Source organism: Capra hircus, chromosome 13, assembly GCF_001704415.2.
Source record: "Capra hircus breed San Clemente chromosome 13, ASM170441v1, whole genome shotgun sequence".
Classification (NCBI taxonomy): Eukaryota; Metazoa; Chordata; class Mammalia; order Artiodactyla; family Bovidae; genus Capra; species Capra hircus.
The window spans coordinates 59,406,439-59,467,386 of record NC_030820.1 but is presented as its reverse complement, the minus strand read 5'-3'; the positions used below and the strand labels follow the sequence as shown (position 1 = coordinate 59,467,386).

The window sequence follows — 60,948 nt, the reverse complement described above, 5'->3', positions numbered from 1 at the left end:
AGGAGGGCGAGAGGGCTCCAGGTGGAGAGCACATCTGTGTGTAGGAGGTGAGGGGTAAAGTGGGATGGAGGGGGGAGTCACATAGTTCATACCTTCTGCAGCCACGGGCCGTTCACTCTTGCTTGCAGTTGAGTTCCTCATTTAGGGAAGAGTGCCATGACCCGGCCTCTCCAAGTGGGCAAGATGATTCAAGAGAATGTGTGTAAGGTGACCGAAGCACAGTTAGGTCTGCACCATGGGGGAAGAGGAGGCAGAGGGACTTTTGGGGGCTTGAAGGTGAGTAGGGGGACGTCTAATAGTAGCCTTTTGAAACAGGGTCAGAACCCAGGGGAGGGGGAAGATGTAAAAGGTCAAGAATTGGATAAGCAAGATCCTTTGTATCTTGATAAAGGCTGTGAAGAAAAATTTCAAAGATACTAAGCAGAGAATGACTTGTGGGGAGGCGCAGGCTATTCAGATAAGGTTACAAAGGAAGGCCTCAACTGAAGAGGTGGCATCTGACCTGAGAGACTCAGAGGAAGAGATGGAGCCAGGCTTGTGAGATCTAGAGGGAGAGCATTCCAGGCAGAGAGGTTAGCAAATGCAAAGACCCTGGGGCCAGAATGAGACTGGTGTGTTTAAGGAACAAAGGAAGCCAGTGTGGTTGAAACAGGCAAGGACAAGAGGACAGAAGACAAGGTCAGAGGGGGCGTGGGGGTCGATTAGGTTGGGCCTTGTGGTCACCATGAGCTCGTACCAGCCCTGACATAGTGCAAGATGCCCTCTGGATCCTTGTTCCTGGTGGCTCCTGGCCCCCTGCTTCCTCCTCTGTTCTTGTCAAGGTCAGTGGGCAGGGTGGCCATCTCCAGATCCCTCCCAGTGCCCCTCCACCCACCCCTTGTCCAACAGTAAGGCCCACCCTCCCTGAACCCCGTTTTCATAGGATCCTCAGTCCTCTTGTTTAATGCTGGGTTGACATTGCCAATACTCTCTACCACATCCCCCGAGATCACCAAGGAATCAGCAACATTCATTGACTGAGTGGGTGATGAATGCATTGTTGCCATTGTTAGGGAGGTGGCCCAAGGTGAGTACTCCTCCTTCTACTTCCTGGGGGCCTAAGCCTCAATTGTATCACCTGTAAAATGTGAGAGAATGTAGCCAACAAGTGTGTGAACAGATGCATGTAAACCTCAGTAGAAACTGGAGCACTGTGGGTTATACAGTAAGAGGCACAACCCCTCTGCCAACACCTACTGGACCAGTGGCTCAGATGGTAAAAATCTGCCTGCAAGGTGGGAGACCAAGGTTCCATCCCTGGGCCAGGGAGATCCCTTGGAGAAGGAAATGGCTACCCACTCCAGAATTCTTGCCTGGAGAACTCCATGCACAGCCAGGCTACCGTCCATGGGGTTACAAAGAGTCGCACAGGACTGAATGACAAACACACACACACACAGTGGACTGGCCAAAATTAGGAAGCCAGGAACTACCAAGTATTAGCGAGGATGTGGGAGATGGGAGTTTCATCCTGCTGGTGTTTGGACTGACGTGGTGCCAGCCCAGCCACCCTTCTCCTGCGTATAAAACCTGGAGAGATTCTGCCGCAGGCCCTGGAGGGGACCGCAAGAGGTAATGGGTCTTTCGCCTGTGCTGAGGTGTGAGGAAGGGACCAGTCAGCAATAAGCCACATCTGATGTCATGGTAAGTGAGCCCAGGGACGCGGGAGAACCGCAACTGGAGTTAAGAAACACCAGGTGCATGGGGGGATAAAAGAAGATAGAAATCTGTAGCACGAGGCCATTTCTATAAATAAAAGACCACACACACCACAAAACATTCCCACATGGTTCACAGGGATCACGAGTATTCAAGCACACAGAGTGGACCCGTAAGAGTCAGTGCCTGGGTGAGAGCGGAAGAGCAAGGGACATTAAGAGGGAAATAAAGCAAGAGAGACTTCCCTGGTGGCTCAGACGGTAAAGCGTCTGCCTACCATGCGGGAGACCCGGGTTCAGTCCCCGGGTCAGAAAGATCTCCTGGAGAAGGAAATGGCAACCCACTCCAGTATTCTTGCCTGAAGAATCCCATGGACGGAGAAGCCTGGCAGGCTACAGTCCATGGGGTCTCAAAGAGTCGGACACGACTGAGTGACTTCACTTCACTTCAAAGCAAGAGAGGGGTTTACGGGAATTGAGAACCATTAACTCAACTTTCTTGGCATCCACACCGTAAAAACAAAATGAAGATAAAATGGGTATGGTGGCCATAGCGATGTTTTCCTCAATGAGCCAAAGTGGGCAGAGTACTCAGCATGGCCATGGCACACAGCCAAGCTTCTGAGTTGTGAGTCTTTCAGCCACTGGCTCAAGTCCTGCTTCTCTAGCTTCCTAGGCAGTGCTGCCCTCTCATGGCCAAAACAGTGATAAAACTCAGGCCACTGCCAGTTGTTCCGTTGCTCAGTCTTGCCCAGACTTATTGCGAATCCATGGACTGCAGCATGCCAAGCTTCCCTGTCCTCTGTCTCCCGGAGCTTGCTCAAATTCACATCCATTGAGTCGCTGATACCATCCAATCATCTCATTATCTGTCGTCTCCTTCTCCTCCCACCTTCAATCTTTCCCAGCATCAAGGTCTTTTCCAGTGAGTCAGTTCTTTGCATCAGGTGGCCAAAGTATTGGAGGTTCAGCTTCAACATCAGTCCTTCCAATGAATATTCAGGGTTGATTTCCTTTAGGGGTGACTGGTTTGATCTCGTTACAGTCCAAGGGAGTCTCAAGAGTCTTCTCCAGCATCAAAATTCGAAAGCATACCCAGGCTACTACCAGGGAATCAGATGAAGGGTGTGAAAGAAGGAAGGAGGATGGAGTCACAAGAGGAAGGGGATTTCTGATTGGGAAAGATATGGATCAAGTGAGGCTTCCTGGAGGAGCATTTATGCTGAAGGATAGATACTATTTGGAGTCTGGGATATTGATGAGCTAATGAAAGAAAATGTGGAGTTATTAATACATTATCAAAAGCTGATTAGTGTGGACAGTGACTGCAGCCATAAAACTGAAAGTCACTTGTTCCTTGGAAGAAAAGCTTTGACAAACCTAGACAGCATATTAAAAAGCAGAGACATTACTTTGCTGACAAAGGTCTGTACCGTCAAGCTATGGTTTTTCCAGTACTCATGTAGGAATGTGAGAGCTGGCCCATAAAGTAGGCTGAGTGAGCAAGAATTAATACTTTTGAACTGTGGTTCTGGAGAAGACTCTTGAGAGTCCCTTGGACAGCAAAGAGACCAAACCAGTCAATCCTAAAGGAAATCAACCTTGAATATTCATTGGAAGGACTGATGTTGAAGCTGAAACTCCAATCCTTTGGCAAAGAGCCGACTCATTGGAAAAGAGCCTGATGCTGGGAAAGATTGAAGGCAGGAGGAGAAGGGAGCGACAGAAGATGAGATCTTTGGATGGCATCAGCGACTCAATGGATATGACTTTGAGTAAACTCCGGGAGACAGTGAAGGACAGGGAAGCCTGGTGTGCTGCAGTCCATGGGATCACAAAGAGTCAGACACCACTTACGGCCTGAACAACAACCATGACTAAGCGAGGCTGTGCGCCCGTCTTCACACACCTGATATATCATCCTCCAACACCCTGGGAATGAGTGTTAATGCTTTTGGCCTCACTGACAGCTGTGAAAAGGGAGACTCAGGGGGCAAGGTGACACACCCAAGGATTCACACCCAGTCTGGGGGACTGACTGGTATGCTCATTCGTTTTCATTTTGGGGTGGATCAAGGAAACCAGTGATCCCAGGCACAAATTACCCCTGAATCTTGGCATCCGAACAACCCCTTAGCAGAATTTCACATCAGGTTTGCACAAGTAATGGAAATGGAACCCCCCGAGAGAGAAGGAAGCTCGCTGTGGGATGGCTGGCAAGGCCTCATCTCGGAAGCTGCCTCTTGCTCTTTGGCAGGCAACTGGGGTGCCCACACTTGGGGATCAAAGGTGGGGTCTCACTCTCTGCACTCAAGGACGTGTCTCTAAGACACTGTCTGAAAAATGCTTCATTTCAGAATTTCTGTCAAAGCCTTTTGAATTTTTATTAAGGATATTATTTAATGACCAGTTTGCAAAATGTCTCCAAAGTATTTCATGTTTACTTTTTGGACTTGGTAATATATTTCTATCTCTTAAAAGTTAAAAGGAACAAGAGAAAAGCAAATCTCCTTTCCATGCCCTTTAACCGCAGCCCATGCACACCACACTTTGCTGTGCAACTGGCCTTTCCCATGTAACAGTGGGTCTCGGGAGCGCTCTGGGCCAGCACACCTCCTGCCTCCTCAGATTTCCCAGCTGCATGGTGTTCATTCCATCGCAAGCTATGTGATTGTAGTGTAAACAGATCTCTTAGAGATGTTCAGGATGTTTCCAATTTTTTGTGATCACACATAGCCTGCAAGGAATAGCCAGGTACCAGCTTGTCCCTTTGCATGTGAACAAGGCTAATTAGAGGATAAATCACTAGAAGTGAATTGCCAGGTCAGGGGACACGCAAAATGTAATTCTGATAGATGTTGTCCACATTGCTCAGAGGCTGGGCTCTGGGTAGAGGCTGGGCTTCCCTGTCAGCTGTAGAGGCTGGCCTTTTCCTCTCTGTAGAGTTTGGTTCCCTGGGGAAGGTAGGAGTGAGCGCCAGAAGCTGACCCACAGCCTGGTGGTTTGAAATTCTGGCTCTTTGCCAATCAGATAGGTGGGAAATAGTAGCTCTGTGTGATTTTATTGTCATTTAATTTGAGTGAGCTTGACCACCTTTGCTAGTGCGTGTGAATTCTTATTCTGGATCAGTGTTCTTGCCATAAGAGAGCAAAGCCTTCGGGTGCCCATGCATGAATAAAAAGGCAGCCTGGTGGAGGGCAATGGTTTGAGTTCCCATTCCACTGCTTACTTTCTGAGACTCAAATTCCTTGTCTGTAGAAAAAAAAACAGGAATAACAATAAAATCTCCTCCAGAGAGATCTAGCAGAACACAGATTTAAGTTTTTAATATTAAGTGCCTGGCACAAGTTCCTGGCTCACAGTGCATAAGAAATGTTTGTTGACTGAATAAACAAATACGTCATAGTAAAAACTTTTATTGAGCACTAGCTGTGTACATATAAACCCTTGCTCTTATATTAACCTATTTAAACCTCACAGTGACAATGGGAGGGACACCCATTTCCCCCTTCTACAGATGAGGAAACTGAGGCACAGAGAAAACCAGAGTGTGTTAGTCACTCAGTTGTGTCCGGCTCTTTGCGACCCCGTGGACTGTAGCCCACCAGGTTCCTCTGTCCACGGGATTTTCCAGGCATGAATACTGGAGTGAGAAAACCAGAGGGTCTTGCCTAAAGGCTCAGTGATGGAGATGGGATTAGTGGCCTTGCTGTCTGCCCCTCCACCCTAGCAGAGAGGTAACACGGTCAACCCCTGTTTCCATTGTCTATTGCTACAAGACCTCCCAACCTGAGAAGTGGAAAGCATCAACCATTTTTCTGTGCTCATGAGTTCTGAGGATCGGAGTCCAGACAGAACAGAGCAGGGCTGGCTTATCTCTGCCGGGGCCTTGGCTGGGAAGACGCTACAGCTGGGGCTAGAAAGGCCAGGGCTGGCGGACCCGCTCCGGAGATGGCTTCTTTAGTGGCAGGTCTGGCTGGATGATATCCTGCCTTGAGGGTGGCAGGCTGAATGGAAAAGCACTGCTAAAGGTGAGGCTGGGAGTCATGGGGGGCAGGGTGGGGAGACAGCAGGTCTCAGGGCTGTGTCCCCCTGTTCCAGGGTCTAACAGCCTAAGAGCCTTAGGAATTCTGGGCCTGGCACCCCCACGAGCAGCTTCCTCTCCAGGCCTCTCTGCACCTACTGTTTCCTTGAGCTGGGACCCTCCCCGCCCATCACATTCACACCTCCTCACTCTCTGGTCCTGGAAGTGGAGCTCCCAGATTTGCTGTCCGTCCTCCTAGATCCTGTTCCCTGTGGAGGGGCCTTATCATACCATTGTATGGACTTGTCCATAGGCTGAAAGATCCAGGGACAAGAGCTGGGTCCTTATCACCAACACCCAGCACAGTCCCAGGCACACAGCAGGCACTTTATGCATATTTACCAGGTGGATAAAGAAATGAGATCAATGACTTCTGAATGGCTTTAACTTGAGCCTCAATTTCCTCTTCTATAAACTGTTTTCAGGGATGCCAAGAAGGTGGCAGGAGATAAAGGATGTGAAAATATATGTGCATAAGAGGCAGGCAGAAAAATGGGAGTTAATATAATCTATACTGAGGGGAGGAAAGTAAAGAAAATGAGATACTGCCCCTAAAACACTTAGCAGTGTCTGGCACACAGTAGGTGCTCAACACATAGAAGATATTCTTGTTATTAGTCAGCATTGCCAAAGAATTGATGCTTTTGAACTGTGGTGTTGGAGAAGACTCTTGAGAGTCCCTTGGACTGCAAGGAGATCCAACCCGTCCATCCTAAAGGAGATCAGTCCTGGGTGTTCATTGGAAGGACTGATGCTAAAGCTGAAACTCCAATACTTTGGCCACCTCATGCAAAGAGTTGACTCACTGGAAAAGACTCTGATAGTGGGAAGGATTGGGGGTGGGAGGAGAAGGGGATGACAGAGGATGAGATGGCTGGATGGCATCACCGACTCGATGGACATGAGTTTGGGTGAACTCCGGGAGTTGGTGATGGACAGGGAGGCCTGGCGTGCTGCAATTCATGAGGTCGCAAAAAGACACGACTGAGCGACTGAACTGAACTGATTGTTATGACTTTTTTTTTTTGGTTATAAGAAAGCAGATTTCCTGAGCCAGAACGGCCAATAGCATGGTTTTCATACCCGTGGAAATGGAAATGGAGACTATGAAGCTCCAGGAGTTGGGGGTGGGGTGGGGATGTTGCGAGTCTTGGCAGGAGGATCAGAATTGCCACCGTCATGGAGACTGGCTATGGGATGCTGGGTGAGCGTCCTCTGCTGAGTCTGTTTCCGTTCTGTGTGAGAAAGGGCCTGGGCTCTGGACCTCACGGCCGACCCTCTGGAGCTGTGTGAATGCCACTAATCCCGTTGCCGCTGGTGGTCTGTTGCAAGCCTGTTTCTGGTTGGGCGTCGCCCTCTAGTGACAGAAGGTGGGTAGAACAAGCACTGTTGTGCCTGGTCAGGCAGGTATATGAAGTGAGCACAGGCCATGCAGAGACGCAGCCTGGAGAGACAGCCTTAGTGGGCCTCTCTGGAGTGGGGCCTACAGGGGTTAGGTAGGGGAGTCTAAACTTGGGCTAAACTGTTGTTCTCTCCTTCTGGGTAGCATCCGGAGGGGCCATCCCCCAGAACCTCCCCATGTACTCTGTCTGAATGCCCTCTCTTGCTGGGTGGCCCCACCAGTTTCTGAGCTTCTCTCTGAGCTTGATCTGTAAGAGGTGGTCTCCTGGGAGGGTCTTCTTCCAAGGAAGGGGCCTAAATTCTGGGGAGACTGTGGGTAAGGTTGAGATTGTCAAGGCTGCATATTGTTACCTTGCTTATTTAACTTAGAAGCAGAGTCCATCATGTGAAATGCCAGGCTGAATGACTTGCAAGCTGGAATCAAGATTGCCAGGAGAAATATCAACAACCTCAGATACGCAGATGAGATCACTCTTACGGCAGAAAGCGAAGAAGAAGTAAAGAACTTCTTGATGAAAGTGAAAGAGGAGAGTGAAAAACTGGCTTAAAACTCAACATTCAGAAAACTAAGATCATGGCATCTGGTCCCATCACTTTATGGCAAATAGATGGGGGAAAAGTAGAAACAGTGACAGACTTTGTATTCTTAGGCTCCAAAATCACTGTGGATGGTGACTGCAGTCACAAAATTAAAAGATGCTTGCTCCTTGGAAGAAAAGTGACGACAAACCTCAACAGTGTATTAAAGAGCAGAGATATCTCTTTGCCGATTCGTATAGTCAAAACTGGTTTTTCCAGTAGTCATGTACGAATGTGAGAGCTGGACCATAAAGAAGGCTGAGTGCCAAAGAACTGAAGCTTTCAAACTGTGGTGCTGGAGAAGACTCTTGAGAGTCCCTTGAACTGCAAGGAGACCAAACCAGTCAATCCTAAAAGAAATCAACCCTGAATATTCATTGGGAGGACTGATGCTGAAGTTGAAGCTCCAATACTTTAGCCCCCTGATGTGAAGAGCCGACTCACTGGAAAAGACCCTAATGCTGGGAAAGATTGAGGGCAGGAGGAGAAGGGGATGACAGAGGATGAGATGGTTGGATGACATCAGGGACACAATGGACATGAGTCTGAGCAAACTCTGGGAGATAGTGAGGGACAGGGAAGCCTGGTGTGCTGCAGTCCATGGTGTCACAAAGAGTTGGAGATGACAGCGACTGAACACCAACCAGAGCTGGGGTGGAGGGGCAATGAACCGCCTGAGACCCAAAGGTTGCAGGAGGGGTTTAGGCCCTGAAGAAACTTCATCTCCTAACTTGAAAACGTTTAGAAAAAACCTTGTCTGTAGCCCCCAGTTGGGTGGGGCAGAGAACCAGGTCCTCTGAGGCAAAGAATATAGTCAGGGGATAGCAGGACTGGAACTATCCATTCCTATCTTCGCGTCTTAGAATTTTGGAATTTAGAACATTCAAAATCCTAGAATTTGACACTTATCAGAAAACTCCATGTAGAATATCATCTCTGTAGAATCAGTTTACACCTTGAGATCAGAATCAGAAGTGCAGTCAACTGAACTTTAGACCTAGTAATCTGGGACTGGAAGTCACCTGAGAGTGTCCCTCACCCCCAGTCTGATCTTGGAATGAGCATTTGCTCTCACTTCAGTTCAGTTCAGTTGTGTTCAACTCTTTGTGACACCATAAACTGCAGCATGCCAGGCTTCCCTGTCCATCACCAACTCCCAGAGCTAACTCAAACTCATGTGCATCGAGTCGGTGATGCCATCCAATCATCTTATCCTTTGTCATTACCTTCTCCTCCTGCCTTCAATCTTTCCTAGCATCAGGGTCTTTTCAAATGAGTCAGCTCTTCTCATCGGGTGGCCAAAGTATTGGAGCTTCAGCTTCTTCTGATGAATATTCAGGACTGATTTCCTTTAGGATTGACTGGTTGAATCTCCTTGCAGTCTAAGGGACTCTCAAGAATCTTCTCCAACACCACAGTTCAAAAGCATCAATTCTTCGGCACTCAGCTTTCTTTATAGTCCAACTCTCACATCCATACATAACTACTGGAAAAACCATAGCTTTGACTAGACGGATCTTTGTTGGCAAAGTAATGCCTATGCTTTTTAATATGTTGTCTAGGTTGATCATAGCTTTTCTTCCAAGCAGCATGCATCTTTTAATTTCATGGCTGCATCGGAGCCCAAGAAAATAATATCTTTCACTGTTTTCATTGTTTCCCATCTATTTGCCATGATGTGATGGGACCAGATGCCATAATCTTAGTCTTCTGAATGTTGAGTTTTAAGCCAACTTTTTCACTCTCCTCTTTTACTTTCATCAAGAGGCTCTTTAGTTCTTCTTTGCTTTCTGCCATAAGGGTGGTGTCATTTGCATATCTGAGTTTATTGATATTTCTCCTAGCAATCTGATTCCAGCTTGTCCTTCAACAAAACAGCCTGGCATTTCACATGATATACTCTGCATATAGTTAAATAAGCAGGGTGGCAGTATACAGCCTTGACATACTCCTTTCCTGATTTGGAACCCAGTCTGCTGTTTCATGTCCAGTTCTAACTGTTGCTTCTTGACCTGCATACAGATTTCTCAGGAGGCAGGTCAGGTGGTCTGGTATTCCCATCTCTTTAAGAGTTTTCCACCGTGTGTCGTGATCCACACGGTCAAAGGATTTGGCGTAGTCAATTTGCTCTCACTGTCTGCTCCTAAATTTGTTCACAATTAGTTAAGTCTGGGGCAGGGCCCTGAAATCTGAATTTTTAGGAAGCACCAGAAAGTGCTGTTAGGCCATCTAGGTTTTTGTTGTTGCTCTTTAGTCACTTCAGTCATACCTGACTCTTTGCGACCCCATGGACTGTAGCCCACCAGGCTCCTTTGTCCCTGGGATTTTCCAGGCAAGAATACTGGAGTGGGTTGCTATATCCTACCCCAGGGAATCTTCTCCACCCAGGGATGGAAGCTGCGTCTCCGGCTTGGCGGGTGGATTCTTTACCACTGAGCCATCTGAGAAGACCCCTCCCCCAGGTTAGGCAATGGATTTAACCCAGTTATGCCTCCTCTTAATCCATCAAAAGGGGGTATTAAGGCCCAGAATGAGGAAATGATTTGGCCTTGACCCCACTGATTGCCGATGACAAGGTGAGACTTGGACCTGTGCCTCCCAGCACTAACCGCCACCCCCCACCCCCGCCAACAGGAGCCCAGGGAGTTGAGACAGCTCTGTGGAACGGTCACACCTCCTAGGTGTCCCTGACCCTCCAGACATGTCATACGGGGCGCAGATGGGTTCCTGGGGCCTCTCCTGTGATCTTGGGGCTGAGAGGTACAGGAGTAGGGGAGCACAGCTTTGGTTTGCCTCTGGCTGAGCCCCCTTCTTGTGAGAGGCCTGGAGGGGCTGAGGGCCCATTCCCCACCCAGTCCCTTACACACCCTGGTCCTCTGGTCCCCGGGCATTCCAGAGAAAACCATCCTACATGGTTTAGGTTCGATTACTCCAAATTCATCAGGATCATGATTTTGCAACACCACTTGATGCCCAAGAAGCATCTGTGAGTTTCTTTTCCCTTTATTAAAAAAAAAGTGGGGTCTTGAAACAACAACAGAGTGTTTCAGAGGCGCAAACTTTTGCAGAAGAGAAGCTAGTGGCCTGGCCAGGCGAGGGGCTCTCACGGACCTCAGGGAGACAAAGAGTGAGGCCTTGGGGGACGGGGCCCCCAGAGTCTGCTGGAGGCAGGGATGGGGGATCTGTCTGTGCTGGGTGGAGGGGAGCCTGAGGGTGGGCGCTGTCTCTGGGCGGGGCTGTCCTTCTCCATCACCTTCAACCTCTCCTCCATCCCGCTAACACCCCTGTTCCCAGGCCACCCTGGGGCCCTGGGGCCTCATTCTCTCCTTGTTCTTGGCTGCGGGCAATGCCAATGGAGGAAGCACCACTTTCTGGGGAGTTAGGAGAGCAAAGGAAAAGGGACGCCCTTGATGGTGGAGTGCCAGGCGGTGAGGAGATGCCCTGTATTGCTCTTCCTGCTGGTGTATGGCCTTGGCTGGCGGCTGGGGGGCGTGCCACAGGCTGGGGTGTCAGGGGTGAGGAGGGGAATCCTCCCTTACTCCTGACTCGACAACTTCCTTCCTCACCTCCCCAAGGTTCCCAAGGCTTCCTTGCAGCTGTGGGTGTGCTGAGCAGGTGAGCAAGTGGAAGGCACAGCCCATGGGATCCCTGGGTGACCTTGGACAAGTGCCTTCTCAGCCTCAGTCTCCTCAGAGGTACAACAAACAGGAGGAGCCGGAGGGAATGGAGTGGCCTGGAGAATCTCAAAGTTCCTTTCAGCCTGCATGGCCTCTTCTGGAATGAGCTGGGACTCAGGACATAGGTGACCAGGGGCTCGGGAAGCAGGGCCCAGGGCACCTTGAGAGGGAGGCTGCTGAGGGAGCACTGATACGTGCAGCAGGCAGCTTCCAGAAGGGTGGACTCGGAAGCTTCCAGAAGGGTGGACTCGGTACAAGTTCGGCTGTCCAGCCAGAGGCCCCATCCCGGCTCCTCCATGGCCAGCTGGGGTATCCAGAAGCCCGAGGAGCCTCTTCCAGGGGCTTCCCAGGGAAGCTGGGGGCTGTGGAGATGCCTCTAGGTATTGGCTAGAGCTGGAGGCACCCATAACTCTGGGTCCCGGAGTCTCCTCTGGAGTGGAAGTAGGGCTCTCAAGACTCAACAAGCCTGCCTGGGCTGTGGCCTGGGCCCTGCTCTTAGAAACACCTTCTCTGCAACGGGGCTGAGGAGGGTCGGGGAAAGACCTAGAAAAAGAGGTGCGCTTTCTTTAAGGAGGAATAGCGAGTGAGGAGTTGGGGAGGGGGCGGGGTACACAGGAGTAGGTCTCTGTCTTAGTGTGTGCGTGGTGGTGGTGGGGACACAGTGAAGAAAAACAGGAGGAAAGGAAAAGATAAAAGGAAAGCCAGAAAAATGAGAAAGGAAGGGTAGGAAGGAGGGGAAAGCCGAGGTGGCAGAAATGTGGGAAATGCAGGAGAAAAGAGAGAAGAGATGTGAGCGAGAAAAAGAGAACAGGGAAGGGAGAGGAGGCGGAACAGCCAGAGAGTGAAGGGGTGAGAGCAAACTCTTGAAGTGGCCCACGCCTTGGCTGCGGGCTGGGCGCCTAGGTGGGCGCTGGCCGGGGCCTCCCATCCCCCCTGCCGTCCAGCTTCCGGTCCTTGCGCGGGCGCCGCTCTCTCTGGCCCTTCTTCCGATTGGGGTTTCTCTCTGCAACAAGAGCACAGAGTATTGTTGCTGAGGCCATCCTGACAGACGAGGGGTAGCCCCACTCCCCGCAGCAGGCTCGGAATGACACAGGGGTGCTGACCTGACAACCACTCCTTTTGAGAGTTGGGACGGCAGCATCACGTACCCTAAACCGGACACTCTCAATTCCTTAGGGGCTGAAGAGGGCACTGACTTGTGGGGCACCACCCATGCTGGGCATCTGCCTCATTTAGGGCTCGAGGTCAATGTGGGGCCCCCTTTGTCAAGAGCTAGGGTGGCTTCGAGGGCTGGAAGGAGTTGGGGAACAGATCCACCCATGTGCACTCACCGCAAGTTTTACCCGGCTCTTTGCTGGAGACGCAACACGTTTCACCAGGGTCTCAGCACCAACCTCCCCACTTTGCTCCCGGCCCAGCTCTGCCCTCAAACAACAGTGACAGCAGCATCTGGCTGATGCTCCTGCTGTTGCCAGCTGTTGCTCCAGGTGCCCTGTGTATCTCATCTCCAGGGTATCCGCGAGGCAAGGGCAGCCCGGATGCCCCATATGATGCTGTCACTGGGGTCTGTACCCACTGGCTCTCCCACCGTGGGGAGTGGATGAACACCCCAGACCTGCTGGGGAATCCTGACCCCACTGTGCCCCCCGCCCCCTATGGAGCTGGTGTGAGTGTCTAACACAAACACACAAACAAGTCCCATTTCTCAGGTGAGGCAACTGAGGCTCAGGAGGGCCCTCACTTACTCAGAGGCACAGCCTAGGCTGGACTTCTGGGCATTACTTTTGAGTGACTCCTGGCTCACGTGGAGCAAAAGACCACGTCGTCTCCGTGGCCTGTACCCCAACCCCCGCCCTTGTTCACACCATCCTGGTCACTGGCAGCTTCATCCACTGCCACACCCTCGCACTGGCTGTGCCCTCTGTCTGGAATGCTGTTCCTGTTGTGAGAGATTATCAACAAGCAAAAAGATGGAGGCATGGGTGGGAGCAAAAAAGTGAAAGTTGCTCAGTCGTATCCGACTCTTTGCAAGCCCATGGATTATACAGTCCATGGAATTCTCCAGGCCAGAATACTGGAGTGGGTAGCCTTTCCCTTCTCCAGGGGATCTTCCCAGCTGAGGGATTGAATCCAGGTCTCCTGCATTGCAAGTGGTTTTTTTTACCATTTGAGCCACCAGGGGAGCCCAAGAATACTATCCCTTCTCCAGTGGATCTTCCCGACCCAGGAATCGAACTGGGGTCTCCAGCATTGCCAGCTGATTCTTTACCAACTGAGCTATCAGGGACTCTGGTGGGACCAAGGACAGCCCTAAATTTCTGATTTAAAAGTGTCTGCACATCCAGGCCACCTTCTTGCATCACTGGCCCCACACTCTTCTACAGGAGCTGCTGGGGGGGTCCCCAGGTCTGGGGTATCTTCGTTTCTCTGGTCCCATCTCAAACTCATCCTCTGTCCCCAGCTGCCCACCATGTATGGGACAGTCCCCCCGGAAGAAGGCTCATCCCATCCAGTTCCCTAGCGGCTGCCCTAGCTTCACGTAGCGAGGAATCAGCTCGCTCAGAGCTGAACTCTGTCTCGTGTGTGAATGAATGCCAAGTGCTGTGGAACACTTGTCCTGTTGCTGGCTATTCTAGGGCCACCAATGTGCTGTCAATCAGGAGGTGAGACAGCTCTGTTGGACTTTACAGAGAACTGGTCGCCATTTGGGAAACTGCGTCTCTGATGGCAACATGGTGGTGCCTGAGGCCCTGACTGTGGACGGCTACCGCCTTCACTGTGACGTTACTTCAGTCAGTACTGTGTTGGACCCAAGCACGGCCATAATGAAATTTGTTTCTCCTTATAGTTAGGCACTAGGCGTGGGTGCATGCTAAGTCCCTTCAGCCGTGTCTGACTCTTTGTGACCCTATGGATCATAGCCCACCAGGCTCCTCTGTCCATGGGATTTTCCAGGCAAGAATACTGGAGTGGGTTGCTGTGCCCTCCTCCAGGGGACCTTCCCGACCCAGGGATCAAACTCTAATCTCTTACATCTCCTGCATTGGCAGGCACGTTCTTTCCCACTAGTGCCACCTGGGAAGCCCAGCTAGGTACTATACTGATTTTTCTTTTTTAATGACCAGTGCAAATGGGTCACATTATTCATAACTTTGTTTCAGAGTGTCAAGGGGAGGTCCCCAGTCCTTTATTATAGGAGGTATCAGTCTGAAGGGGTCTCAAACCCCTGCTGGAAAGGACAAGCTTGGTCTTCCTAAGGGGTCTGAGGCTGACACTTGCAGGTGGACGCTGGGGAGGGCAATGCTCAACACCCAGGAAGCTGTGGCTAGTGGGGGCCTTCGGGCTGTGCTGTGCTGAGTCACTCAGTTGCCTCCGACTCTTTGTGACCCCATGGACGGTAGCTCACCAGGCTCCTCTGTCCATGGGGATTCTCCAGGCAAGAATACTGTAATGGGCTGCCATGCCCTCCTTCAGGCGGTCTTCCCAACCCAGGGATTGAACCCAGGTCTCCTGCATCGCAGGCGGATTCTTTACCATCTGAGCCACTAGCGAAGCCCTCAGGCAGCCCTACAGGGACGCTTCGTGGGGTCTGGGTCCTGCAGTCACTACTCCCTGCCTGTTGCCCACCGTGCCCACCCTGGTGCTCACCTCCTGGGCAGGGCCTCCGGATGGGGCATTTCCTTGACTCAGACAGCACCTGGCAGGTGGCTGCCTCCTCCCGCCCAGCCCGGCCGGTCTCCCGCACGCGGGTCTCCAGGCCCCAGGCCGAGCCGCAGGTCTTCCCGTTGTGTGTACAAGGGCTCCAGCTGCCCCAGGGGCTCAGCTCACACTCCTCTGGGGGAGGGGAGGGGAAGACAGACAGACGGATGGGGTCAGTTGGCAGTGAGTTTCCCTCAGATCAAGTGCAGGGTCTGAGGAGTTCAGCTCCCTGAAGCCACCATCTCCATGTGTTAGAGTCTCAGGCTGTCATTAAGGAGCCAAAGGGGAACGTTTAAACAGCTACTTATGAGATCCTGGGATGAGAGCGGTACTAATGCAAACACAGGCCGTGGCGGGCCGGAAGCCTGAGTGACCGACTGTGTGGCTTTAAAGGGGAAGGCTTCCCTGAGGAGGTGACGTAGGAGCCAGAGGAAGAGCAGACTTATCAGGCGGCAGCGGAAGGAAGTGCATCCCAGGTAGGTGTGCACAGCCCTGGAGGCCTGGCCATCCTGTGTGGGGCACGAGGATGCTGTAGTGAGGGGCAGAGGGAAGGTTCAGGATGGGAGGGACAGGAGACAGGCTGCAAGGTTGGCTGGGAGGCCCTCAGGGCCAAGACCTGGTTTCTGAACCTGATCATGTGCCCCTGATAAGTTTAGGAGGTGGGAGTTACGCTCTGCTGTTGTGAGGAAAAATGAGGTCATGGACAGAAAAGGTAGGGAGTAATTTTTTTTTTTAATATATGAATATATAATATATAGTATTCTTTCACATTTGGTTCTTTTAAGAGCCCTGGAAAGGTAGGCAGAGAATAGGGAAGCTCTTAATACCTCCACTTTGCAGATTAGTACATGGAGGCCTAGAGCAGGTAAGGGGTAAGCTGAGGCTCCAATCCTTTGGCCATCTTATGCGAAGAGCAGACTCATTGGAAAAGACCTGGATGCTGGGAAAAATGGAGGGCAGGAGAAGAAGGGGGCGACAGAAGATGAGATGGTTGGATGGCATCACTGACTCAAAGGACAGAGTTTGAGCAAGCTCCAGGAGATGGTGAAGGACAGGGAAGCCTGGCGTGCTGCAGTCCATGGGGTCAGAAAAGAGTTGGAGACGACTGAGTGACTGAACAACTAGGGAAAAGAGGCGCTTGCACAGCAGAACAGCAAGTGTTTACGATCCAGCAGGGCCCAGTAACCAGGTCTCCAGATCCTGGAACTATGGTCCTTCAGAGACGCATTCATCTGGGAAGCACAGCCTGATACCTGCCATGTGCCCCCTGCTGTGCGGGGTGCCCGGGTGAGGCAGGGAAGGCATAGCCCTGGTCTGCCTCCCAGAGCTCACCGTCTATAGCAGTGGGGCTGGAAGGGCAGGGTGCTTGTCCAGACCTGGGGAAGCCCCGGCAGCAGTAGGAGACCAGGGGGCCCCATCCCGAGCCACCTGGTGGGCTTCCTAGAGGAGAAGACTCCTGACCTGAGTATTGAAGTGGGCATGGGGAGGTCAGCCAGATTCAGGGAGGGGCAGGAAGGACAAGTGCTCCAGCTGAAAGAAATGAAAGTGAAAGCGTTAAGTCGCTCAGTCGTGTCTCTTTGTTGACTCCACGACCATAGCCTGCCAAGCTCCTCTGTCCACGGGATTCTCCAGGCAAGGATACTGGAGTGGGTTGCCATTCCCTGCTCCAGGGGATCTTCCTGACCCAGGGATTGAACCCAGGTCTCCTGTATTGCAGGCAGACTCTTTACCATATAAGCCACCAGAAAAGCCCATAGTTGAAAGAAACACCCCAAGCAAAATCCCCAAATGACTCTGCCCTCCGTGGGGAAGCTGGAGCACAGACTCAAATGGGGGAGGAAAAACCTGATAGGGTTGGAGAGGTGGCAGACGGGGACCACATTGCCCACAGCCTGGGGAACAATGGGAGCCACTGAGGGGCCTGGAGCAGAAGAGAAACCTGATCAGATTGTCATTCTCAGATCATCGCTCTGGCTTCTGGAACGAGAGACAGTGTGGGCTGCAGGCAGTGAGACTGGAGGCAGGCATATGGGCAAGAGGCTGTGGCCAAGATCCTAGCAACGGGCAGAGAGTGGGGAGAGAAAGGGATGTTTGGGAGTAGGGTGGGGAAAAGGGAAAGGAAGGCTGGGGCAAGTTCGGGAGATTTATCCTGCTTCATTTCCCCCAAAGTTTTTTTTTTTTTTTAAACCACCTAACATCTGTATTTATTCTTGTGCATCTTCTGTCTCCCCTGTAAAATGTCATGTCTACAACGGCAGAAACTTTGCCTGTTTTGTTCACTAATACGTCCTCAGCAACGTGGAAAGTTGCCTGGAGCATAGAAAATGCTCTAGCAAATATTTCCTGAGTGGATGAAGGAGATTGGATTGGATGCAGGATGACAGGCAAGAGTCCACAGTGATGCCCATGCTTCCAGGATGGCCAGCCTGTGGGTGGTGGAGCAGGTCATTGATGGAGGAAGCCCAAAGGAAGCACCAGGCTGGGGATGGGCACGGAGGGAAAAAGGCACCCACAGGGCAGGTGAGGATGTGAGTCTGCTGCCTGTGAGAAAATGAAGCTGAGGAGAGCGAGTTAGGAGCCATCAGTGTTTGGAATGACCGTGAACATGAGCCCAGAGAGACTGTGTGGGCAGAGATATGTGATTCAGGTGAGAACGCTGGCAAAGAGCCTCATAAAAGGACAGATCACAGAAGCGGTGCTCACACAGGAATCTGAAAGGAGTAGGGGGAAAAGAGCAGTCACGACGACTAATATGACAGGCAATAACAATGACATATATTGAGCACTTACTGTGCCAGCTACTGTATTAAGTACTTTAAAGTATATTAATTTACCCCTTACAACAACCCTCTCCCATGAAGTAGATTTTATCTTCTATTGTAATTTTCTTAACATTTGGAGAAACTTAAGGACAGAGAGCTTAACTGACTTGCTCAAGTTCACTAATGGGTAATTTTTAGAGACAGCATTTGAACCCAGGTCTTATTCCAAAAGCAATACTCTTCTTCTGGGCTCTGCAGCCGCCCTTAGCAATAATAATGATGTAGATGTTGATAGTAATAGTAACTATCACAGTGATGCCTATGATGGGTCTAGTGTATTGAAGGGTTCCTGTGTGTCCCTGACATTGCATTGGGTTTCCCATCATCACGTGACATTCTGCTACGGTTTCTTCCAGGTCTCCTGACACCCCTCACCAGCCCCTGCTCCAGAGAGGGAGGGGACAGGGCAGGGCGAGGATGCCCCCACTCACCCTGGCACTCCCGTGTGCTCTGCTGGGCCGCAGTGCCTGGCGGGCAGGTGGGCAGACACTTTCCCTTGTACAGGTAAAACCGCCTCTTGCATTGGATGCAGAAGTCCTGGCTGAAGCAGCTTTCACATGTGGCTCCGCATTCTGTAATACATCCAGGACCAGCCTTGGTGAGGGGAGCTATCTGGGGAGGGGACCCTCTGGGACTGCCCAGGACTGGGGAGGGCCTCTGAGTGACCCAAGCTCTGTAGCATTGGGGTCCGGATTCAGTGTGTCTCTGGAGAAGGGAATGGCAACCCACTCCAGTTTTCTTGCCTGGAAAATTCTATAGACAGAGGAACCTGTGGACTACAATCCATGGGGTCACAAAGAGTCAGACACAATTGAGTGACTAACATCTCATTTGAATCCCAAACTTGTCCACAAATGGGGCTGCATTTCAGAACTCCTTTTCTCATTTGAACTGATGCTCAGTGGGGGCAGGTGTCATGTCCAAGGTAACATAGTTATTTTGATTCTCTTTATCATTTGAGCTGAGGCTCAGAGAGAGCAAATACCTTGCCTGAAGTCACACAGTGAATCTGGGCTGCGAGCAAGGACTCCCTACTCCATTTCCACCAAAGCTCAAAGATAGTCATGATTTGCCCAGCTCACAGTGAAAACCAAAGTTAGGAGTTAGGACTCCTTATTGAGCTAGGCCCAGGGAGAGTGAGTAGCATGCCAAAGGCCACAGAGCAAACAAGTGTAGAGGTGGAAGTTCCCTGCCCTGTTAGTGTTGAGCTCAGAGAGGGCACTGACTTTCTTAGGGCTTCAGAGCCAGCCTGAAAGCAAGCATATATCTGAGTCTGGGCTCAGGCATACACTACTTCCCCAGGGGCTATTGTGTTAGGTGAGAGGTGGGATGTGGACCAGGAGTGCGCAGGAGCGCAGTGCTAGCGTAATATATGGGAGGGGCCACATACTTTTGCACCTGTTGATTTCCTGGCCTCGGACGCCGAAGTAGCCGGGGGGACAGTCGTGCACACACTTGCCGTACTGGCGGATACCTTCCCGACGGATGAACAGGAAGAGCCTCTGCTGGCAGGTTGAGCAGCCGTTCTCCTCTGAGCAGATAACACAGCCTGTGCAGTTGCCCCCCAGACCAGTGCCCGCTGCCAGCCAGACCAGGATGGAGAGTGGGGAAAGGGAGAGAGAGATAGTGAAACCACAAGTGTCAGCAGCTCAGACTGTCTCATTGGGATAGAACAGTAATTGAGCATGTGGCCATCCAAATGACTGCACTTCCGATGCAACTATATCATGTGACTTTGGTCATGTGACCAAACCCTGGCTAGTAGGTTATAAGGTAAAGCAGTGTGTGTGCAACTTCTAGAAAGCTTAAAGGGCAGGGGCGTGCCCTATGTCATCCCCTGATCCTTCCTGTTGGGTGGAATGTGAACACGAGAGCTGGAGCACAAGCGTCTCTTTTAGATCATGTGTTAAAGATGTTGGAGAAATAAGATTAGAAGTTCGGTCACTCCCTGGCATAGTTAATCTTCACTAATACAATGTGTATTTTTGAGTGTGTTTGTGGTGCACATGCATGAGGGGGTGGGAGAAGACCCTCGTCTCCCTGCTGCCTTTGTGAACAATACCCCATTCCTCACTGACACCATTATCAAGGGCTCCCAACATCCTCAAGTACAGCAAGAAAAGGGAAGGAACTTTTTGTTCCAGAAGTGGCAGCCAAAGCTGGGGAGGAAAAGGTGAGAAATACCCTAGGAAGAAAGCTCCTCCAGGGCTTACAGGGAGTCTCTGCCGTTCGATTACCTCTGATCATGCTGACACCAAGACAGGAGGACTCAGAAGAGTTAGGAGCTGTCAACTTGGGGAAGACGGGGTTGCTGTGGCTTCCCCTCACTTCCCAAACCCCCAAACCAAGTGAGAGGAGATGCAAGGGTACCTCTCACAAAGACTGTTGCCTGCATAAAGGGGGTGACCAGCACCTCACACCCCGGTTGGATGTTAGCTTGTGTGGCTCTGCTCCTTCCAACACTGCTTTGAGCACAGAAAAGAGACCAGGAGAGGGAGGGGCCAAGCTGAGGGGGAAGGCAGCAGAAGAAATTGCACATCCTTTATGGCCAGCATGAGGGGTTCTCAGTGGCAGGTCTCCCCAGGAGTAGTCAGGCTCAAGAAGCCTCACCCAAGAAGGCTGGTTTCTGGCAGGCGCCTCAGCAAGAGGCAGGATGGTAGACCACTGGGGGTAGGTGGAGCTGGGGAGAGTCAGAAAGTAACCGGGTGTCATTAAGGGACAGGAAAGGGCCAGGCAGCTTCATAGAGGCAGAGATTAGGGAAACATGAAACTGTTGCATGTTCATAACTCACCAAGTTCAGCTTGTTTAATAAACTAGTTACCTTGGCACTATGTAAGCCCACTGGCCCTGCGATGTGACCCCACCAACAAAGGGCAAAGAGACCCTCTGTTGGCTTGAGGCGATCTCTGCCACCTGGCAAAATAGGACTCAGATTAGAAATTATATTCAATGACAGAGAAACAGAAGGGTATTTCCTGAAAACTGAGTTTGTGGTTGGAGACAGCCTGACACAGGCGTGAGTGGTACTACCCATTTTGGAACTAAAGAAACAGAGGCTCAAAGACGTGAAATGACACACCCAGCATCCCCCAGAATCAGTGGTGCAGGGACACACGTCAGTCAGCACCACACTGCCACTCGGCGCATTTGCTCGGGGGCCTCCTCTGTGTCAGGCAGAGCCTGGGGCTGCAGGCATGAGCAACACATGGCCCTGCTGTTCTGGGACTTTACAGCCTGGTTGGGAGGGTTGCAGCCCACAAAAATGACTGTAATAGCAACACAGATGGTGACAAAGCGAAACCCTTATTAACTGTTGTCTCTTGGAAGAATTTAAGGATCACGCAGCCCAATCCCTGCAGCTTCCCTGGGGACTCAGAGGCCAGAGAACGTGGAGCCTTCCCCAAGGCCAGGCAGCCAAATAGCATAGAAATTCCAATTAGAGCTACTGCAGTATTTGTAGAGAGAGATTTCAACATGCTGCAGAAAAAACAACCCAACAAGGACTCACCTCTGACCTGGGAGGGTGTCAGTGTGTGCATGCATGCATGTGTGTGGACAGGTGATGGATCTCAACTACCATCATTCATCACCACCTCTTTCAAGAGCTGTTGGCTCTGCCTCTTGCTGCATCCCTGATCCCAGCCGTTGGTAGGGTGCCCTCTAGTGCCTTGCTGTTGTAATGACACCCCTGACTTTTTGAATCTGATGGCCTCACTCTGGCTTTCATCACATCTCTATAACTCATAGGAGATTAGTCCTGAATATTCTTTGGAAGGACTGATGTTGAAGCTGAAACTCCAGCACTTTGGCCGCCTCATGCAAAAAGTTGACTCATTGTAAAAGACTCTGATGATGGGAGGGATTGGGGGCAGGAGGAGAAGGGGACGACAGAGGATGAGATGCCGACTGAACTGACTGACTGACTATCAGTTCAGTTCAGTCCAGTTCAGTTCAGTTCAGTCGCTCAGTCGTGTCTGACTCTTTGTGACCCCGTGAAATGCAGCACACCACGCCTCCCTGTCCATTACCAACTCCCAGAGTTCACTCAAACTCACGTCCATCAAGTCGGTGATGCCATCCAGCCATCTCATCCTCTGTCGTCCCCTTCTCCTCTTGCCCCCAATCCCTCCTAGCATCAGAGTCTTTTCCAGTGAGTCAACTCTTCACATGAGGTGGCCAAAGTATTGGAGTTTCAGCTTCAACATCAGTCCTTCCAAAGAACACCCAGGACCGATCTCCTTTAGAATGGACTGGTTGGATCTCCTTACAGTCCAAGGGACTCTCAAGAGTCTTCTCCAACACCACAGTTCAAAAGCATCAATTCTTCGGCGCTCAGCCTTCTTCACAGTCCAACTCTCACATCCATACATGACCACTGGAAAAACCATAGCCTTGACTAGACAGACCTTTGTTGGCAAAGTAATGTCTCTCTCTGCTTTTGAATATGCTATCTAGGTTGGTCATAACTTTCCTTCCAAGGAGTAAGTGTCTTTTAATTTCATGGCTACAGTCACCATCTGCAGTGATTTTGGAGCCCAAAAAATTAAAGTCTGACACTGTTTCCACTGTTTCCCCATCTATTTCTCATGAAGTGATGGGACCAGATGCCATGATCTTCATTTTCTGAATGTTGAGCTTTAAGCCAACTTTTTCACTCTCTTCTTTCACTTTCATTAAGAGGCTTTTTAAAAGTTCCTCTTTACTTTCTTCCATAAGGGTGGTGTCATCTGCATATCTGAGGTTATTGATATTTCTCCTGGCAATCTTGATTCCAGCTTGTGCTTCTTCCAGCCCAGTGTTTCTCATGATGTACTCTGCATATAAATTAAATAAGCAGGGGACAATATACAGCCTTAGCGTACTTTTCCTATTTGGAACCAGTCTGTTGTTCCATGTCCAGTTCTAAATGTTCCTTCCTGACCTGCATATAGGTTTCTCAAGAGGCAGGTCAGATGGTCTGGTATTCCCATCTCTAGAAGAATTTTCCACAGTTTATTGTGATCCACACAGTCAAAGGCTTTGGCATAGTCAATAAAGCATAAATAGATGTTTTTCTGGAACTCTCTTTCTTTTTCCATGATCCAGTGGATGTTGGCAATTTGATCTCTGATTCTTCTCCTTTTCTAAAACCAGCTTGAACATCTGGAAGTTCACAGTTCATGTATTGCTGAAACCTGGCTTGGAGAATTTTGAGCATGACTTTACTAGCATGTGAGATGAGTGCAATTGTGCAGTAGTTGACTATAACTCATTAGAAAGGGCAATGCTGTTCCTCCCATTTTCCCACGGTTACAGATGTAGAGACTTGAGTGCTAATTTTATGAATAATAAGTGATGACAGCTAGAGTTTGTATAATGTTGCTTTAGAAAGATCCAGACTTGATGGCTCCTCAACTTGACTATGCATAAGAATCTCCAGGGAGGCTTGTAAAGCCTCTAGGCCCAGGAATGTACATTTAAACAAGACCAAAATAGACATAATTGGCATTTTGTGTGTGTCTTTTCTTGCTCACAATCTTCTTTCCCTGAGAATCAGACCTGGCAAGTATGCTTGTACAGCTGTACCAAGGCCTGACAAGTCATCCATGCTGGGACCATTAGACCATCTTTCTAGAGAATTTTGACTGTGGGTGGACAGACCATGGTTTAGGATGGCCTCTTGGCCTAAGGACATTTGCAGGAGGGCAGGGTGGCCTCTTCCAGTGTACAAGTGTGAGAAGCTTTGGTGGGCACTAACACTCTTTTCTAGCAAAGGCCCATCTCTGACTTTGAGGTTCATGTGGTACCACCTCTGTCCAGATGCATTTAACGTGGGCTTGAGCAATCAGCATCAGGTCCCCTTGACTGCAGTGATTGGTTCAGACACAGGCACGTGTTTCGATAGAAGCTAGTCTTAGGATTGTGTGTGTGTGTGTGTGTGTGTGTTTACACTCTATTTGATTAGAGAAGATGTAGACCAGAGTTGGTGGACAACGCATGATGGGAGAGGGTCCCAAGAGTGGAGGCCATACAAGAGATTGCCTGTGCATCTGATCTACTCCTGGGAGGGTCCATAAAGTCTCTTCTCTTCTAAAACCATTTTGAGTATGGTTTTCTGTCTCTTGCAGACAAAGACTCCTGACTACACAGAAGCACAAAAAGAGAGAGAAATAAATCAAATGCAGAGGGATGGGGGGGGAAGAAAACTTCATGGGGCCCAGATGGTCAGAGTTTCTGAGCATCTTCTAAGTCCAATTTCTAGTCCCTGAAGTCTGGGCTCACTCCATAGTCCCAAAGAAAGTCACTAGTTAACATGAGGTAGCTCTCCTCATGTCAAATTACAATATAGAAAACTATAAAACACTGGCGAAAGAAATCAAAGAGGACACTAATAGATGGAGAAATATACGATGTTCATGGATAGGAAGAACGAATACAGTGAAAATGAGTATACTACCCAAAGCAATCTACAGATTCAGTGCAATCCCTATCAAGCTACCAACAGTATTTTTCACAGAGCTAAAACAAATAATTTCACAATTTGTATGGAAATACAAAAAACCTCGAATAGCCAAAGCAATCTTGAGAAAGAAGAATGGAACTGGAGGAATCAACCTGCCTGACTTCAGGCTCTACTACAAAGCCATAGTCATCAAGATAGTATGGTACTGGCACAAAGACAGAAATATAGATCAATGGAACCAAATAGAAAGCCCAGAGATAAATCCACACACCTATGGACAAAGGAGGCAAGAATATACAATGGATTAAAGACCATCTCTTTAACAAGTGGTGCTGGGAAAATTGGTCAACCACTTGTAAAAGAATGAAACTAGAACACTTTCTAATACCATACACAAAAATAAACTCAAGATGGATTAAAGATCTAAATGTAAGACTAGAAATTATAAAACTCCTAGGGGTGAACATAGGCAAAACACTCTCTGACATAAATCCCAGCAGGATCCTCTATGACCCACCTCCCAGAATACTGGAAATAAAAGCAAAAATAAACAAATGGGATCTAATTAAAATTAAAAGCTTCTGCACAACAAAGGAAACTATAAGCAAGGTGAAAAGACAGCCTTTGGAATGGGAGAAAATAATAGCAAATGAAGAAACTGACAAACAACTAATCTCAAAAATATACAAGCAACTCCTGCAGCTCAATTCCAGAAAAATAAACGACCCAGTCAAAAAATGGGCCGAAGAACTAAATAGACATTTCTCCAAAGAAGGCATACAGATGGCTAACAAATACATGAAAAGATGCTCAACATCACTCATTATCAGAGAAACGCAAATCAAAACCACAATGAGGTACCATTTCACACCAGTCAGAATGGCTGTGATCCAAAAGTCTACAAGCAATAAATGCTGGAGAGGGTGTGGAGAAAAGGGAACCCTCTTACACTGTTGGTGGGAATGCAAACTAGTACAGCCACTATGAAGAACAGTGTGGAGATTCCTTAAAAAATCGCAAATAGAACTGCCTTATGACCCAGCAATCCCACTGCTGGGCATACACACTGAGGAAACCAGAATTGAAAGAGACACATGTACCCCAATGTTCATCACAGCACTGTTTATAATAGCCAGGACATGGAAGCAACCTAGATGTCTATCATCAGATGAATGGATAAGAAAGCTGTGGTACATATACACAATGGAGTACTACTCAGCCATTAAAAAGAATACATTTGAATCAGTTCTAATGAGGTGGATGAAACTGGAGCTGATTATACAGAGTGAAGTAAGCCAGAAAGAAAAACACCAATACAGTATACTAACACATATATATGGAATTTAGAAAGATGGTAACAATACCCCTGTATGTGAGACAGCAAAAGAGACACAGATGTATAGAACAGACTTTTGGACTCTGTGGGAGAGGGAGAGGGTGGGATGATTTGGGAGAATGGCATTGAAACATGTATAATATCATATAAAAAATGAATTGCCAGTCTAGGTTCGATGCAGGATACAGGATGCTTGGGGCTGGTACACTGGAATGACCCAGAGAGATGGTATGGGGAGGGAGGTGGGAGGGGGGTTCAGGATTGGGAACACGTGTACACCCGCGGTGGATTCATGTTGATATATGGCAAAACCAGTACAGTATTGTAAAGTAAAATAAAGTAAAAAAAAAAAATTACAATCAGAATGATGTAGGTCACCAGGTAAGTGGAACCCAACAGGTCATGGTGCAGCAGCTCAGCTTTAGCAAGGCTGAGGGCCTGAAGCTCTGCCCACTCAGCCTGACCACATGGCACACTAAGGGGCCCTGGGATTCTAGGGCACATGTTTTGAAAACCCTGGCTCCTTCTGTACCTCAACTGGATGCTGGCCTTCATCACTGCCCTCTCTCCCCTCTGAGGCACATTTCTCATTGAAGTATCAGTATTTAACCTCTGATTGCAACCTCCCTGAGTTTTCCTGGGGTATCACGGGGGATGACATCCCATGTGATCTCTCTTAGTAAGTATTTCCCTTCATAAAGACCATCCTCACGCAGTCAAAGTACCAATGGCCCTGAAAGGATGATCTTGTGTTGCTCCGGCATCCAGAAGGGCTTGGAATGACATTGGAGTCACTTTGTCTTTCCTCAAGCAGCCAGGGGATAAGTTGAGACTTGGATGTCCATCTTATGGAGAATGACAGTGGACTTTTTATCACATCGGTGTAGGTAGTTTACTAAGGGATGCAGGCTTATAACAACTCTGAGCACGTGCATTAGACCAAGGTTCAGTAATCCATTCATCCACCCAACCATTCATTCAACAGATAGCTAGTGAGCCCCTACCCTCTGTGAGGTCCAGTGCTAGGGACTCAATGGTTACGAAATGTGGCAGTGATCATGGGAAAAGTACTTCAGCTCTCTGGGTCTCACTCATTCTAGCTGTGAAAGGGGGTGGTACTTAACTTGCAGACGTGATGAAAGCAGACGGTCTAATACATTGGAAAGTCTTAGCATAGAGCCTTTCACCCTTGGGATGGTGAAGGGCTCAGGGCAGAGACAGAGGAGGCAGCTTTGGTCTCGGGTGGAGGGCAGTTTATTCTTTCTGTTGGGATCAGAGAATGACCTGTGTTCTTTGAAACAAGGATTCCCAATCTCAGGGTCACTCACATCCTGAGAATGACTGCAAGCCCCTTGTTTTGATGGGAGTCGATGGTTCAGTGTTTGCAAGTGATCACTATATTTTCTTCATTTAGGGATCTGAGTGGATTCAGAGTTATCTCTGCATTATCGTACCTCCTGCCCACCTTTCCTTGAGGGGGTCAGAAGGCACAGGGCAATATCTAGGATCCTGAAAATTACCTGGTCTCTCAGGCAGGCCCATCTCCTTGGCAGCCCACAGTGAGCCTGAAATTGACAAATCCTCAATACCCAAGCCAAGAACTTCAGCCATACACTTAAAAAAAAAAAAAAAAAAAACTAATTTGCTAACAGTTAAAAAATCAGATTTCACATAAGAAGCTGGAAAATTTATGAATACTTGCCCACACACCGGGCCTGCATTCCCGCAGGGCAATGCTTGGCTGGAATTCCACAGACAGGGCCCATGCTCTCTGATTTGCTAAGGTCCCCACCACTCCCTTTTATTATCCCTGACACTGAGGGCAAAGGTCAACTGCCATGTATTATCATCCTTGGGCGCCATGTATTGTCATCCATGTATCTTACAGCTGCTTCATTCATTCACATTAGAAGGCAATGCAGAGTAGGGGTTCCCAAACTTGGGCATGCATCAGATTCACCTGGAGGGCTGGTTAAATCACTGATTGCTGAGCCTTCCCCTCAGTCACTGATTCAGTAAGTCTGGGTAGGGCTTGAGAATCTGCACTGCTAACAGGTTCCTACTTTAAAGTGGAGCAGGGTTAAGAGCCACACTGCTTGGGTTCGAGCAGCTCTGCCCCTTATCCTTGTTCAAGTCCCCTTGAACTAGTGCCTTAGCTGCCCTGTGCTTCAATTTTCCCACCTGTAAAATAGGGATCACACTGACCAACCTGAGAGAACCCTGAGGACCTGAGCAGGCCTGACAGTTAACGAGGGTCTCAGTAACATTGCTATCACCACCCGCCATGCCTCATTGGCGTTTGTGATCTCAGACTTGCTTTGGCAATCAGTGCAGAACTTTTCATTTGATGTCAACATTTTTGAGGTAGAGTTTCTTCACATTTGGGGTGTGCCCAGGGAAGTGTGTCTTGCATGAGAACAGTGTGTGTCATGGTGGACTACAGGATTTAACACAGCTGTCCCGAAGGACTCCCTGGAGGAGAGGAGGATGGAGAAGAAGAAAAAGAGACCACCATCGCCTATCCCAAGGCAGGGCAACCTGAGGAGGGCCAGGCCCTTGAGAAGGATCCAGAACCATGTGTGTGTGGGGGGGACCCACACACAGAGAGTGCTGGATGGTGCATTCTCCTATCCCCGCCTGGCAGTGGAAGATGCATGTCACCGATGACCAGAGGAAATAAACAACATCTGGGCTCCCATCTGCCTGCTCAGATCGCCACATATGGGAGGCAGTCTTTGCCACTGGAGGCTGGCTCAGAGGACCCCCAGGCACATTCCTGCCTTGGGAGCAGATTTCATCATCCCCAGCAAGGCATGGGCCCTAGAGATGACTCCTGATTGGAGAGACCGGGGCAGGCGGGTGTGGGGACACTGTCTCAGCTTCCAGCCCACTTTCTGGCTGTGTGATCTTAGACAAATGGCTTCACTATTCTGAATCCAAGTCTTCTCTTTTGCAAAATGTGGACAATAGTAGCAACCACCTCCCAGCACTTGTGAGCTCATCCATGTTGAGTACTTAGCACAGCGCATGGCAGATAAATGAGCACTATTTTAGCACTTGATTGATGGGAGGTTCACGGGAAGCACCCCAAGGGGCTCCCTTGAGAGCTAGGGGTTCAGCTTGGCTCATTCTCCTTCAAATTTCCACAGTCTTACACACTGCAGGTGCCTGCTATTTCTTAAATGAATGAATGATGGCTTGATAAAAGTTCTCAAAAGCTGTTCTCAGGGAAGCTCCAGTCTAGTTGGGGGAACTTGGTTCATACATTGCCAAGAAAGCTGATGATGTCTGCCCAGCAGAGCTCAGAGCTACATGAAGGACCCAGGCAGCCAGGAGCTGGGTTCAGACTGCAGTTCATCAGGGATGTTTTTCTGGAGAGGTAGATGTGGGAACTGGAGCAGGACTGGTTTGTGTCAGAAGAAAGGTTTCCTAAGAAAGGTGAGTTTATGACAGTACAGGAAATACCCTACATACGAACCTTCAGGCTGTGAACTTTCAAAGATGCCAGTGTGTCCAGAGAAAGGATGAAGAGAGACAAGGGGAAGAAGAAGTAACTGAAGAGCTGAAGAGGCTCATAGTGCAGGAGATGGCAAGGGGATGTTCTTTATTTGAGAAGATTGTTCGTTTTTGAGAAACAGGACCTGAATGTAGAAAGGTCCATGAAGTTTGCAGCAGCTGTTCAGAGTGTAATTCAGTGCTACCATGTCATCTATGGCGAGAGAAAAAGCTACTATCCAGATGTCACTGGATCAGTTCTTCAAGAGGGGCAAGAGGATTGAATCCAACAATGGACCAGAACCTGCGCCATCAACGTCAGGCGTGAGTGAAACTGCAGCTTGCCCCCATCTCCTATGGCTATGACCCTTCAGCTCCACCGTCTCCCAGCTCCCCTCCCTCCTCCAGTCAGTAACCCTTCTCGCCTCTTCACTTGATTCCAGGCCCTGTGTGCCAGATGTAGCACTGTACTACTGTGCTTTTCAAGGTACTGTACTGGAAGATTAAAAATGGTTTTTTGTCTGTGTGAGTTTGTTTTTATGTATTATCTGTGTGAAAAGGATAATAAACCTGTTATAGTACAGTACTATATAGCCAATTATGTTAGTTGGGTACGTCGGCTAACTTTGTTGGAATTACAAACAATTTGGACTTAAGAATGCACTCTGAGAACAGAACTTGTTTGTATGTAGGGGACTCACTGTATATAAGTTGGTGGCAGGGAGGGAGCTTGGGCAAGAAGCAGAGAGCAAATCCTTGCTACAGTGTCAATACACGAGGGTTTAATGGGTAGAACCCTCAGAATATAGTAATAATAGGCACACATCCAAAATGGAAACTTTTAATACTTTCTTCCCCCTGCCCACCCTAAACTGCCCCTCCTGTCCACATGGGTCAATGGCTACTCCACTTGTGGTCAAACATCTTGGAGTCACTCTGACTCTTCTCCTTGTGTCCTATCCCTCATACAATCTATCAGAAATCAGTCTACACCAACGCCAATTACATTCCCTCCCAATCGCCACTTGCCCTGCTCTGGCCATGCTGGCCTCATTCATCTTTGCAGTCCCTCAAACGTGCCAAGACCTCTCCCAACTCAGGGCCTTTGCACTCGCTTGCCATTCCCTCTGCCTGGAATGCCCTCCCTACATTCATCCACAGGGCTCAACCCCCTTGGGGTCTCTACTGGAATGTCCTTCCCCACGAGACCTCCCTGACCACCTTGCCTGAAGTCACACCCATCGCACATCCCCGTCTCACCGTGTTTTGTTCTTCTTTGGCACTTATCTCCATCTGATATGTGAGGGGTTGGTTTGAGTTTTTGTTATCTCTTTCCCACCACTGAAAGGTGAGCTCCAAGAGGGCAAGGATAAACCACAGTGCTCTGCACAGACTCTTCAGCACCTTGCTTTGCTCACTTGAAGTATCCTGGCGAATGCTGCACATCACTGCCTCGTCCTTTTTCACAGCTGCTACCCCTTCCATGTAGAGACGCTGCATGGTCCACTAGGTACAATGATCGTATCCACTTCAGAAAAGAGGAAACTGGGGTCCAGGGCAATACTGCTGCTTGCTCGAGGTCACTTACTAAGAGATAAGTGACTTACTAAGAGGTATCTGACTGGATAGTCTGACACAGGCAGTGTGAATGCAGAACCTGAAGGCTTACCTCAAGGCCACACTGCCTTCCCCCTGCCAGTGTATCCCAATGCCTCCTTTAATCCTCCACACAGAGTAACAGGTCCCCTTGCTAAGGCTTTGCTAGGTTTCCTGTGCTGTGCTAAGGCTAGTCTCCTTCAATGTCCATTTGACCTTGATGGAGACAGGAAATTAGCCAGACAGTGGCAGTATAGGTTGTCCCAGGACTGATCCCGCCCTTCTGCATCTCATTCAATCTCCCTTCATCCCATGCTCATCTCCCCTTATCTCCATGACATGGAGCAGATCAGTACCTATGTGTTCAATCAGGGGGCCAAATGACTGTTTCCCTGTCCTTCAGGTCCCCTCCAGGCTCTCTCTAAGTGATTCTCTTGCCACCACCTGGACTTGGAGGAGTGGGGAAGTACCCTGCCCCAGCCCCTGCTTGAATCCTTCTTAGACATTGGTTTCTACCAGCTGGGGAGGTGGGGAGACAGAGGCTGGTAGTGGAGCCAGGGCTCACACCCACATCTGCTGTTTCCCAGCCAGTGGTGAGCCTTAGAATCAAATCCACATCAGAATCCCCTGAGGCTGTATGCATTTTCCTGTTAGACCCTGTATCTCCAACCAGCCTTTTAAGAATAACTGCTTATTTTACCGCACGTGTGCTCAGGCGCTCAGTCATGTCCGACTCTTTGTGACCCTATAGACTGTAGCCCGCCAGGTTCCTCTGTCCGTGGAGTTCTCCAGGCAGGAACGCTGGAGTGGGTTGCCATTCCCTTCTCTGGGGGATCTTCCCGACCCAGGGATTGAACCCACACCTCTCATGTCTCCTGCATTGCAGGTGGAGTCTGAGCTACCTGGGAAGTGGTTATTTTGTCAGTTACTACCAAATAGCTTATCTCTTTGAAGATATTTATTATGCTTATTGAAAATTAAAAAAAAAAAAGAATCACCTGGGTCTGCTTATTTAAAACAGAGGCACTTCCATCCCTCGATGTGTACTGTTGGTTTAACGCTTTACAGTGGTTCACCTGGTGTCACGCGTATATGAACTCATGTGATTTTCAAGAAACCACTCTGTGAGGTCAGCCAGGGCTTCCCAAACTAATGAGCATACAAAGTGCCTAGGGGTCTTGGGTTCAAATGTAAATGCTGATGCTATAGTTCTGAGGTGAGGCCTGAGAGTCTGCTTTTCGACAAAGCTCCCCAGGGATGCTGATGGTGCTGGCTTCCAGACCTCATTTTAAGAAGCAAGAAGGCAGATGCTGTTATCACTTCTTATTTTATGGGAAAGGAAAAGTGAAAGTGTCAGTTGCTCAAGTCATGTCAGACTCTTTGCGACCTCATGGACTGTAGTCTGCCAAGGCTCCTCGGTCCATGGAATTCTCCAGGCAAGGATACTGGAGTGGGTACCCATTTCCTTCCCCAGGGAATCTTCCTGACCCAGGGATCAAACCCAGGTCTCTCGCAATGCAGGTAGATTCTTTACTGTCTGAGCCACTAGGAAAGCCAAGAAACCTGCCTTTAGATCCCAGTTCCATACTTCATTCCTTAGGCTTGTTATTGGATCTCAGTTTGCTCACTGTAAGCTACAGGCAATCATCCACTCCCTGGAAAGCCTGTTCCTTCCACAAATATGTATCAAGGACCTACTACGAGCCAAGAAGTGTTGTAGACACTGGGGATCCATCAGAGGACAAGACAGTCCTTCCCCTCATGGAGTCTGCATCCTAAAGGAGAGAGAGAGGTCATCTGAGACAGTGACAGTAAGTGAATGAAAGGAAGCAGAGTGAGCAGAGGAGAGGAGGGTCCGGCCACAAGACAGGACTCACTGAGACATACAAGGAACGTATTCCTGGCAGAGGAACCAGCAGGTACAAAGGTCCAGGGGCTTAGCATGGAAGAGGGCAGTGAGGCCAGAACACAGAGACTGGTCAGAAAGGCAGATCAGCCCAGAGAGAGGTGCTGGGCTCAGAAAAGGCTAGTTCTGGGCTTTCCTGGAAGCAAGATGGGAAGACCCTGCGGGGTGCAGGCCAACAAGAGTCTGCATCTCAAGAGGTCCCTTTGGGGCTGAGCAGAATGGATGGGAAGGGGCAGCAGTGGGAGCTGGGAGCCTGAGTTGGAGGCCTGTGGTCATCTAGGGGGTTTGGGCCAGGCTATTGGCTGTGAGCAGCAGATGGACAAGTCTTGCTCAAGGGTAATTATGAGAATTAAAAGGTAAGCAGTCTAGCTCATGGTGCAGCAGGTAGCTGGTGTAAGCTGCTGTCAGCTCCCTGTCCTCAGCTCTAAAGAGACCTGATCTGAGAATCCCATGATGGTATCTAGTCCACAGCCTCCTCCAGAGGTGCCTGAATCCCTTCTGCTCCTTCACATCATCGGCTCTGCTCGTGTTTCCATGACCTGCGCTGGCCTCTTGACGTTCACAGGCCACTGGGACAAAGTCTCACTCACATCTTGCTGTTCAGTTGCTCCCTACACCTGCTGCACACCCGCCACCTCCAAGCTGGGCTGATACCTGAGGCCCTGTCTGGATGGCTCCCCCGGTCATTCTCGAAGGTGAGAAAAACAGAACAGGCATCTGCCCGCCCAGGCCTCTAGACCAACTGCCCAGCTCAGGAAGTAGGAGGTGAGGGGATGCATCATGGGGCAGGCAGGAGTCCAGGTCATATACATCTGAATTTGAATCCCAGCTCTGCAACCTTGACCCTGAGGGGTCCCTCTCACTTCTCTGAGCCTCACATCTCAGCTGCAAAATGAAAATGATGCTACCAAAGGGTTGTCTGGAGGATGAAGCAAGGTAATAATCTACAGAGCACCTAGCAGCATGCCCGGTTCATATGCCAAGGACTCACCAAATGGGAGTCAGCTTTATCCCCATTGCTGCCCTGGGTTCAGCTCAGTAATTCCTGGCATGGTGAATAAAAGCTCTGGCTTCGGAGCCCCAGCTTGGCTTCCAACCCAGATGGATGGGGGCTGTGGAAACCTGGGCATGTGGCCTCACCTACCTGGATCCTACTTTCCTCTTCTGTAAAACGGGTCCTATCTCTTGAGGTTATAGGTAATTAAGGCACACAAATCACCTGGCACAGAGTAGGTGCTCAAAACTGGTATGATGCCAGCAGGGAGGAGCTGAACGGAAGAAGGTGACAGAGGCTTTGCCTAGGAAACCTCTCATGGTCCTGGGGTACTGTCTCCACTACACCAAAACCCAGTCAGTTGGAGGGACCTAGGCTTGCAGGGCAGGGAAATTCCACACCCACTGTTAGCTGCTATCAGTTTTCTCATCTGCAAAATGGGGATTGTAATCCTTCTTATCCATTTAAAGGCAGGATTAACGGCTAGAACCAAGACAAACAGCCACAGCCAGAGATACTGATCTCTATGAGCTCCTAAAGACCCTCTGAAGGACCAGGTCTGCAGAGGGGCAGAGCCAGGCTGATGCCTGCTGAATATCTACAGCATCCAGGACCCTGTGCTATCAGGTCCTTCTGTTAAATCACTGCAAACCCATCATAGCCTTGCAAAGCTGGGCTATATTTACCCATTTTCTCAGATTGAAAACTGAGGCTTAGAAAGGTAAAGTGGTTGACCCAAGTACTCACAGCAAAGAGTCAAGTGGGATGCAAACCAGAGCCCTAGCTCCTAACTGCTGCGAGCTGTACCTGCCTGATGGCTTGTTGGCCCCTTCCTGCTGCCTCGCGCCTGGTGGCTCTCCAAAGGTAGAAAAGTGCCACTGAAAGTCACACAGCCCAGAGCCCAAGGCCCACAGAGAGGGGCCTGGAGCCGTGTGGTGCAGGGTCGGACAGGAGGAGGAGAGAGGAGGCCGCAGGAATGACTCAGTGGTCTTACGCCTGAGACCACCTGCACTGCAGATGGAGCCCTTAGCAGCATCCCCAGACCTTCAATCCTCAAGTCTGCATTACTCACAGACGTCCTGAGTGCCAGTTTCTTTCTTTTTCCTTTAACAGGGAGGGGGCTGGAGGGAGGATTGTTGATGCAAGAGAATAAGATGGTCCAAGAATTGAAACCATTCAGAGAAAGCAGCCCTGGCAGAATGTCAGCCATTGGTGGGACGCGTCACTCGTGGAAAACATCAAGCCAACTCCCCCTAACCCGGGGCTGGTGTATCCAGCTGATACTTCTATTCACTCTGTTGAGCCTGCCACCTTCATCAGTCTGGGGCCCTCAAGGACAGAGTCTGGCTGACAGCAAGGGTTTAATAGACGTGTGCCGGCTGAAATGCAGTGACCCAGGGACAACCAGGAATGAAGGTGGACAGAGAAGAGTCACCTGCATTTGAGAGTTCCAGGAGTATCCTCAAGGAAGGCCCTAGGGCTGCTGCATCAGGACTGAAAACACTTGTCAAGGAAGAATTGCTCACAGGAAGGGGGATCTGCTCAAAAGACAGAGAATTGGGAACTCACACCCTTCTCATGAGACCTTCTTACAAGGACATTTTGTAAGATCAAACAGCCCAGACCATAAGGTAGAAAAACTCCTCTCCTACCAAAAAACCTTCAAACCTTTTCTTGAACAGTATTATAAGTAACAATGTCTATTCTCCAAAGGACATACAAAGTTAGCAGTTGGGATAACAGATTAAAGAAAGATATCTTCCATGTGAAAACCAACAGAGATTAATATGTAGATAATACAAGGAAGTCTTATAAACTGATGGCTTCCCAGATGGTGCACTGGTAAAGAATTTGTTTTGCCAGTGCAGGAGACGCAGAAGACATGGGTTCAATCCCTAGGTCAGGCAGATCCCCTGGAATAGGAAATGGCAACTCACTCCAGTATTCTTGCCTGGAAAATTCCATGGACAGATGAGCCTAGTGGAGTAGAGTCTATGGGGTCACAGTCAGACACGACTGACCGACCGAGCACACACATACCTATAAACTGATGAAGAAAATTCAGGAAACCCAATAAAAAAGTGGGCAAATAAAAACACAATAACATTATTTAAAAAGAAATTAACAACCCAAGCAGTAAAATTAAAAGATTTAAAATAAAACATAATTTAAACTAATAAAATTTTAAAATAAAAAGGCATTTTAAAAGTAAAAGATAAAAACAAAAAGCTTAGAAAAATAAAATGTAAGAATAAAATAAAAATACATTTGTAAACTTAAATAAATTGCATTAACCCCTTGCAAGAAAATTTGAGAGCAACTTCATTTGATAGTAACAACCATTTAGAATGCATCAGACTGTTTCTGCAAAAATGTTCATCATATGAAATTTTTACCATGTTTGTTCATCTGAGTTTGACATTTCTTGGGAGAAAGATTAACATTTGATACAACCCAACCCTAATAAAATCATTTTTTAGACAAGCTGAACAAATCCACAAAAGACACTTAAAAGGAGTTCATATAAAGTATTTATTTATAAGTGCCTAATTAACTAATCTAAGGAGATATGATATCATGCAAATAACACAGTTTATTAGCTTTTTACCCACAAGATGATGGCCAGAACAAAGACAGTAAGTTATAAAGTGCTAAGGCACTATATGGCACCCCACTCCAGCACTCTTGCCTGGAAAATCCCATGGACAGAGGAGCCTGGTGGGCTGCAGTCCATGGGGTCGCTAAGAGTCCAACATGACTGAGTGACTTCACTTTCACTTTTCACTTTCATGCATTGGAGAAGGAAATGGCAACCCACTCCAGTGTTCTTGTCCGGAGAATCCCAGGGACAGGGGAGCCTGGCGGGCTGCTGTCTATGGGGTCGCACAGAGTCGGACATGACTGAAGCGACTTAGCAGCAGCAAGGCACTATATATAAAACAGACAACCAACAAAGATCTACTGGATAGCACAGGGACCTATACTTAGTACTTTGTAATGACCCATAAGGGAAAAGAATCTGAGAAAAAAAAAAAAATATATATATATATATAGCTGAATCACTTTGCTGTACACCTGAAACTAACACCACATTGTAAATTAACTATACTTCAATAAAAATAAACTAAATACATTAAAATTAATAAAAATAAGATGTTTAAGTAAAATGAAAATTTTAAAATAAGTGAAGTAAATGTTAAGAGTAAAATTAAACATTGACAATTTGTAACCTTTTAAAATGGAGAAAGAAATGGCGACACACTCCATGGACAAAGGAGCCTGGTGGAGGCACGACTTGAGTTGGACACGACTTGAGTGACTAAGCACAACCATTGAAAAAATAGGGAAAAAATAACATAATACAAAATAAGAACATTATCAGCTTGACTGAGGCTGATAATGTGCTATGAATTAAGTCTGCTGGACTCTCATGTCTGCCAGAAGCAGGCAAGGGGGGAGGAGGAAGGAAAAGTATGTCTGAAAGGCAGCATCTGACTGCATTTTTCCAGCTGCTGTGGGCAGAGGGCAGGATGTCAGGCCTCGTCACATCATTTATACATTTATAAAGTGCGAGCAACACACACACACACACACTTCTATCTTGACTGCTGTTCTCTGAGGTCCCCCTTCATAGAGGAGCGAGCAGAGGCTCAGAGAGGGTGAATTGCTGTGCTATAGACACACAGCACTTAGGACCTCCCTAGCCTCTGAATCTGGGCTTCCCCAGATAACGTTCTTTTGAAGAGTTAGGTCTGCCAAGGACTTTCAAACCCAGGCATGTCTGATGTTAGGCTGGAACGTCCTGGACACTAGAGCAAGCCAACTTTCCTACGACGCATGACTGGTATCACCATTTATTAGCACCTACTGTCTCCCAGGTGGGTTACATGCACAATTTTGATCTTCAAGACAGTCCTATGATGTAGATGCTACTATTGTCACCATGGTACTGACAGACGACACTGAGATTCAGTAATGAAATACCTTCACGCGAACATGGCAGTAGCAGAGCTGGGAGCTGAGCCCAGGCCTGTCAGAGCCCAAATCCCGCACTCCCTGCCCGGCACTAAACACTCTTCACAGTCACCAACTGAGCACTCACTATGTGCCTTTTGTGCCCTATCTTGCAAATTAGCCACCAGAGGCACAGAAGGGAGAGGTGACCTGCCCAACATCACTCAGCTGGTGAGCAGCAGAGCCTGTGGCCTTCGTGCCAGTCAGTCGACCTCCCACCGCTCATCTGGGACACACTGGAGACAGCCGTGCCTGCCTGCCAACAGCAGAGCAGGCTGCAGAAGAGCAGTTGTGACATTCCTTTCTGGGTGTCCCCACCCTGCGGATGTGGGCACCGCAGTTGGTCTGCAGGGAAAGTGGAGGCTTCTGGCGAAAGGGAGTGGTTTCCCTACGTGGTCTGGGTCCCCCAGGCTTGTGCATGCCTTTCTTCTGAGCTAGTGAAACAGAACCCCCCCACCACCACAAAAACCCAGAGAGGCCCCCACCAAGGCCTACAGAGCAGGGGCCCCGTGAATCACGTGACATTATAAGAAATCATCCCAGGGCGGGCGGGGGTGGCCTGGCCTGAGGCAGCAGTGCCCAAGATGAGGACAACGGGGACCAGACCATGCACTGTGGGACCCTGGAGGAATCCCCAGGGTGGGGCCGAGGGTGTGTGTGTGTCCTGGGTGGTGCTGACAGCTGCATAGAGCTGAGACAAGGAGGCTCCGGCCAGGGAGACCTGGAGTGGGGGGCACATTCCAACCTCTCCCCATCCTGGCTGTGTGACCCTGGCAAGTTGATAGCCCTCTCTATGCTTGGAAGGCCTCTGTAGAACAACAGGATCCAACTACCTCGTGGGCTATTATCTGGATGTACTGGGAGAAGGCCAGGCAGGGTGGCTATGGACCCAACCTTTGGAATAAATCATCTGGGTTTAAATCCTGGCTTTGCCAAACTTACTTGCCAAGCTAGTAGACTGGAACATATGAAATCACTAATATTTGGCTTTTTTCAGCCTATAAAAATGGCAGTTTCACATTCTTTAACTAATGCTCCTTTCTCTCTTAATTCAGTCTCCTCGTCTGTGAAATGTGGATAATAACATCCTTTTCCAGGTTGCTGCAAGGACTAAATAAGGCTGGGAGGCAACTGAGCTTGGTAATTGGAATCTGGGCTCCGGGACTAGGAAGGATTTGAATTTGGCTGTGTGACCTAGGGAAAGTCACTCAACCCCTCTGTGCCTCACCTTTCTCATATGTAAAATGGGGACGATAATAGTACCCACATCACAGGCTTATTAGGAGAATTTAGTCAGTTTATATGCATAGTACCTGACATTGGTAAATAAAACAATACAGGTAACAGCTGGCATAGAGGAAATAACCGTAAAACGAAATCAAAAAGAGACTTTCTAAACCTTTATTGCAGTGAAAATTAAGTACCTTTAAAGAAACAAATAAATGTTTTTAGGAACATATATGTGTGTGGATATATACATGAGGGGCAGTGGTAAAGAATCTACCTGTAATGCAGGAGACATAAGAGACATGGGTTCCATCCCTGGGTTAGGAAGATCCCCTGGAGGAGGGCATGGCAATCCACTCCAGTATTCTTGCCTGGAGAATCCCACAGACAGAGGAGCCTGGTGGGCTATAGTCCATGGGATTGCAAAGAGTCAGACATGATTGAAGCGACTGATTAAGCACACTTAACCTGTTCCTTCTGGCTAATTGAGATGTGTGTCCCCATGAGAACCCCTTTGACACATACACGAGGTGTGTGTCCCTGGGTGTTCAGAGAACCTGGGGCTGTTCTACGTCCTAACAGTGTCCACAGAAGGACTGGCTTCAAGGGCACGGCGGTTCTGCGTGGGTCCCAGGCCTCCACCAGGTGCCTCTCGTGGAACCACACAGCCAGGCCACAGACCCCGTGTGGCACTCAGGTAACCCTGGAGGCCCTTACAAGGCTCCTGGACCTGGGCTGGCCTCTGGTTATTAAGAAACCTCTGCAGAGCTGTGCAAGCCCTCTCGGTTGCACCCTCTCGTCTAACATTTCTTCTGGGCCTGGGAGAAAGACAAAGCAGATGGAGCATTCCCAAGTGACCCGAGAAACTGAGGCTCTGAGATGCTCTAAACCAGACTGCAGGCTCTGGAGCAAGCTGCCTTCTTCTGCCTATCCAAGGCCACCCTCGCTGCCCTGCCCCCTTTCCTGTATCCTCACCTCCACCCCGGCTGGGTGATCTTGGGTGAGGCACTTCCTCTCCTGAAGCTCCTTTTTTTTTTTTTTTAACACAAACACGGGTCTCCAAGGTCTCAACTGGCCTTTTCAGCCCTAGCATTCCATCATTCGATAACCTTTCTCCAGAACTCCAGAGAGAAAATGGAAGTTGAACTGTTCTGCAAACTGTGAAGAGCTATATGAATGAGTGGGTGGGTATTGGCAGCATTAGATGGACTTTCTAGAGCACTCTTTGGTAGGCGGGACCTGCTCCCATGGTTCTGGAATCAGGAACATTGGCTATGTGACTTTGGATAAGTCGGTTTCCCTCTCTGAGCCAGCCTGCTTCTATAAAGGAAGAAGGGTAACCATATCCACCCAGCAGGGCTGGGGGAGGGTCGATGGGAAAGGAACGTACAACGTCCACTACTCACCAGCTGCTTGGGGATGTCTGATGCAGGAGGACATTTAGACCCCGATGGACCATTCCATTTCCTGGGGCTAAAGTCCACCTTAAGAAAAGAAAACATCTTGGGAAGGACATGGCCATCACATTCAGGGCCGTCAGAAACAAGCGTAAGGACAAATATGTCGAGGGCGATTGCTATTTTAAAGGCAATTTAGCCTCCTGTTTGGAACTCCAGAGCCAGACTTTTGGGGTTCACATGCCTACAGCTGTGTGACCCACGGGGCCTTCAACTCCCCATCTGCAATCCCAGGATCCCCTGGAAACCTCCTCTCAGAACTGTCGAGAGGACTGCACTGGGCTCAGCTGACACAGTGGCCTCCATACTTTTTGGACAATAGTAAAAATTACATTTTTATGTCAGCACACACACAGTACACAGAGTACACACACAGTACACACAGTACACACACCCCCTCATCCACACTCACACATACCCACATCCACGTGCATACACATCTACATACGGGTACACACATGCACCCACACATTCCCATATACATGTAAGCAAAAACCCGTTTCTCAAAACGATAACTCATCTTAACATCTGCAATGCATTCTGATATTTTCCATGAAGGGGGTTGGCAAACTATGGCCCATGGGCTAACTTAGTGGAAACAGCGTCAGACTTTATTTTTTTGGGCTCCAAAATCACTGCAGATGGTGATTGCAGCCATGAAATTAAAAGACGCTTACTCCTTGGAAGGAAAGTTATGACCAACCTAGATAGCATATTCAAAAGCAGAGACATTACTTTGCCAACAAAGGTCTGTCTAGTCAAGGCTATGGTTTTTCCAGTGGTCATGTATGGATGTGAGAGTTGGACTGTGAAGAAAGCTGAGCGCTGAAGAATTGATGCTTTTGAGCTGTGGTGTTGGAGAAGACTCTTGAGAGTCCCTTGGACTGCAAGGAGATCCAACCAGTCCATTCTAAAGGAGATCGGTCCTGGGTGTACTTTGGAAGGACTGATGCTGAGGCTGAAACTCCAATACTTTGGCTGCCTCATGCGAAGAGTTGACTCTTTGGAAAAGACTCTGATGCTGGGAGGGATTGGGGGCAGGAGGAGATGGAGATGACAGAGGATGAGATGGCTGGATGGCATCACCAACTCAATGGACATGAGTTTGGGTGAACTCCAAGAGTTGGTAATGGACAGGGAAGCCTGGCGTGCTGCAATTCATGGGATTGCAAAGAGTCGGACACGACTGAATTGAATTGAACTGAACTGAATGGCTTCTTTATGTATGGCCTGTGAGCTAAGAATGGTTTAATATTTTTAAAGTTTGTTAAAAAAAAACAAAACAAAACAGGAAGAGTATGTTCTACAAAGCTTAAAATATTACCTATCTGGCCCTTTGCAAAAAATGTTTGCTGACTTCACTCTATTTTATTCTACTCTATACTGTTCTGTTTTATTCTATTCTACCCCATTTCAGCTTTCTAAAAGCCAGTTGCATTTACTAAATTTATTTCCCAGATCTGCTGAATGATTGCAAACATCAGTTTGAAAAGCTCTGAATCAGCATGAGCTTCAGTTTTTTTCACTGAATGGAAGGATGGAAAGATGGATGAAGAGACAGCAGACTAATAGATGGATGAGAGGAGGCAGGCGAACAAACTGAAGAGGGTCCCCTTATCCTGTGACACCTCAGCTGAGCAACAATCCCACCTCTGAGTCTCAGACTCCCCAGCTGAGATGAGGACCACCACCGACCAGCCTCTCTGGGCTATACTGAGAAGCAGCAGCATCCTGTCTGTGCCGTTTTTTTCATGATGGATTCATTTCTGACACCTCTAGGAGATGCTGAGCTCTCAGCAGGGACTGGAGTAGGAAACTGCTCCAGTAGTTTTTGACTACTGGAGTACTCTTGCCTGGAAAATCCCATGGACAGAGGAGCCTGGCTGGCTACAGTCCATGGGGTCGCAAAGAGCCAGACACGACTGAGCGGCTGAGCACTGACAGCAGGGATGATGGAGCACACCTCTGCTGTCCTCGTCAACACCTCATTTAGGGCCTGACCCTCAGGAGGGGCTCAGTAAACATTTCTTTGTGACGATGGTGACAGGCAAATGGCATCCGAGGCCCTCCATGACAGGATGCTGGAACTGTCTGCAGTCAGACCTCCACCCGCTCTGCCACACAGCCCCTTTGGCCCTTCCCACTGGCCAGACCCTCTGCTCCACCTGCGAGAGTCCCCAGCTCCTATGCTACTGCTGCTCCTGGCTGACAAATTCCCAAGACCTAGCCCTCTGATGGGGCTCCTCTCAGATGCCTCCTCCTTGCCACAAGTCTCTCTCTGAAGATACTAGCCTGGACATGCACGTGTCCCAGACACAACAGATTAACTGCTGTGGGAAGGGGCGCCAGTAGCCCCCTCACAAACAGTGGCCATGGTGGGTGCAGCCACGCTCGACCTTCTCACTGAGCAACTGGGGATAGGGAAGGGATTGGAAGTCTTCATTTTCTTTATTTTCTGTGTGTGTGTGTGTGTGTGTGTGTGTGTGTGTGTGTGTCTTTTGGAACTGAGAAACATCTCAAGGATCTCCTAAACCAGCTCCTCTTCAGATGGGGAAAGTGAGGCTCTGAGGAGGGAAGACCAACAGAGCTCAGGAGACATCTTCTCAGAATCATGTCAGACTGACTGGGATTTGAGCCTGTTTTACTACCAACCCTCCTCCTTGTATTGGGGGTGGAGGTCCGACTGCAGACAGGGCCAGCGTCCAGTCATGGAGGGCCTCAGATGCCAAACTCCAATAATTTGGCCACCAGATATGAAGAACTGACTCATTTGAAAAGACCCTGATGCTGGGAAAGATTGAAGGCGGGAGGAGAAGAGGATGATAGAGAATGAGATGGTTGGATGGCATCGCCGACTCAACGGACATGAGTTTGAGTAAACTCCGGGAATTGGTAATGGACAGGGAGGGCTGGCGTGCTGCAGTCCACGGGTGGCAAAGACGTGACTGAGCGACTGAACTGAACTGAACTGAACTCCTCCTTGTAGCCCTTGGCAAGTCTCTGATGGGATTCACTTCCTTTTCTATGCACAGACTTCGGAGCCTCCAAAACTCTGGGCCCACCTCCCAACTCAGCTGTTGGGAGTTCCTGGGCAGCTCTCTGCCTCTTTTGGAGCCTCAGACCTCTTGTCTAGGAAACAGGAGTAATGCAGGCAGCGCCACAGTCAGACTTCACAACCCACACGCAGAGTTCCTGGCACGTGCTCGCCCTAAGGGTCTCCTTTGGTGGCTGGGCAGGGGTAGGCTTATCTCCACCCAGGGGAGAGGGAGGTGAGATATACCTTGCTCTGTGCCCAGCCATGGCCTTGACCTGGAGACTGGAAACCCAGGTCCTCCTCTATCACGGCCAGTGCCTTCCGGGTCTCAGTCTCTCTGTCTTTGGGCAGGGGACAGTGCTGCCTGTCTGGACATAAACACAGGGGTTCTCAGTTTGGAGAATTATTATATTCAGTCCACCTAACAGGCCTCTGGAGTGGGCACTGCCATAGTCCCTGCACAGATAGTTTTATTTGTAAAGAAATCTCTATTTCTAGAGGCTCAGAGAGGGGAGAAAGGCAGAGGCGAGATTCAACCCACATGAGACTCCCTCCTCCCAGCCCAGGGAGCATCCGCTCTGCTGTAAAATGGAAGGGGAAGTGGTTGAGTCCTTATGAAGCACCTACTGTATGCCTTCGGACACCTTTCCCTGTGACTGTGGTGAATCGTCCCAAACGCCAAAGAGGTAGGCACAACCGTTCCCATTTCACAGATGTGGAATCGTGAATTGGAGAAGGTATGTGGCCTGCCCCAAATCACACATCCAGGGCAAGAGAGGGCCCTGAATTCCAGAGCTCCTCCCTCTGCCCTTTGCTGCCCCAGGTCCAGAAGGATCTAAAGGCACCATGTGAACGTGGGGGACAGTTGCATCCACCAGGTCCCTCCCCGGCAGGCCACAGACACTGAGGAGAGTCGGGCATAGCCTATCTTCTCCTCATTGCCTAAATGAAGCTCCACATCAAGGCAGGGTTACAGACCAGGACCCCTCACCCTGCCTGTCCTATTGCCGGGACACCCCAGCATGTTCGAGAGAAACGTCCCCATCTGGTTCTGATTCATTTATACTTAATTAATCAGCATGTTGTTTTGTAAGAGTCACTTGAGCTCTGAGAACCATTCTCAAGCCTTTTCTTTTCGTCTTTCTTGTCTTGGAAACAGAAAAATTAGGTTTCATCAAAAAACAGTGATGTTGGAGCTTGACGAAGCACGGGTCTGTGGGAGCCAGGCCCTGAGGGTGACAGCTCAGCCTCAGCGGCTGCTGGGCCCAGAGAACATTCCTCCTGACCTCGCAGAGCAGGTCAAACGCTGGGGAGGTGGGAGAGGACCAGGGAAGGGCATCCCTCCACACTAGCTACTCCTCAAGGGCAGGCCCCAGGTCCGTTTACCTTGACACTCCCAGATTTCCCAACACAGAGCCTGGTGCAGGGTCTGCCCTGTAATGCTTATTGACTGAGCAAGGGAAAGAGAGAGAGGAAGGTATTAAAGAAGGAAGAGGGGCTGGGGAGGAGGGGAAAAGAAAGGAGAGGAGAGGAGAAAAGAGGCATTGCTAATATCTAGGTGCATTCAGGACACGTTCTCTTGCCAAAGTTAGACCAGAATGTCAAAGCTGGGAAGACCCTTGGGGATCTTGTGTGGAAGTTTCCAAGCAGCTGTCTTATGAAAAATGGTCGCCAATCTGTAACTGGTTTGGGAAAGGTCCTCTTCTCTGTCCTCCGCCTCTTCACCACGAATGCTCTGATAAGTCCTGCCATCAAGAAATCTGCTGAAGCCAGCAATGCTCAAAGCTATTTGGCCAAGACTCCTATGACCACCTTGCAGAATAGGTTACGGGAAGCTTTCTGCTACCCCCCTACCTCCACCCTAGTGCCAGTGGGGAAACCAAGGCTGTGAGTAGGAGGTAGGTTGGGGGAATCCACTCACCCAAAAGGAGTGGGGGTTGGGGTGGGACTAAAATCCAAGGCTATCTCCATTGCACCTGACAGGTAAACAGAGTCACAAAGCCTCTCTCAGAAGATGCTGCCCTGGACATGCATGTGTTCCAGATGTAACATATCAGCAACCATGGGGAGGGCCGCCAGTAGCCCCCTCACCAAATAGTGGCCGTGAACGGTGCAGCCATGCCTGACCTCCTCACTGAGCAACTGGGGATGGAAGAGGGACTGGAAGTTTTCTTCGTCTTGATTCTGTGTGTCTGTGTGGCATGTGTTTTAGAACTGAGAAGCATCTTAAAGCTCTTCTAAACCAGCTCCTCTTCAGATGGGGAAATTGGGGCTCTGAGAAGGGAAGATCAACAGAGCTCAGGAGACATCCTCTCAGCATCATGTCAGACCGGCTGGGATTCAAGCCTGCTTTGCTACTAACCCGCTAGGCAACCTTGGACGATCAGTTTTTCTCTCTGAATCTCAGTTTCCTCATGCAGAAAATAAGCATCCCCCCAACCTTCCCTGGGCTGTTGTGAGTGACCAATGACATGACGGGCAGGAAAGGAGAATATCTACTGCATTTGGCTACTCACTTAACAGACACGCTAACTTACTGAGTCCTACCCACATCTGCCCTGTGAGTTGGATATGAAGATCATTATTCCTATTTTAAAGAGGAGTTACTGAGGAGAGAGGTTTTTTATTTTTAATTTTTTTGTTGTTTGTTTTTCTGAGAACTGAGAAAATCTTAGAGAGCTTCTAATAGACCCTCAGTTGGGTAAATTGAGGTTCGAAGAGGCAAAGTGATATCCCCAAGGTCACTCAGCTGGTAACTGAGGAAGCAGAGATTTGAAAAAGGCAGGCTGACTCCAGAGGCTATGAGCTTTACCATAAAAGGGCCGTTCACAGACCAGTGTCCTCATGAGGTCGCAGACTCCCCCCAGCTCACCTGAAGTCCACCCGCCTCTCCCTTCCCTGGACCCCTCTGTCTAGTCACGCCTGGACCTGGAGTCCTTCAGGCCTCAGTCTCTCTGTCTCACCCAAGCCCACCCCTCCATTCTCCAACAACCACTCTCAGCCTCCTGTTTCACTCCAGAAGCGAATTTGTCTATTCAGGGCTTTTTACTAAAAGGGGCTAGAAGCCCCCAGAGAGCAGTCTTGTTCTCTTTCCCATGTAGACTTGCTCAAACCTAACACCAGAGCTGGAAAGAAAGAAGACACAGGGTCTTACTCACCTGCTGGTCAACTTAGCAAAGTTACTTAGCCTGTCTGAGCCTTGGCACCTGGCTCTATGAATAGGATGATCCCTATGTCATGAGGATGTGGTGGGGACTCCCTCCATGCGTGGAAAACCCTGGGCACAGAGGCTGGCATTTGGCCCTCAACTCTCAGACTGCCAGCTGGACAGAGGTCGAAGGGCTGCTGGCTCAGGTGTGGAACTCGCTCACCCTCCTCGGCCCCACAGACTCTGACAACCCTGGCTCTGCAAGGACAACCTCAAACTTACCTCCTGGGACATTCTGACTCCTGCAGGGAGGGAACATGGCAAAGAGTCCCAAGGTGAGAGTGCAAGGGGCCCCCGGCTTTGTGCCCCAAGTACATTTATAATCTGAACCTTGGTTCATCCTCTTAGTGGCCCTAGGAGGTCAAGACGGAAAAACTGAGGCTCTTGGAGGATATAGATGTCTTCCAGGTCATCCCAGAATAAATGTTGTCCAACTCCAGTCTCCCTGAGCTCACGCAGCTCAGGGCCTCACCCAGGGGGAACCTACGAGAAATCACTGCCTTCTAGAAAGTCATGCAGAGATTCAGGGTCTATACTGGGACTCAGACCGGGGCATCAGGGCTCTTTACCTCACCTCCTGGCTCAGTACAGATGCTTGGGATGATTTCTGAGCCACTGACTCTGTCCCCTAGTTCTTTCCACCCCTAGCCTCTGTCACCTGAGGCTTCCTGTCTCTGCAAAAGTCACTTTCCTTCCTCCCAGCAATACTATTATTACAGGGAGTGAGCATAAGGAGTCAGCCCTGCCAGCTCTTTCCTTCCCTAGAGAGCCTTCTTGGTCCAGCTTGCCTCACAGTATCCTGGGGCCTCAGTCTCCCCATCTGTAGAGTGGGGTTGACAGCAGTCTGGAAGAGCTAACGGCTTGGGGAGCCGGGCACCAGGCAGATGCCCCCAGAGCCACCCCTCGACTATCCTGCTGCACTGCCCGGCCATCCTGCCGGCTGCCCCTCATACCTTGCTTCTTCCTTCGGTTCAGGGGTAGCATGTCCACGGCGTGGGCGACAAGCAGCAACAGGCAGAGTGGCGCCCGCATCTGGGCAGCCTGGTTCAGGCGGGCGTGCTGGGCGCCCTGGGAGGACCGACGACCCAGTGGCTACCCTGCGGTGGCGGTGCGGCGGGGCGCGGGGCATCCGCGGGCGCGGGGTCAGTCCCGCCGCCAGGGACCCGCCGTCCGCCCAGGGCCCGGCCTCCAGGTCGAGTGAGGGCGTCGGCAGAGCCCGGACGCGGCGGGCTGGGAGGAGCTGGCGCTTCGGGGGCGGCGCGTTAACCCGCTCGGGGCGGGCGCGCGGTGGGGGCAGAGGGGGTCGCCAGGCCAGGGGCTGAGAGGTCGGTCTGTCCGTCTGTGAGCGCTCTGGCGTCGTTCCTGCGCTGCCCCGTGGCGGACACAGGTATGGTCCCCAACGCCACACACACAGGTACAGACGCTCAGACGCCAGGTGACCCTGTCCTGCTCTCAGCCTCTCCCTCCACCCCACTCTCTGCCTCCGATTTTCTTTTTCTTCTTTTCTCCTAAGCCTCAAAGTGACCGGCACCTCATAAATTCGCCAGGGAAGGGGCCCAGGGCCTGGACTGTGTTTCCTCCAACCTTATCTACAGGTTGGGAGCAGCTGGCCCAATTTTAACCCTTTCAGGGTAAAATTCCTCCTTCTTCCCAACAAAGGGTACGTTTCTGCCTCCCGCCACCCTGCCCACTGAAAACTGTGACAGTAATTAATACTCCCTGTCACTTTTGAGGCCTATGTGCTTGGCGTTGTTCTAAGCACTTTATACAGAATACAGTCTTCAAAACAACCCAGTGAGATTCCGTTCTGATTAACTCCACTTTACCAGGGAGGAAAGGGAAGCTCAGAGAGGCTGAGTGACTTATCTAAGATCACACAGCAGGTCACTGGTCTGTCTGGGTCCCATGTCTGTACCTTTTTAGCTACTACTTGGGAACTTACCCTTGACAGCCTGTTGCTGAACCATTATTCTTCCTTTTACCTGTGTGTGTAATTTGAGTAAAAAAAAAGGAAAAAAAAAAAGGGGTAAATGCCCGCATCTCCTTCTCCAGCCCGTTATTTTCATCCTTAGTGAAATCCCCAGTGCAATGAGGACATTTGAGGGCATGTCAGGGGAAGGGAAACACAGAGAGTGAGGCCGCTCTGCCCTGGCCGGTCTTCTTCCATAGGGTTCCACGAACACCAACAAACAACCTCATAGGGGTCTGGGTAGAATGTCAGAGCCATCCCTCTCAATCGTGCTATTCTACAGATGGGCCACTGAGGCCTAGGGATGGGTGGTGCCTAGGCCAGGAAGCCCAGAAAATCTAGGGCAGAGGTGGGATGGCATCAAGGTGTCCCAGCATGGTCCCCATCCACCAGAGCCTACCAAGTCCTCTTGTTCTCACCTCTTTGATATCCTCCTTCCCCTCTACCCCTCCTTTCACCCCTTTAATCCCAAAGATCTCAACTCCTTGCAGTATTTCACAGATGTCTCCTAGTCTCTCACACCTCTGAGCCTTTCATGAGTGATCTCTTCATGGAATGTTGGCCTACATTCCAGCCCCCTTCCCCACTGAGTAATTCAGGACCCATCCTGAATACACCCTTCATCCAGGAAGCCTTCCCTGATTCTCAGGCCAGTCCAGGGCCTCCTCTGGGCTTCCACAATCTCTCTGTCACAGCTTGGATCACATGAGGTAGTAACTATAAATGTGTCTGTCCCTTCCTCTGAATTGTTAACTCTTTAAGGCCAGAGATGAGGTCATATCTGAATGCCAGAACCTGGCTCATGCTGGACACAGAGGAGGTATGCAACTTGTTTGTAGAATGAATGAATGAATGAGTTCTCCAGGCTTATACATGGATTTGGATATGCAGAGAAATAAGGTGACCCTAGAAGATCAACCTTTAGGAAACTGGAGAGTCAGCCCCTACGCATCCAGGTTGCTCAGTGCTATAGAATCCACCTGCAATGCAGGAGACCCGGGTTCAATCCCTGGGTCTGGAAGATCCCCTGGAGAAGGAAATGGCAACCCGCTCCAGTATTCTTGCCTGGAAAATCCCATGGACAGAGGATCCTAGTGGACTATAGTCCATGGGGTTGCTAAGAGTCGGACACGACTGCATTACTAAGCATGTACACACTGCCTGGAAAATTCCTGATATCCTCAGGGCCTGTCTCCACTCTAGGTTACCTCGTCTGAGGGGCCCTCTCTGACTACTCCAGACAAAATAGGATGCCTGTGCCGTTTGTCTCTTGGTCCTGTTTTAATGCCTGTAGTACCAAGCACCACCAGGCCTGTTCATGTTTGAAATTTGCTTGTTTGTGAGTTCCATGAGGGCAGATATCTTCTATTTTATCCTTGCACTGGACACATAAACTGCTAAATAAATATCTGTGAAATGAATAAAAGAATGGAAAAAAATGAATGAGTGAGCGCCCACTCATCCCTTGATTTGTTGTGGGACCTCAAGTACCTCCTATACTCTCTCTTGGCCTTAGGTTCCCCGTTCATTCAGTGGCACAGATGAGATTTTGTGTTTTCTCCCGATCCTTTCAGAATTGGTATTTCTAGGGTTCTAAGAGCCAGAATTCAGGCCCCCACCCAACCTAGAGCTGCTCAAAGGGTCTTGGGTTCTCTGTAACTGTAGTGGGGAGGGAGTCTGGGAATCCCAGTCTGCCATCCAGCCGCCCTCTCCGAACATAGGGAGGACATCAGGGTCAGTGGTGCTGATGGCAGAATAGGAGGTGTACACACCAGGAGCCATCAGTTAAGGAACTACCGGACACTGTCACAAGTAAATGAGGCTGGCTATAATGGCTGCACCGCGTTATGCTCAGAGTGTGTATTCCTGATCAGCAAGTCCTTCTTTGCAGGATAGCCAGGACCTCAGTTCCTTCCAGCTTGTGCTGTGCTCTTTGTTGTTGCTGTTTAATTGCTAAGTTGTGCCTCACCCCATGGACTATAACCCATGCCTCCTGCGTTACAGGAGGATTCTTTACCACTGAGCCACTACGTGGCTTAAAGCTCACTGTGGAAGGGGCAGGGCATGGAGGACCACCTATGGGAAGTAAAGAGCGTGTCCTTCCGTGTCTCATTGGTCAGAACTCAGTCATGTACCCCATATACCTGCAAAGGTGGCTGGGAAATACAGTCTAGCCATGCCATGTACTAAGGAGGAAAAGCAAACGATTGGTGAACCTCTGGCCAGTTTGCTCCATTGGGCCACGCTCACCCCAGTGATGTGGTGGCTCCTGTGTGTGTCACTTCTAGCCCCTATGAGCTCTTCTTCTTAAGCAGCCAGAGGACCTGGCTCTTCTTCCAGGTGCAGCCAAAACTCCTCCTCAGAGCAGCAATGGCTACTGGCTGGCTCCTGCTTGAGTGGCCAACTGTCCTGGTTGGCCAGGGATTGAAGAGATTCCTGGGATGCAATTTTATCTCCTGTACAGTTTTCTATAACCGTCACCGCATCTAAATACCTAACAGGACCATCACAACACTCCCTTACTCATGCTGTTCTTTAGGGCTGCACCCATCCCTCCCCTCCACCCTAATCCTTGACAAACCACTAATCTGTTCTCCGTTTCTATAATTATGTTGTTAACCTTATGTTATATAATGGAATCATGCAGTATGTGTCTTTTTGAGACTGGCTTTCTTCACTCAGTATAATTCCCTTGAGATTTATCGAGGTTATTGCATGTGTTAATAGCTGCTTTTTACTGCTGAGCAGTATTGCATGATATGGATGTTTTATATATTTTGCTTAGCCATTCATCCATCTAAAGACATTTGAATAATTTCCAATTTGGGGTTAATAAGTATAAAGCTACTATGGACATTTGTGTACAAGTTTCTGCCTATCTTCTTTGGCAAATGTCTGTGAATGTCAGACATATTTGCCCATCTTAATTAGATTTTCTTAATTGTTGGATTTTAAGAATTCTTTATACTATATGTTATTTGCTAACATTTTCTTTTAATCCACAATTTGTCCTTTCATCCTCTTGCCAGTGCCTTTCATAGAGCCAAGGTTTTACTTTTGATGAGGTTCACATGATCAGTTTTTCCTTTTTTTTTCCCTGAAAGTCTTACAGTAGTGGTTTGTTTATTTATTTATTATTTTTGGTTGTGCTGGGTCTTTGTTGCTGTGTCCAGGCTTTCTCTAGTTGCATCAAGCCAGGATTATTCTTCATTGCAGTGCACAGGCTCCTCATCGTAGTGGCTTCTCTTGCTGCAGAGCACAGGCACTAGGAGCATGGGCTTCAGTAGTTGCAGCCTGGGCTCAGTAGTAGTTGCAGCCCCGGGGCTTCAGTAGTTGCAGCCCTGGGCTCAGTAGTTGCAGATCGGGGGCTTCAGTAGTTGCAGCCCGGGGGCTCAGTAGTTGCAGCCCGGGGGCTCAGTAGTTGCAGATTGGGGGCTCAGTAGTTGCAGATCGGGGGCTCAGTATTGCAGATCGGGGGCTCAGTAGTTGCAGCACAGGGGCTCAGTAGTTGCAGATCGGGGGCTCAATAGTTGCAGCACGGAGGCTCAGTAGTTGCAGCTCACGGGTTAAGGTGCTCTGAGGCCTGTGGGATCTTCCCAGACCAGAAATCAAACCCGTGTCCCCTGCATTGGCAGGTGGATTCTTAAGCACTTTACCACCAGGGAAGTCCCAGGTTTACGTTTTATGGATCATGCTTTTGGTGTCAAATCTAAGAACATTTGCTGGTCCCAGGTCTCAAATATTTCCTCTTATTTTTCTTCTAGATGTCATATTGTTTTACATTTAAGTCCATGGTGCATATTAAATTAATTTTTGTATAAAGGGTGAGGTTTAAGTCAAGGTTCGTTTTTTGCCCATGGATGTCCAATTGATATGCTGAAAAGACTGCGTTACCTCCATTGAACTGCTTTTGCTCTTCTGTCAAATATTAATCAGGTATATCTATATGAATATATTTCTAGGTTATCCATTTTATTCCACAAACTATGTGTTGTCTTGTCTGCCAATACTGAGATTATGGTCGCTTCATAAGAAATTTTGAAATTGGGTAGACTGATCCTACCCATTTTATTCTTTCTCAGAGTTGTTTGAGCTGTTCTAGTTCCTATGCCTTTCAATATAAATATTATAATAATTTTGTCTGTGTCTACAAAAAATCATGTTGAATTTGATCAGAATTACATTAAACATGTAGATCTATTTGGGGAAAATTCATATCTTAACGATGTTGAGTCTTTCAATCCATGAATATGTGTCTCTCCATTTTTTAAGATCTTCTCAGATTTTTTTTAAAAAATCAGTGTTTGGCATTATTTTCAGTATATATAAATATACACACACACACATATACGTGTGTTTTATTAGACTTACACCTAAGTATTTCTTTTCTTTTCTAAAAAAGCAATTGTATTTTTAGTTTTGCTGCCCATTTTTAATCACTGCAGATGGTGATTGCAGACATGAAATTAAAAGATGCTTACTCCTTGGAAGGAAAGTTATGACTAACCTAGATAGCATATTCAAAAGCAGAGACATTACTTTGCCAACAAAGGCCTGTCTAGTCAAGGCTATGGTTTTTCCAGTAGTCATGTATGGATGTGAGAGTTGGACTGTGAAGAAAGCTGAGCGCCGAAGAATTGATGCTTTTGAGCTGTGGTGTTGGAGAAGGCTCTTGAGAGTCCCTTGGACTGCAAGGAGATCCAACCAGTCCATTCTAAAGGAGATCAACCCCGGGATTTCTTTGGAAGGAATGATGCTAAAGCTGAAACTCCAATACTTTGGCCGCATCATGCAAAGAGTTGACTCATTGGGAAAGACTCGGATGCTGGGAGGGATTGGGGGCAGGAGGAGATGGGGACAGCAGAGGATGAGATGGCTGGATGGCATCACCGACTCGATGGACATGAGTTTGAGTGAACTCCAGGAGTTGGTGATAGACAGGGAGGCCTGGCGTGGTGCAATTCATGGGGTTGCAAAGAGTCGGACACGACTGAGCGACTGAACTGAACTGAACTGAACCTATAGAAATGCATCTGGTTTTAAAAAAATTGCAATTTGACTGATTTGCAATACTGTGTTAGTTTCTGAGGTATGCCAAAGTGATTTGGTTTTCTTATATATATATATTCTTCAACTCGTTCTTTTTTTTTTTTATTATAGATTATTATATGGGCTTCCCAGGTGGCATTAGTGGTAAAGAACCCACCTGCCAATTCAACAGACCTAAGAGGCATGGGTTCGATCCCTGGGTCAGGAAGATGCCCTGCAGAAGGGCATGGCAACCCACTCCTGTATTCTTGCTTGGAGAACCTCATGGACAGAGGGGCCTGGCGGGCTATAGTCTGTAGGATCACAAAGAGTCAAACACAACTGAAGCGACTTAGCACACAGGCGCACACGCGTAAGATATTGAATGTAGTTCCCTGTGCTATACAGTAGGACAGTGTTGTTTATTTTCAAGACTTTTTTTTTGCTGTGCCATAATGCTTTTGGGATCTTAGTTCCCCAACCAGGGATTGAACCCAGGCATGTGCTAGTGAAAACAGAATCCTAACCACTGGACGGCCAGGGAATTCCCCTATTTTATATATTGTAGTTTATATCTGCTAATCCAAAAGTTCTAATTTATCCCCCACACTCCCTCCTTTCCCCTTTGGTAACCAACGTTTGTTTTCTATGTCTGTGAGTCTCTCTCTGTTTTGTAAATAAGTTCCTTTTGTGTTATATTTTAGATTTCACAGTAAGTGATATCATATGATATTTGTCTTTTTGTATTTGACTTACTTCACTTAGTATGATTGTAATTCCATTTATGTTGCTGAAAATAGCATTATTTCATTCTTTTTTGTGATTGAGTAGTATTCCATTGTGTTATATATACATGAATGTTGAATCAGCCTTTCCACCCTGGAATAAACCCTGCTTAGCCATGGTGTATGATTTGTGTGTGTGTGTGTGTGTGTGTACGTGCACACTCAGTTACTCAGTTGCATTTGACTCTTTGCACCCCTGTGGACTGTGGCCTGCCAGGCTACTCTGTCCGTGGGATCCTCCAGGCAAGAATACTGGAGTGGGTTGCCATTTCCTCCTCCAGGGCATCTTCCCAACCCAGGGATCCAACTTGTGTCTCCTCGCATCTCCTGCATTTGCAGGCAGATTCTTTAGCACTGAGCCACCTGGGAAGCCTGTATGATTCTTTTTATATATTGCTAAAATCTACTTGACAATGTTTTATTAAGGATCATTGCTTCTGTATTCTTGAAGGCTGTTGATCCCTGTGCATTTTTGTCTGAGTTTGTCTGATTTTGGTAGTAGGATAACACTAGCACCAGTCTCACCAGAAGAGCAAAGCAGGCCAGACTAGAATTGCAAGGGCTCTGGAAACCAGATAGTCATTGCAACTACAGCCCCCAAAGTAGGTGAGAACCTATATGTACACCTAAGCAGTGAAACTGCCTGCTAAAATTGAAGATTTAAAATAGGCCTGGATATAATATAACAGCCCAGATTTCTAGGATATGTAGAAAATTAACTGTCATACTAGAAACCAGAAAACAATAATTTGAATGAGAAAAGACAATTAACCAATGCTAATACCTGATGATTCAGGTATTGGAATTATCTGACAAGGATTTTAAAGCAGCCATAAAAAAATGCTTTGAGAAGAAATCATACATTCTTTTGAAAAAATGAAAATGGAAGATCTCAACAAAGAAATAGAAGTTAACTAAAAAGAACCAGAAAGAAATTTATAAAACTGAAAAAACATTTGAAACAAAAATGTTGCTAATAGAATCGATAACAGAGTGGAGATACCCAGTGATGGACAAATACCCCAGCTCCCTCCTTCAGCAAGTGGGGGAGCCTGAGGCATGGTCTAACTGTCTCCCAGAACTCCCCAGCAGGGTTTAGCTCTGGTTGTGCCCGGTAGTAATTGTCTTGATGATCCATGGATTGCTTTTAGGTCCTGTTTCACTCATTCTCAGCCCTGTTTTCTCAAGATCAATTCCCAAGTAAAGTTCTTGAACTCCAGTCTGTGTCTCAAGGTCTCCTTGGCAACCCAAACCAATACAGTATCTTACTAATTCTTCTGACCACTCTTGAGGTGTGCAGGTAAAAGCAATGCCTATTTCAGAGTAAATCTTCACTAATAATTTCCCTTATCTATACCAGTTTCATCATTTATAAATGAGAGTCGGGCTTCCCTGGTGGCTCATTACGATAAAGAATCTGCCTGCGATGCAGGAGACATGGGTTTGATCCCTGAGTTGGGAAGATCCCCTGGAGAAGGAAATGGCAACCCACTCCAGTATTCTTGCCTGGAGAATTCCAGGGACAGAGGAGCCTGGTGGGCTACAGTCCATGGGGTCACAAAGAGTCAGACACGACTGAGCAACTAACACACAAAAGAGAGGCACCCCAGCTTCTTCCACTGAACTTTGTCTTGTTCTCTTAAATCACAAACTCTGCAACAACCCCTGTCTTCCTTCTTCACTTGGGCTATTTTTTCCCAGGGGAAGGCTAGCAGCCTTGGCCCTGGGATGCTCAGACAAACAAAGGCACTGCTTTAAACCAGCACTGCCCCCCGCCTTGCCAACCCCAGTGGAATCACAGCCTCCATGGTAGGCTGGGGTTATTGTTTTTAATACCAGTGTGAAATAAATTGAAAAATTACCCATAAAATACAGGTTTTCAACAGCTGGCCTGAAATTTCTTTCCATAAACAAACAAGTTTAAAGAGATGCCTTAGTGCTACCCGCCAACTCCTCCCCCAGTCTTTCATGTCCCCCTGTGGGAGTGGAGTCTGCTGAAAGTCTCGCCTCCCGGGCACAGGCAGGCTGCTGGGGGCCACGGGTCATCCCTAGGCCCTTTGCTAACCTGCGTCTCTTACCCTAGTCTGTCTGCTCCATGAAGAACCTCTCAGACTCATCCCCCACCCCTAGTTCCCAGACTGAGCATAGACTTGGAAGCCAAACTATCTAAGTTTGAAACAGAGATTTCATAAATATTTTTAAGCAAATTACTTATCTCTGCTTCTGTTTCCTCCTCTGAAAACGGGGGTCATGTTAGTACCTACTTCATGGGGTTGTTTGAGGATTAGATTGAATATATATGAAGCTCTTAGAACAGTGCCTGGCACAAGGCCACTTGGTGTAGCTGTTAGCTATTATTAGTTTTACAGGCAGAAGAGAAAGTAGGAGAGAAGATGGAGTAGGAGGCTTAGTGACATTTAGATTTTCCACAGTGAGCCTTGTTTGGGGTTTCCTCTGGGGTGTTTATGTAAACATCTGCCCAGTGCCCTGCAGTTTGGAAAGCTTGCTGACATCTGCTCTTTCATCCCGCCTGACATTTAACTGCAGAAGGATACAGGGCACGGGTTACGATTAGCCCAGCTTGCAAAAAGGAAACTGAGGCCTAGTAGGTGAACAGACTCCCCCAAAGTCTCAGAAAGTGATAGACACCTGTTTGGTGGTTCGAGGACCCAAGATGAATCCTGATCCTGGTTGTAATGGTCTACCTCGATTCTCATCAAAGACTGAGCCTTGGTCCTTCATCACACACTGATTCTTGACCCTGATTCTGTCTTAGACTGGATCATAATCCTGGTCCCACATGGGGCTCCGACCCCATTCTTGATCATGGACTGAGTCCCAGTCTAAGCTGTCGTCTTGGGATCAGTCGGAACCTCGAATATTGTTTCACAGTAGATGCTGACTTCAGGCTCTGATGGAACCCTGATCCTGTGACAGACCGAATCCTGTCCTTCTTATAGCCCCAGTCATACTCCTAGCTCCATACTGACATAAGATCCTGGTTTCATACTGAGCCTCCGCTCTGGCCCCAGACAGAGCCCTCAGTGGGGTCTCTAACCTGGGACACTACTTCTCGCCTCTTCCTGCATCTGCTCTATGAATCCCAATTTCCCGTCTTCCCCAGGATTTAGTCCATCGCCTGGAAGACAGTGAGAAAGAAAACTGCTCTCAGCACGCTTTGGAGAAGACCCAGGCATCAGAGAAGTATTTCTAACCTATTACAGGAGGTAAGACCCTCATCTCTTTGCCTGTGTTTACAAACCCCCCTAATCCCACCCAGAGCCAGCCTGGAAGACCCAAGTCCTCCTGATGCCAGAACTCTGAGGAGTTCTATTGTTTGGGTGGCTTTCAGTTCTGATTATTTACTACAGTTGTTCATGGTTTTACACTCACAGCCCTGGTCCGCTGGGATAGGGGTTTTCTTGCTCTTGCGGTTAAAGTTCTAACACTTTTTCAAACAAAGGGAAAAATTTTAAAACAACAGTGAAAATATTTCTAAAACATGTTCACCGTCAAGTTGATTTCTCAGTAATTGGCTGGGGGAGAGAAGGGAAGGACAAAGAGTAGTTTTGCATAGTTGGGGGAGGCAGGTCTCTCGTGGGCTGGGGCAGAGGTACAGGGACCAGCCTTGGCTCTGGGGAGATGAGGGGGAACTGAGTGCAGAAAGGTAGATGAAAAAGTCAAGGTTCATGCCTCTGAACCTTCCCACTCTAGAAGAAGTTGAGCCTCTTACTTGCTATGCACCCTTGACTGTGAGCCTCATAGTCTATGAAATGAAGATAATACATCTGCCCAAGGAAGACTCTGGAGACCAAATGACAACTGCAGAGTACCCAGCTCAAGTCCTGACCCTGGGTGGGTGCAAATTATAGCAGTTGCTGCCATTGTTATTATTTATACACATTTATGTATTTTATATATATATATATATATATATATTGTTTGTCAGCTGAGAGGCAGTAGGGCTTGGTGGTAAATGGACACCAGCATCAGACCACCTGGGTTCAAGTCCTGGTTCTATTACTTATTTATTACTTGACCTTCCGATGGCTCAGCAGGTAAAGAATCCACCTGCAGTGCAGGAGCCATGCGAGACACAAGTTCAACCCCTAGGTCAGGAAGATCCCCTGGAGTAGGAAATGGCAACCCACTCCAGTATTCTTGCTTGGGAAATCCCATGGACAGATGAGCCTCACGGGCTATAGTCCATGGGGTCACAGAGTCTGAGCATGCACACATGATATGTGACCTTGGGCAATTTGTGGAACCCTTCTGTGCCTTAGTTTCCTCATCTGTAAAATGGGAATGGTAATCAAGTTATTGTGAGGATTAAAATGAGTTAAGACATGCAAAGCCCTTAGAACTTGCCTGGCACATTGTAAGTGCCTAATATGTGTTGTTGTTTAGTCACCAAGTTGGGTGAGCATTTCAGGCAGTGGAAACAGCAGATGCAAAGGCTCAGAGGAGGGAATGAACTTGAGCTCAGGGTAGTGAAGGGAGGTAGAGTGGCTGGGGTGGAGGGAGCAGGGGGTGGTGTGTGGGAAGTGGGGCAGAGCAGAAGCACCGGTGGTGGGCTTGGGACATGCACAGCCTTGTCTGGGTGTATTCCCAGGGAGATGGGAGGGGCGGGTGGTGGTGTGGATAAGGAAGCAGGAGCTGCCACCTTTGAGGACTGGGGATGGACACGGCACCCCACTCCAGTACTCTTGCCTGGAAAATCCCATGGATGGAGGAGCCTGATGGGCTGCAGTCCATGGGGTCGCTAAGAGTCCGACATGACTGAGTGACTTCACTTTCACTTTTCACTTTCATGCATTTGAGAAGGCAATGGCACCCCACTCCAGTACTCTTGCCTGGAGAATCCCAGGGACGGGGGAGCCTGGTGGGCTGCCGTCTATGGGGTCGCACAGAGTCGGACACGACTGAAGCGACTTAGCAGCAGCAGCAGCAGCAGGGGACGGACAAGATCAGACACTGGCATTAGAAAAGCTGGAGTTCTGGGTCCTTCCAGTCTCTCCCTTTAATTCTCACAGCAACCCATTTCACAGATGGGGAAGTGCAGGCCCCAGAGAGTCACACAGAGGGAACACAGATCTGGCTGCCACTAGCTCCAGAGCCCTGGCTCCCTGATCTCCCCCTTGTCTTTTCTGGCATCTGACTCCCAGCCCTAAGGATCCTCAGGATCCACAGCCTCCCTCAGCCCACACAATCCTCAGCTACGTTCTTCCTAGCCAGCTCAGCCAAAATTGGGCTGAGGAAGAAGTGACAGGCATCAACCCTCCAGTTATCTTCAGCCCCCTTAATCCCAGCCCCTACCTAGGGGCCTCCCTAGTCTCTCTCCAATTCCTTGTAACTTCGGACCAGTTCAGCTCCTGGGAATTCTTGGTAAAGATATCCACAGTCCCAAGTCTTCCCCTTCTGCCATTTCTCCGGCTCCATCAGTGGGTGCCCTGCCCATACTATTTGGTGTTCACCGTTTAGATAGTTGCTGTCCAGACCTTGGGGCTCTGACCACCCACCAGGCAGGCTGGGAGAGTTAGCACCCCGGGAGATGGTAGATAAGCCTCAGCTTCCTTGCCCCTTGGGTGGGATGACTCTTGTCTCCAGACTTCCCAGTAGGATGGAAACCAGGTTGCCCACTTGCTTTCTGGGGTTTGCACCCAAGTAACCCATTTGCACTTGAACTCTTATTTCTGGTCTGCTAAGATAATCACTGTGGCTAGTCAGTTTTACCTGTAAAATAACTCTCAAACCCAGCTCCTTCTCTCCATCACCTCTGTGACTGCCCGCCTAGTCCAAGTGCCCAGCACTTCCTGCCTGTATGCATGTGAAGGCCTTCCAGGTTGTCTTCCAGTTTTGCCTCTGCCTCCGACCCCCCAAAAGCCAAAGGGATCTCATATAAAGGAAACCAGGTCATCTCCTTCTCCTGCTTAACACTTGCGTGGCCCCCGTTTCTCCCCTCATCACAGCCTGCAGGGCCCAAAGATGTGGTCCTGCTGACCTCTTCTCACCTCTCCCCCAGGCCACACTGGTTGCCTTCCTGCTCTTGAAACACACCCACTCACAACGGTCTTGGGGCCTTTTCTGCTGCTGTTCCCTCTGCCTGGAACACTCCCCAGATCTCCCATGCTGAGCTCTTTCTGGTCCTCCTGTTCTCAGCTTGAATGTCACCTCCTCGGGGAGGCCTTCCTTGATCACGCAATCAAGGAGTCCCGATTCTCCATCACCATGCTCCATCCCTTTAGCCTGCTTCCTTCCCTTTAAGCCTTTTCCCACCGTCTGAGTTGGCCTTGAGGATTTGCGGTCTTGCTGACTCTGACTGTGCTCCCAAAGCAGGGACCTTGACTGCACACAATGGGCTTCTTGCCCCAGGCCCTCAGCTGGCTTCTGAGTCTAGCTGTGAGTTTGGTGATGTCCCTGCCCTCTTGGAGTTGATATCTGATTGGACAGGGGTTGGGGGAGGCAGACAGATGATGTGCCAGTTGTGGAAAATGCCA

At 48.9% G+C, this 60,948-nt stretch overlaps 1 protein-coding gene across 1 annotated transcript; it reads right to left on the bottom strand.

Annotated features, from left to right (window-relative positions):
* RSPO4 (R-spondin 4) lies at window positions 10,750-47,842 on the bottom strand. The gene is made up of 5 exons (XM_005688332.3): window positions 47,623-47,842; window positions 19,350-19,538; window positions 18,391-18,531; window positions 15,087-15,272; window positions 10,750-12,441 (listed from the first exon to the last, which is right to left on the bottom strand). The coding sequence occupies exons 1-5, from the start codon at window positions 47,699-47,701 to the stop codon at window positions 12,338-12,340; spliced, it is 699 nt and encodes a 232-aa protein (XP_005688389.2). The 5' UTR covers window positions 47,702-47,842; the 3' UTR covers window positions 10,750-12,337.

Excerpts from the sequence above, each read along its gene's own strand:
- RSPO4 (XM_005688332.3), bottom strand. The coding sequence starts at position 47,701 with ATGCGGGCGCCACTCTGCCTGTTGCTGCTTGTCGCCCACGCCGTGGAC. Across the intron at positions 19,539-47,622 it reads GAACCGAAGGAAGAAGCAAG|CGGGCACTGGTCTGGGGGGC; the intron begins GTATGAGGGGCA and ends TCTGGCTGGCAG. Across the intron at positions 15,273-18,390 it reads GAGCACACGGGAGTGCCAGG|AGGAGTGTGAGCTGAGCCCC; the intron begins GTGAGTGGGGGC and ends CCCCTCCCCCAG.